Source organism: Jatropha curcas, chromosome 5, assembly GCF_041381405.1.
Source record: "Jatropha curcas cultivar XTBG-Jc1 chromosome 5, XTBG_Jcur_1.0, whole genome shotgun sequence".
NCBI lineage: Eukaryota > Viridiplantae > Streptophyta > Magnoliopsida > Malpighiales > Euphorbiaceae > Jatropha > Jatropha curcas.
In genome coordinates, this window is record NC_143155.1 from 22859752 (window position 1) to 22928614 (window position 68863).

At 31.7% G+C, this 68863-nt stretch overlaps 11 protein-coding genes and 3 non-coding genes across 17 annotated transcripts in view; 9 read left to right on the top strand and 5 right to left on the bottom strand.

Moving 5' to 3' along the window:
- The first annotated feature begins 4611 nt into the window (after window positions 1-4611).
- On the top strand, window positions 4612-9947 carry LOC105630534 (Tetratricopeptide repeat (TPR)-like superfamily protein). Of its 2 annotated transcripts, none has more exons than XM_012212375.4 (7): window positions 4612-5323; window positions 5544-5766; window positions 5887-6369; window positions 7192-7398; window positions 7820-7957; window positions 8078-8266; window positions 9649-9947. In XM_012212375.4, exons 1-6 carry the CDS (start codon window positions 4701-4703, stop codon window positions 8261-8263), a joined length of 1860 nt encoding a protein of 619 aa, XP_012067765.1. In that variant the 5' UTR covers window positions 4612-4700; the 3' UTR covers window positions 8264-8266; window positions 9649-9947. The 2 variants fall into 2 exon arrangements, with proteins under 2 accessions (XP_012067765.1, XP_012067764.1); XM_012212374.4 differs by lacking the exon at window positions 9649-9947 and adding an exon at window positions 8781-9248 and having other exon boundaries at window positions 4613-5323.
- Window positions 9396-14722, bottom strand: LOC105630960 (triose phosphate/phosphate translocator, chloroplastic). The gene is made up of 12 exons (XM_020678005.3): window positions 13826-14722; window positions 13678-13749; window positions 13407-13472; window positions 13168-13246; window positions 12962-13082; window positions 12476-12571; window positions 12157-12269; window positions 11459-11536; window positions 11248-11364; window positions 10667-10766; window positions 10189-10289; window positions 9396-9664 (listed from the first exon to the last, which is right to left on the bottom strand). Exons 1-12 carry the CDS (start codon window positions 14089-14091, stop codon window positions 9638-9640), a joined length of 1236 nt encoding a protein of 411 aa, XP_020533664.1. The 5' UTR covers window positions 14092-14722; the 3' UTR covers window positions 9396-9637.
- A 913-nt stretch (window positions 14723-15635) lies between these two features.
- Window positions 15636-17922, top strand: LOC105630533 (chromatin modification-like protein). The gene is made up of 5 exons (XM_012212373.4): window positions 15636-15864; window positions 15980-16052; window positions 16829-16880; window positions 16996-17065; window positions 17499-17922. Exons 1-5 carry the CDS (start codon window positions 15640-15642, stop codon window positions 17580-17582), a joined length of 504 nt encoding a protein of 167 aa, XP_012067763.2. The 5' UTR covers window positions 15636-15639; the 3' UTR covers window positions 17583-17922.
- A 3057-nt stretch (window positions 17923-20979) lies between these two features.
- GRF12 (general regulatory factor 12) lies at window positions 20980-24124 on the bottom strand. The gene is made up of 7 exons (XM_012212372.4): window positions 23880-24124; window positions 22815-23121; window positions 22211-22298; window positions 21999-22108; window positions 21756-21904; window positions 21407-21456; window positions 20980-21322 (listed from the first exon to the last, which is right to left on the bottom strand). Exons 1-7 carry the CDS (start codon window positions 23950-23952, stop codon window positions 21311-21313), a joined length of 789 nt encoding a protein of 262 aa, XP_012067762.1. The 5' UTR covers window positions 23953-24124; the 3' UTR covers window positions 20980-21310.
- A 2410-nt stretch (window positions 24125-26534) lies between these two features.
- TRNAA-UGC (transfer RNA alanine (anticodon UGC)) lies at window positions 26535-26607 on the top strand. Its single transcript has one exon. It is a non-coding gene; the product is annotated as a tRNA-Ala (tRNA).
- Window positions 26608-27011: 404 nt separating this feature from the next.
- Window positions 27012-27084, top strand: TRNAA-UGC (transfer RNA alanine (anticodon UGC)). The gene has a single exon. It is a non-coding gene; the product is annotated as a tRNA-Ala (tRNA).
- A 317-nt stretch (window positions 27085-27401) lies between these two features.
- TRNAA-UGC (transfer RNA alanine (anticodon UGC)) lies at window positions 27402-27474 on the top strand. Its single transcript has one exon. It is a non-coding gene; the product is annotated as a tRNA-Ala (tRNA).
- Window positions 27475-27600: 126 nt separating this feature from the next.
- On the top strand, window positions 27601-29290 carry LOC105630959 (Pentatricopeptide repeat (PPR) superfamily protein). The gene has a single exon (XM_012212958.4). It carries the CDS (start codon window positions 27627-27629, stop codon window positions 29220-29222), a length of 1596 nt encoding a protein of 531 aa, XP_012068348.3. The 5' UTR covers window positions 27601-27626; the 3' UTR covers window positions 29223-29290.
- A 150-nt stretch (window positions 29291-29440) lies between these two features.
- On the bottom strand, window positions 29441-36690 carry QUL2 (QUASIMODO2 LIKE 2). Its single transcript, XM_089721613.1, has 10 exons — window positions 36536-36690; window positions 35179-36114; window positions 34905-35037; window positions 34440-34680; window positions 32844-33069; window positions 32508-32670; window positions 31830-32131; window positions 31067-31199; window positions 30352-30559; window positions 29441-29897 (listed from the first exon to the last, which is right to left on the bottom strand). The coding sequence occupies exons 2-9, from the start codon at window positions 35688-35690 to the stop codon at window positions 30410-30412; spliced, it is 1860 nt and encodes a 619-aa protein (XP_089577739.1). The 5' UTR covers window positions 35691-36114; window positions 36536-36690; the 3' UTR covers window positions 29441-29897; window positions 30352-30409.
- A 3047-nt stretch (window positions 36691-39737) lies between these two features.
- Window positions 39738-41917, bottom strand: LOC110009168 (KTI12-like, chromatin associated protein). Its single transcript, XM_020678088.3, has 2 exons — window positions 41777-41917; window positions 39738-40847 (listed from the first exon to the last, which is right to left on the bottom strand). The coding sequence occupies exon 2, from the start codon at window positions 40785-40787 to the stop codon at window positions 39879-39881; it is 909 nt and encodes a 302-aa protein (XP_020533747.1). The 5' UTR covers window positions 40788-40847; window positions 41777-41917; the 3' UTR covers window positions 39738-39878.
- A 5007-nt stretch (window positions 41918-46924) lies between these two features.
- Window positions 46925-51657, bottom strand: LOC105630957 (Cobalamin biosynthesis CobW-like protein). The gene is made up of 9 exons (XM_089720948.1): window positions 51417-51657; window positions 50975-51192; window positions 50591-50708; window positions 49559-49648; window positions 48998-49168; window positions 48799-48918; window positions 47942-48052; window positions 47441-47522; window positions 46925-47314 (listed from the first exon to the last, which is right to left on the bottom strand). The coding sequence occupies exons 1-9, from the start codon at window positions 51582-51584 to the stop codon at window positions 47247-47249; spliced, it is 1146 nt and encodes a 381-aa protein (XP_089577074.1). The 5' UTR covers window positions 51585-51657; the 3' UTR covers window positions 46925-47246.
- A 3594-nt stretch (window positions 51658-55251) lies between these two features.
- On the top strand, window positions 55252-60434 carry BGLU40 (beta glucosidase 40). Its single transcript, XM_012212370.4, has 12 exons — window positions 55252-55749; window positions 56755-56821; window positions 57562-57620; window positions 57731-57806; window positions 57891-57962; window positions 58438-58525; window positions 58620-58991; window positions 59143-59366; window positions 59460-59491; window positions 59649-59751; window positions 59841-59949; window positions 60045-60434. The coding sequence occupies exons 1-12, from the start codon at window positions 55603-55605 to the stop codon at window positions 60217-60219; spliced, it is 1524 nt and encodes a 507-aa protein (XP_012067760.1). The 5' UTR covers window positions 55252-55602; the 3' UTR covers window positions 60220-60434.
- A 307-nt stretch (window positions 60435-60741) lies between these two features.
- Window positions 60742-62112, top strand: LOC105630956 (NAC transcription factor 25). The gene is made up of 3 exons (XM_012212956.4): window positions 60742-61196; window positions 61514-61809; window positions 61894-62112. Exons 1-3 carry the CDS (start codon window positions 60950-60952, stop codon window positions 61990-61992), a joined length of 642 nt encoding a protein of 213 aa, XP_012068346.1. The 5' UTR covers window positions 60742-60949; the 3' UTR covers window positions 61993-62112.
- Window positions 62113-66835: 4723 nt separating this feature from the next.
- Window positions 66836-68863, top strand: part of UGD1 (UDP-glucose dehydrogenase 1) — a 2731-nt gene continuing 703 nt past the window's right edge. Inside the window, exons 1-2 of one of the 3 annotated variants that reach the window (XM_012212368.4) lie at window positions 66836-67011; window positions 67833-68863. The exon at window positions 67833-68863 is cut by the window's right edge and continues 703 nt beyond it. In XM_012212368.4, the coding sequence (XP_012067758.1) occupies window positions 67858-68863 (1006 nt within the window). In that variant the 5' untranslated portion in view covers window positions 66836-67011; window positions 67833-67857. The remainder of the gene's footprint in view (window positions 67012-67832) is intronic. The other 2 variants (XM_037636579.2, XM_012212369.3) reach the window with 2 other exon arrangements.

Here is a 68863-nt window from a genome sequence, read left to right on the forward strand (position 1 = left end):
GTGTCCAAATTTTTAAAATTTTTTTAATTTGGTATATAAATGAAAAATTTTATCAATTGAGTAACTGAACATTTTAAATCATGCAATTATGTATGCATTAGTGAATTGCTAGCTAAAAAAGATGAATAAGCAATCAGCGGGGCCACTTTAGCCTAGTCACGTGCTGACATGGCATGCCATGTCGCTGTTGATTGGTTTTAAATGTGGTGACGAGGCAAATGGTGAAAATATGGTGGGATATTATAATTCTAAGCGAATATTATAGTATAGTTCCTATAGTATGCGAAATACGATTATTTTGTTTCTGTGTTTTTTAAAATATATCAATTTTTTCCTATGTTTTTTTTCTTGTTATATTATTAGGTCATTCTGTCTAATTTTTACATTTTTTTCCGTTGAGTTAACAAGAAAAACAGAGGTCAAAGTAAAGTTATTAAAATTTTAATATTAAAAAATTACAGTATGGTTCATATAATTTGAAAAATATAACTAGTCCGTCATGTATTTTTTAAGATATACCAAAAGAGATAAAATGAATATTTTTGTTATTTTATAAGGCAATTAATAGAAAAAAATATATAAAAATTGAATATAATGATTTAATAGTATAATAGAAATAAAATAAAAAAATCTATTTTAAAAATCACAATAATAGATTAATTGTATTTTTCAAACTACAAAAACTGTAGCGTATTGCAACACTGTGAACTCGGATTCTCCGATCTTAATGGCTTGTATAACATCAGGCCATGATTCTTTCAATGTCATAAAATAATATTGAGCATGTGATAATTTTTTTTCGCCTTTTTTTTTCGTCTTTATCATACAAATTTAATCTAGAAATTCGGTGCAACAATTTATCGAATCATGTGCAAAATCTCGGAGTTGGTTCGTTGGACACATACCTAATTCCATAAGCTTTTATACAATATTGTTTGGATTTGATGCTTGCTACAATACTATTTTAATAAATCTAGTCACTGGCATTAAAAAATATTGCTATGACAATAATTCTAACTTATTAATTTTATTCTTTTTTATTTGATATTTAATTTTTTATTTAACAATCAAGTGTTAGAGCATATAATTTTTTAAAATTAAATACATATGGCTAATTTTTTTTCAGAAAATTAATCTATAAATAATATAGACATAAAAACCCAACCATTTTATTTATTTATATTGTCTTATATATCTTTTTTAGAAAAATATGCGTTCGAAATTTCGAAACAATTTTCTTTTTATTCCAACAGAAAATTAATATCGATGAAATATAATTAAAAAAAAAAAGAGAAAAGTTGCGATATAAATATAGCAGAAAAAAGAGAGTAAAATAGTCTACTTTGATGTTCCAGGAGGAAATTTAACCAGATGCACCTAATTATAAATAAAAATATCAATTTATATAATTAATTGGGCAAATATAAAGTTAAAACACTAAAATATAAAAATAAACAAATTATATACACTAAATTTCAATTTACTATTATATATATATATCCCACTTGGTTCAGTTTGATTTTTACGATAATAATAACTCCTGATTAAAAAAAAAAAAAAAAAAAAAAAAAAAAAAGAGAGAGAGAGAGAAGTTTTCCACATGTTAGACCCATCCAACCTACGCGTATGCCTCCATAAAAACCCTTAATTTATTCAATTTCTTGTTATTAACTCGTGGTTATGAGCCATTTACAGTGGATAGATATATATGTAGGGCAGCTTTGCTGTCCGGTGAAATGTCAAATTAATTATTTTCCGTGCAAACTATAATTTTTGTGTGTCTTAGCCGCAAGACAAGAATGCCCTCATTAAGTTCCTAATAGAGTTCAGGAATGACATTACCTTTCTTAATTTTTATGATTACGGTGGTTTTAATAGTCTTAAAATGAATACTACATCCGTCTTATTTTGTTTACTTGTTTTTTTTGGATGTTTCAAAATATTTGTAAGATTTTTAAATTTAAATAATTATTTTTCCCATGATAACACATTTTGTTAAATAAGAGACTTTTATTAATGTTTTCAATGAGTTTAAGGGTAAAAAAATAGGTAAAATAGCTTTTATTGACTAAATTCATAATATGCGTATTTTGTCAAACTACGCAGACAAAATGAGATGGAAGAAATAGAATAGAATCAATATGAGTGAAAACGACTTCAATATCATAAGCAAGTGATCTTAGATTCAATTTAGGAATTTACATATTAAGAAAAATTGTATAGAAAAAAATTCGGCTGGGAAGGGTTTCCACTTAAATGTTCGATAATACCTAAAAAGGAAAAAAAAAAATCTTTACATTTTGAGCAAAGGATACTGTTGCTAATATGTAAAAAATGAAATAAAAATAGATATAACGCGTCAAATTTTAAACAATTTCTTTGACATTTATTTAAAAGTAACTTTTAGATAAAAATAAAATTTAAGAATATTAGTAAAGGTTATATTATTTTATTAAAATTTCCGTTATTTAATATAAAAATATAATAAAAAATCAAATTTCTAACAAATCAAATAAGAAAATAGAACCATATTCCATATATTAAATTTTCATCCTTGGAAACAAAACATGGCATACTCATTTTCTATATGCCAATGATAAGGGAAAGGGAAAGGGAAAGAGAAAGAAAAAGCATGACTTCATTATTAAATAAACAACAGAAATAAATAACAGCTTGTATGAATAATTTTTTGTATATATGTAATTAATTAAATAATTATGCAAAACCAATAAAAATTAGGTGGAACCAACCAAAAGAGAAGAAGAGGAGAAATTGTTTTTTGAAATTCTGCGGTTGCTTTTATATCACTTTTCTTGATCGTTCTAGAAAGTTCTTGATTGGGGTTCTGAAATTCCCAATCCTTCCAAAAAGAGAATAATTGGACCAATCAAACTAAGCTATACACATACACTTTCCTCTTTATTTACACTTCACAAAAGAGTTTAATTAAAAAATTACCAGAAAATATTATATATATGTTTTTTTTTCTTAAAAAAATTCACAATTTATTAATAAGCTATATAATATAAGTACATTAAAATGCTTTTGTAGATAAATAAAAATATAAACATAGACAATTAAATATCTTGTTCAGAAATAATATTAATATTAATGTAAGATAACAACATTTGGAGTAGTAACTAAATCAATCTAGAAAGAAATGCCATCACTTATTGATTGTATTACCATTATTAAGTGTTATTTGATAGTTAATCAATAACTAAAGTTGCTCTCACCTAACTCATCAAGAGAGATTTTTTTTTTTCTCATTATAAATCACATAATTTTAATGCAGGTGATTTGCCTTTAATCAAATGGTAAATTAATAAGCTTATAATGCATATTTTATTAGTATTATGCTTAAAAGAATATTAAAGCTTTTACAGTTTATTAGTCTTTTTTTATGACGTGTTGCACGTTGACTGTGCTCATTTTTTATACTCATTTAATTTTTTTATATAATATTAGAGTATAAATTTTTATTTAGATTGAATCATTAAACTATATTACACTTTATAGATACAATAAATATAATTTTTTTATTATATGTTAACATACTGATTCACATAGTTTTTATAATATGATAATCGCTTTCATTTTTTTTAAAGAAAAATCAAATTGATTTATATGAATCATCATATAGCTTATATTATAAGTTTTATAATTAATTTACATATTTTGTTTATAAATTTTACTATAATCTCTTGTAGTAAATAAATGTACTTTAACAATAGAATAAGAACCAATCTAATAAATTAAATTAAATATTTATAAATAATAATAAATTTTCATTTTTATTTTTTTAGCCAATTAAAATCATGAAAGCATTTAAAAAATTATTACTAATAACAATGTTGGTAGATGTTAAAAAACCTCATATTTACATATATTATTTAAAATAACAATGTTGAAGCTAAATTATAAATTATTAAATTATTATTAATAATTCATATAATAATATAATGAAATAAAATATAATTAGACATGATAAGATAATAGTGGTAAAAATTTAAAATTTTAAAATGCTTAATTATCTATATATATATCTATCTATTAAAAAAATAAAAAAATCCTATCAAATTATAAAAATATTATATATTTTTAGATTAAAATTTTTTAATTGGAATAAAATTAAGGTTATTTTAGGATATCATAAATTTCACAAGGACAATATCGGCAATCCTATTATTCCCTCTTATGCCCACTTATATATATATATATATATATATATATATATATATATATAGGTTTTTAATAAAAAGATAAAAATAAGATTTAAAGCAATTAGAGGTTTTTTCTTTTGACAATTTTAATGGAATACCCTATGAAAAGGAAAGGCAAAAGTAATTTTTTTAAAAAATAAAATAGAGCAAACCCCTTTTAAGTTTAATTAATACACACAACAAATGGTCCATTAATCCAACAAAACCTGACAACGCAGAGGAATTCAGTCCTTAATCGTAGCCCACTTCAGCCCAAAATAAAAAATCCAAAACCCAGCCCATTATGTTGTTATCGAATTTGTTATTGATAAATGCCCAAAAATTTTCCGATAACATCAGGAATATCCCTTACTTTCGAAATTATTAAAAATAGGTATTTCTTTTTTTTTTTTTTTGAATGGAAAAATAGGCAAAATCTTAAAACCCTAAATCAGAGAATAGCTCAGTCAGTCACTAGTAAACTCACAGGCCTCATCAATGGCGTCTCAAATGGCGATCTTAACTCGAACCAAAACCCTAATCAAAACCCTAAATCCTATCAAATCCATCTCCACATTCACCTTCGTTTCCCAAGAACCTCAACTCGCTGCCGAGCCAACTCTGTCCGATCCTAGCCCCACCACTACCACTTCTCTCCCTCCAAACCCAGCCTCAGGCAGCCCAGTCTACCACGAGAACTGGCGCAATCCCATCTCGAACCCTAACCCGGCGCTTAGTCAGTCCCTAATCCCTTTCGGTCTCCTTCAACAAACTCCAAATGCTCGAATCCAGTCCATGTCGCGAAATCTTGATGTCAATTCTCTATTGAATGTGTTCGCGGATTGGACGACCTCTCAACGGTGGTCTGATATGAAACAACTCTTTGATTTCTGGATAAGGTCGCTTGACAAGAATGGCAAGCCTAATAAGCCTGATGTTCATCTGTATAATCATTATTTGAGAGCTAATTTGATGATGGGAGCTACTGTTGCGGATTTGCTGGATTTGGTTGCTCAGATGGAGGAGTTTGCGTTAGATCCTAATACAGCGTCTTTTAATTTGGTGCTGAAGGCCATGTATCAAGCTCGAGAGACTGAGGCTGCCGAGAAGTTGCTCGAACGGTTAGCAATTTGAGCTTTTTGATTGATCCAAAAACCAAATGTATGCATTTGTAAAATGTTTGTGTGAATTATTTGGGAGTGTATATTCTTTTTCTTGACGAAACACTTGCATTCTGGTTGAATGATTTGATTCCATTTTAGAATTGATCACTCTTATATGAATTCATGTACGTCTGCTGTGTATATTGGCTTTGTGATAAGACATTCTTCACTATTTCAGGATGGAGCTTGCAGGAAAGGAATCTCAGCCTGATGATGTGTCATATGATTTGGTTATTGGTGTATTGTTCTTGGCTGAACAATTTGATACTGCCTTGAAATATATAGATAAGACTTTAAGAAATGGTTATATGTTAACAAGCAGAGCATTTTCCGATTGTGTGAGTAGCTGTGTTAATAAAGGACGACTGGATACATTGGTGTCAGTTATTGAAAAATGCAAGGTACTTTGACTGATTGACTAAGAACTAAATCATTCTGCGTTGGGAGCATCTTTGATGAATGTATGTTTATATATAATGGCATTTTTTGATGTGACTTCTGTTGGTATTGGATTCTATCAGACAATGGATCAAAACAAAGCTCTGAGTCCAAATTGGAACATGTGCAACTTTATTGCAGAAGTTGCAATGCAAGAGGATAATAGCAAGTTGGCATATTACGCCTTGGAATTTATGGCCAGATGGACTGCCCAGGCTGAGAATGCTAGGCCTGCTGTTCTACTTTCTGTTGATGAAGGACTGGTTGTATCAGGCCTTGCAACTGCTGGCAGGACTTACAGCTCTACTCTCTTGGATGCATCATGGGCAATCCTTCGGCGTTCATTACGTGGAAAGAAGAATCCTAACCCAGAATCTTATATTGGGAAAATATACGCCTATGCATCACTGGGGAATCTGCAGAAAGCTTTTAGTACACTGCGCGAATTCGAGGCTGCTTATGAAAATTCTGACAAAGAAGCACAGGAAGAAATGTTCTCACCATTTACTTCTTTACATCCATTGGTTGTGGCTTGCTCCAAGAAGGGTTTCGAGACTTTGGACTCGGTATTTCTTTATATTTAGAAGTCAATAAACTGGATTCATATTGTTTGCAATATTTTGATTAATGATTCCAGTTTTTCAATGTCTATATATTAATGTGTGAAGATGGAGGTCAAAAGTGAATTTTTTGGGGTGCTTATTTTCTTTCTTTATAAGTAGTAAAAGGAAAAAAAAAAAAAACTATTCTACTAGATCTTTCCAAAGTGATTTAAGTTTTTCACTGATTGGTATTTAAAATAAAATTGTGCCTGTTGTGTTTAATTCTTCTTACATCAAGGCTCTCGTATGATCACATCACTGTTGCATTAAACTAATGACTCTCTGTGGCACATGCATATGATATAATTAACTCGTTTCATCTTCTAGCATTTTTCGGAAGCTGAGAAGAAGTTTGATCTTGTTATTGTTTGTAACTTAGATTATTGAGCTTCATCATACATATTTCACTTGTTAGTATTAGTATTTGTTTTTCAGTTGCTCCAATTATCAACAAATATATGGTTGTGCTTTGATTGCATGCTAGTTTGTTGGAAAAGATTTGTATTCTTGTCTGGGTGAATGTCACTATTGCTTTTGTCTTAGGCAATACATAGGACTTCATGGCCAAAGATATTCGTTAGAGACATGCTCTTCTTTGTGGCTGCATTGAAAATGCTTACAGCCAATGTAGTCCAGAACTCCTCAAAAGGAATTATCCACACCATCTGAGGATCACACTGGAAGATATGATGCTTGTGTTTTTATTTATTTGGTTCTAGGAGTTGGTTGCTTTGATTTTATTTACTTATGAAATGCCACTAATCTCCATTTTTAAATTTCTACCAGGTGTATTTTCAGCTGGAGAATTTGAGTCGTGCAGAACGTCCATACAAGTCTGTTGCTGCACTTAATTGTGTAGTTTTAGGTTGTGCGAATATATGGGACCTTGACCGTGCCTATCAAACTTTTGAGGCAATTGGCTCTTCTTTTGGGCTGACCCCTGATATTCATTCATACAATAGTCTGATGTATGCCTTTGGAAGGCTCAAGAAGGTAGAAGTTTCAGTTACTCATTTCTCTTTCTCCTATATTTTCCCCTTCTCTCTCAAAGACATCCACACATTCTCACCAAAAAAAAGAGAGAAGAGCACCATATTATTTTGTTTCCTGCATGATGTATATGGTCAGCAGTCATGTTGAACTCTTAGCACTGAGTTTTAGTAGTATAAAACTGACGTGCGGGAATCAAAGGTGGAGACAAAATGGTGCATTTTTAGAGGGCTTATCTGCTTATATACATCTGAAAGGCTTTACACAGTGAATTGTTGCACCTACACATGCATGCACACTGTAATTTTACGTGATTCACAACTCACCAACACAAGTTCGCAAAATGTGCCAAGCAGACTTTCGTGAACTTCTAGTTTGACTTGCTATTTGTTTTATACTTGAAGTTTCTTTACTTTTCTTGTAGACATTTGAGGCTGCAAGGGTGTTTGAGCATTTGGTAAGCTTAGGGATCAAGCCCAATGCAAGGTCATATTCATTGCTAGTTGATGCTCATCTCATCAACAGAGATGCAAAAGCTGCTCTCTCTGCGATTGAGGAGATGGTGAGTTAATCCTTTCTTCTACCTGTTGAGCTCATGTAGCAGTTCTGAGATTTTACAGTTAGTTTTGTTGTTTGTGCTTAGGAATTGATGTTTACTTAATGAATCTGTTCTGTTGGCCAGCTATCTGCAGGATTTGCCCCCTCTAAGGAAACTCTAAAGAAGGTCAGAAGACGGTGTGTTCGTGAGATGGACTATGACAGTGATGATCGTGTGGGTTCCTTTGCTAACCAGTTTAAAATTCGAATGGGCAGTGAGATTCGCAGGGACATGCTGTTCAATCTCGAGTACAGCGCTGATTATGCTTGATAGGTAAATTCTGATAATTGAAATTGAGCCCTACATGTAAACAGAATATAAAGAATAATTGCTTGATTGCTTAGGACCTTGTTCAAGTTGAGATGCTGCATAACGTTTTCAGTTGGGCTATCGTAGTGTTTTTGAAATGCATCTGTGGGGGCGCTTTTGCACATCTAACCCCCTCCGCCACCCCCACATAGAGGTTGGGTCTAATATTTGGATCTGGTGACAACATCAAACTGTATTGCACCAGTTAAGCTAGCTGTCGTTGTTTTTTTTTTTTTTTTGGTGGTTAACCTTTCCCTTTTCATTTGTCATCTAAAATAGCATCCTGTCATTCCCAATTCTAGAGTTATTATTGGATGTCTAATTTTATTGAGAGCAATCTCCAGAGTCTGGGGAAAACAAGTTTACTGCCATTTTGTTTTTGTTAGAAGTGATCTGTTAGGTTGCGAAATTGTGCCCGGTCAAGGGAAACCCTGCACCAACCATGATTTGCTGATTTGTCTCATTGGACTTCTTGCAGGTTATTTCTTGTTCTTCATGGCAATCGATTTGGGCAGTTCGGATACTGCTTGAGCTCTTCATTTCAGACCAAAGTCATTCTTGTTTGTATATTACTTGGGTGTGCTCAATTTTGAGTATTGCCAGCATGGAACTTAGGATCATAGCCTCCTATAGCCAAATATTTTCTTCACATTAAAATTATTTTTGACAAAAACTGTAGGGGCAATGAAACATTGATCCAAAACATACTTTAATGGTGACAAATAAATGTAGGACAATCTTGATAATTTATTTAGGGTAGAAAGTCTGTTAGGTGAGGCCATCACTGGTATATGGCTTAGATCTGGCGACACCTTTCTCTGCGCCACTCATCTGGAATGTGTCTGCATTTTGTAAATGTTGAAATTAATTTCGGCTTGTAAGGATTTTGCTTTGGAAGTAACAGTTCTGTGGAACTGGAAATTACATATTTACCATTCTTTTTCCACTTGCATTCAGCACTCTGACAGTTTGAAGGGTGTTTATTTGCCAGCAATGGAATTTGTTTGATGGAAAAAAAAGAAAAAACAAATTAACTGAAAATTCAAAGAATAGAGAATGTTTCTGTCAAGTTGCGATTGTCATGGTTTCAGGATTAGATGAATTCTGCAAGAACTTTTAAGTTTTGCAGTATTAACTCTTCAAATTGCAGTAATTATGATACTGCAGTAAAATATCAGCATACCATTTTATTCTTTTTACAATTGTGAAAGCCTTGTCAGTTTTTAATCCAAAACTTTCTTTCCCTCTAATTTGAACATCCAATAATTGGTTTTGAAAATCCCATGCTAAGATCTCTTTTGCCTGTGTATGGTCTGAAATCCAGATTTTGTTTCCTTATGATGCAGGAATCACAGCAGCCTTCTGAAAATGACAAAAAAAGTTTATGAGCACACGACCAAGTTATCTAGCTGAAAAACAAATAAGAAAAAATAATGACTCAAATTTAGAACTCGTAGTGGTCATATAATGCTTGTACATAAATTTCCTCTTTTTTCCTTCAACTCGAAAGAAACGCTTAGAAGCATCATTTCATTTTTCAAGCCACTGTATCTTTTGCATACGGCTGCTTATAGGTTGTTTCCATTATTCATGGCAGCAAATATGATGACCCTTTATTATGCGGAATCTTTTATCTTGTGGAACATATGTAATTCATATGAAATTAGATATCAGTTCTACCATATTATATAATATGATGAATTAAATCCAAACATGGATGACAATACTGGAAACTCTGATGCTTCTTACATGACATACAGTTCTTAAAATCATTGCTGTGGAAAATTATTCGTGGAAAATAAAATCTCCATAAATTTGTTTGTGAAAGACGATCAAGAAATGGAGACAACATAAAAAGATTCAAGTGATGGCTTTAATTATCTTACCCGTTTTTGTTCTTCCATGTTAGCTTTTATGAGAGAGTAGAGGGCAACACCTGCAATGGCTATTATTGTACCAATCCCGGTTTGGGTGGAGATTCTATTACCTGCAAGTTTTACAATCATCACAAGGATATAAAAAACATGATTCTTAGAATTGTCTGAAATATGATTGAGAATGGCCTTTGGTTAAGTGGAAAGATGATGTTTAGGTAGCATGGTTTCTTCATTTTGAGAGGGATTGAGCGCATAGGTTGAAATCTATTGTTCTTCTAGCACTTTCGATCAACATTTGGATGGTAGAAAAGCTTGGATCAAGTAACAGTTTGGTAAGCCCCAAAATGGTTAAACCTCATTATAATAAGTCAGCAATATCTAGAACCACCTCAGCTAATCTAAGCCCCAGAATAATAGGAAGCACCTTTCAACATTAGGAACAAAAAACACATTATGCGAGTTAAAAAGATAGAGAACCAATAGTTACCAAATACAACAATGGAGAACCCAATGACAAAAACTCGCTTCAACACATTTCCAACTGCATGTGTAAGTGGTGCAACCCGTTCCAAGGTATTTGTGGCTACCTGAAATTTAAAACGTCAATCTTATCAAAGTATAAATTAAAGAGAACGTATACTGAAAGAACCAAAGCAAACAAGATAGTCATAATTAGCAAATACGTGCATAGTTCTGATCCAGATTTTGTCCTACCTAGGAATCAACAGAAAAAAGTGTAGACGTCAACATAATATCTTGGTAATATCAACTTCTCACTTATCAACAGTACTTTATACGCAAGGATAATCATTTAGCCGATATAACAACTTTTGAAGGTACATTACTGAACCTTAGACATAAAAAAGTTAAAAAGAAGGAAGGAATGCAAAATCTAGATGATACATAAACTAGTATAGTGGTAGACATAGAATAAGGTTCAGATTTCAGAAAATAAAGAAGTCCAGAGTGAGACATTTGGGATGCCATGTTTGTTTATTATTATTATTATTATTATTATTATTTATTTTAAAGCCATAAGGAGAGCTGAAAGTTTCATGTTTGAGGTACCTGGTTATACAGATGATAAAACATTCCAATCCAGAACAAGTCAGATACAAATTTGACTAATCCCACTTTGGCAATTGCATCTCTGAAACCATATTGCATCAATTGAGGACCCTCAATCTGGAGAAAAAGACACAGATCAACCAACAGTCAAAGGTAACAAGAAAAACAAAGCAATGGTATTGCAGTCGGTTTCTGTGATAAGCATACTTACTAGTATTGCTGGTGGGAGACAAAAAAAGAGGGCAATTATTGAAATGTAAGCATACACATTTGTGCTGTCCATGCCAGTCTGCCAAATTTTTAGTAGAAGTTAAATATTATGAGAAATCTAGTGCATCAGATATATATTCTACTGCAGGTCTACCAGTTCGATAAGCCAAATATAAATGGCTTAAAAGTCCAGGAGGCTGTGAAATCTTTATTTCCGACCTTTTAGTTTTTTAAAAATTCTACGGCATATCTGTTGGCTTTATGGTTGATTTCATTTTGTTGCATGCCTTGCAGTAGATATATACAGAGTGTTCGAACATTGGTGGAGAACAAACTTAGCGTGTTTTCAAGCCTTAAAGAAATAGCATAGGATTCCAATTTTCAATTGAACTCTTAAAAGTTCCCCTGTCTTTTAACATCTGAAAATAATAGTGAACTCGATTAAACGGCATTGGAATCACAATAACGACGAAGAAATTATAGTTAATTGATTCATCAAATTTGAGTAGAAATTTACTTTTTAGTTTATGATTTAACTCAATTTAATCTGTCTCCATAAGACGCTTTCTTTTCTTGAAAAAATAAAGGTTTCATATTATGACATGAGGACAACCAATGGTCAAAGGATCCATATCCACCTAAACATAATTATAAAATTGAAGAACGGAATAAATTGTCATACTCTTTGAATAATCTTACCATTGCCTTTTTAGAATATATACTTCTGTAGGTAAACGCAATGTTAGAAATCATTGCACTGATGAACCCAGTCCAGTTGAAGGAAAGTTCAGTCAGTGATGCCATAGATACACCTAGCAGAGAAATCAGAAAACCTCAGCCAACAGAGTACATAAGAGGATCCAATAATTTTACGAGACAAGGATTGAATAACAGGTGTAGATGCCAAATACTCGCGTATATTTCAGGTTGTGAAAAATAGGATTTATTCACTTTTCAATAAAGGACAATGAATGAAGCAGAAAGCAGAATAATATATGTTCTCTGAATTCTGAATTACCAATAACTACTGGGGCCAATGAAATCCATAGTGACAAAGGAATTTGGTGGCCGAGCACAAATTGAGAGGCAGCAGCACTGAAGAAGGGCTCTAGAGCTGTAAAAAAACAAAATAGTTTAGGATTAGAATCCATAAACAGTACAATGCTATCTCAATATATTAACCTACTGATAGAAGAATGCATGAAAAAAAAAAAACCTGAGGTTACCACCTGTAAATAATTAAAGCAAGAAGAAATAGTAAATGTTCTTAGCGCCTAAGAGAAATATAGGAAAATCTACTTCTGCTATGAAGAAAAACCCTGGCTCTTGGACATCCAAGTGTTCCAAGCACTGAGAAATGAATTGTGTGCTTATACTTGAACAACAGGCCACCAAACTTGGATGGCCATATCGTTCTGAAAAATCACATTTCAACGGTTGGTAAAATCACAATTAATTTCCAAACGATACTTTTGCATCATTCACAGAATCACATTATCAATACCTTTGATGGTGTGTGTAAAAGATACAGCAACAGCCGCAAATGATACGTTAGACATGACATGTCCAAGGGCATGACAGAATGCAACTGGAGTCAGGAGTAACAGAAGGTCCCTGTCAATTGGCTGGTTAGAGAAGAAATCATGTCATTAGTCAAACCATAATGATCCATTCGGAGAAAAGATAGCAAGTGAAGCAATTGTAACTTACTGCGCGTTTTGGTAGACCAACACCCCAAGAAACAAGACAATATACCACTCCAACTAAGAGATGTATGACCGAAACAAAACTGAAAAATAAAAACATTTCAAAGCCATGCCTTAGTGCCTATTAAACACAAAAAAAACTATATTGCAGCGCAGTATATAACACAAATTATGCACATATAAAATGAAATCCATACTATGGATGAGTAGAAAAAGCAAAATCATCTAGCAAGAACCACATACTATGGATATGGGAAGTAATTATAAACCTTCTTGTTGAGTATGTTGAAGATTACATTTAAGAAATACCTGTATAAATAAAGCACAAATCAATCAATAATAATCTTTGAAACAGATGCAAGAACACATTCAGTCTCTAAAACACTCAATGTAATGCTACTTCCTGCCGGGTTAAATTAGCATAAAAATTTCGATTAGTCGATAAATTAATTATACACAATGCATAAAGAAGAAATTAGCACAAATCAACATTATATATACTGTGGTAGATTACCACATGAAGAAGAAGAAACCAGTGACCAGTGCAGGAAATTTCTCACCAAAGCTTTTAGCAGGCTCCACGTGTCTACAGCCACAAATACAAGTGAAAAAACAGAACTACTGTATACTCTTAATAAAATAAAAATCAAAATAAGTCTGACCCCTCGGCATCAGCTGCAGCCTTAACGACCGGAAAGTCAACGGAACCTCGTCGCCTAATCGACTGACTCCAACCGGCGATTCTCAATGGCTGGCCGGAAAATTCAATTTTGAGGTGAGAATTTGGTGTCTCCAGCAACGGCGTGAGTTTATTAGTGGCGCGATGTGATCGAGCTTTGAGTGCAACATGATTAGGTGAAATTTTGTTAGGCGATAAGTAGAGTGAAGAGAATGGAGAAGAGTGAACTGACGAAATGACAGAAGCCATAGTAAGAGGAAAAGAAGTATGTTGAATATAATCAAATGAGAACAGAGCTTGAAGAGAAATGAGAATGGCGGGGACTGCAATAGGAATTTAGAACTGAGAAAAGGACAAAGTGAGACGTCAAAATCGAGGAATTAATGTTATAGAAGCGGAGATAGCAGAGAGAGATACATTAGTTTTAAGCAAGAGCACTCATCTCATCGTGTTCTTCTTCTTCTTCTTCTTCTTCGTTGAAAGTAAAGAAGCTTTGCTTTGCTCATGAACTTCAATAATAGAGTAGAAGAACAAAGGAAAAAAAAAAAAAATGTTACAAAAGAGTCTTGATTGTCTTGTCTTTTGCATCAAGATCATCAATCATGCTTCCTCTAGAAAAAATTCTCCGCTTCTGCTTTTGGCGAAAAAAACTTATTAATTACTATTATATAAATTTGTTACAAAAAAAAAAAAAAATGGTGAATTCACATTGTTTCATTTTTTAATATCATCACTGTAATTGGAAATCTGATTCCCTTTGTTCATATGATATGGATTTAGTGATGAATATATCGCAACATCGCTGAAGATTGCAAATCCTAATTCGAATAAAAAAAATTTAATTAACAAAAAAAAACAACATTGATTAATAATAATAATAATAATAATAATAATAATATGCCGGATGGCGCCATACTTATGCAGGAATGGAAATAGCGCTCTGGGTGAGCAAATGGCCTAATAGTTGCGAGTCTCGTCAGCTTCAATTAGCATTTCTGTTTGTGGTCTGACGTCAATAACATTGTTTTGTTATTTTTTTTATGAGCAAAATTTTTATTTTATTATTAAAATTCAAAAAAACTTAATATAATCAAACATCCAAATTGAAAGGATCAAGCCTCCCCGTCACATTCAACTTAACTATCAGAATAGTCGGACTTCTAATTTACTAAACCTAATCACTAAACTCAATCTTACTTTATTACATGAGTCAATCGTTATGTGTTAAAATTAGAAATATAAACAAACCAAATCAGATTTAGCTCTAATAAATTCGATTTTAGCTTGATAAGAATATGTTTAAACTCGAGCTCAGCTTATTTAGAAAATATCAAGCTCGGTTTTGATTCAAGTTCGACTAATACCTATAAATAAGCCAAGTAGATTCAATTAATCTTGACTTATTAAATTAGTTAATAAATTACCTTAAAAATGAAGCTCGACTTATTTATTAAAATAACTTAATAATTCGACTTAAGTATAATTCAAATTTAACAAATTTATCAAACGAAATCAAGCGAGCTTTCATCCAGTTAAGCCTCGAGCGGCTGACAGGTGATTATCTCGATTACAGCACCGGTTAAAACTTGGAAGTCTTATGTTATTTTGGTCATTAAACACGTCAAATTTATTATAAACCCTTGTTTATTTGAGCCGATTATCCGAGAAGATAAGGCCTCCAAGTCTAATTCTGAAGTGACAATCACATTCTGACTTCTGAGCCCAAACCAGTAAAATTGGATCCGACAGGCCCAAACATTACAACATAGAAGTACACGTCTGTCGCTGTGGGATCAAATGCTGAAGTCTAAACCCCTAGGGAAAAGGAAAACAGAAAACGCTTTCTGCATTCCAATTTCAAAATTATTCAAAGAAAGTTTATCCCAATTACAGAGCAAAACAGCGAGGAAAGCCACAAAAATGGAAGTTAGTAATGGCAAGGAGAGAGAAGAGGAACAGGATGGCATGTCCGTACATTCTCCATGTAAAGCTCCTCCTTCCTCTGCTTCCTCTCTTCCTAAGGTCTCTCTTTGTCTCCTCTATCTCAGTTAAATAAATTTGTTAATTAATCATATGGAATTAAAAAATCATGGTTCTCTTTTCTTTTCTTTTTTTAATTCCTGTTTCGGTCAATTAGGAGCAATCACAGGTTGAATTGGAGCTCAGACTATTAGAAGCTCTTGAAATCTATCCTCCTGTCAAATTGAGAGGCAGGTTCCTTCAGAATCCTCTTAAAGTTTCAATTTTGTATGCATGCATTGTTTTTTATTTCGAAGTATCATTTTCTTTTGTCAATGAAATTTAGTAAAAACAAAATTTTATATCCTGTTTTTAAATTTTAAATTTGATTTAATCTGTATCTAGCAATTAGTGAACTGTATCATGTTGGTAAATTTAAGAAGAAACAAAATGGGAAACGTGGAATTGGGTGCTCACGGTGAAGCAAATCTATAGCTAGCAATTAGTGAACTGGAATTGTCAATCAGGCAATTGATATTTTTGATGTTCAATTTTTGTTCTCTAGTGAAAGAAAAGCCAGATTAAAGAACTTGCACTATGGAATTAACTATTTTTCTGTCAGTAGGAGGAGCAAAATTTCGAAGCTTGATTCCTTAGAGCTGGAATTTAGTTGGTTTAAGTTTTTGTCTTGGTTTATCAGTTGAGTTGCTAAATATATTTTCTGGAGTATCTTAATCATAGGAGTCTTTAGAATTTCAATGAGTCACCAGATGTGGCTTTTAACCCATCAGCCAATTTTTGGCTTTCCTGCATAGTTTTTGAGTGTAGAGTGTTTCATCCTTATTTCTCAGATGGGGCTATTCTAGGATTGGATCTCATTAAGGTCTGTCCAAAGAGGTCGCTAATTTCCATAATTCATTTCCATCCTGAATTTTTCAGTTTATATTACACTTCAGTGCTAACTGCCAAGGCTATTGTTTATTTTAAAAAATAATAGATAATCACCAAACAAATACTTTTCATGCAGGCATGCATCGCCACTTTGTTCTTTATGGTCTAATGGAATTTCTGCGGAGAAGGTTTTTTTGTCTCAGAAATTCTTTTATTCTCGTTCTTACCTGGTTTTGATGCAGAGACTTTCTTGATATATGTTTTCTATTACATGCTGTTAATTCTTTGATGACTTCATCACAGCTTTGATCGACACTTTTCGCCAGATGAGGTTTTGCAGTTGCTGGACCGTTTCTATAACATAGAAATGCTGGTATTCAACAATTTTCATTATATCTCCCTTTTAGATTATTTTCTTATCACTAAAGATGTATTTGTGGTTATGTGATGGATGTAGTATGCTATTGATCAAGGAACAATCACATGGACAAATGTATATTCATTATTCATATAAACATATGTGTGCTATTCCATTCAAATCTTTATCAAGTCTAGGAAGAGAGCATTTGCAAAGTTTCTCGGTATTTCTGCATGAAGTGGTCGCTTTAAAGATTTGAATATGCACCTGTAAAGGGGTTGCTTTAAGGATTCTTACAATTATGCCAAACACATAACCCCTTTTGAAACACTAAAATTACAATCTCTGGTTTTTTTATTTTTTTATTTTTTTTTATTTTGGACATTTATCTTTGCTGTCAGAGTGTATACAGTGTTTGTTGATATGGTGTGTTCTTACCGAGTTTCAGAAACCAGATGATGATGAGGCAGAAATCCTGGGTCATGAAGAAGATTTTTCCTTGCCTCAAAGTTATTTTGTTAAGGAAGAGTGATATTTCACAGTTTTGGTATGCGTTCATTTCCAACATTTACTCGGTCCTTATTGTGTCATTAGAATGCAACAGGGGACAAACTTGAGAGGAGGTAGATATTACTTATAATATAAGAGTTTTTATTCTGGTTGTAATTTTTCTCAGCTGTTGCTATCATATGACTTTACACTTTCTTATTTCGGGAAGATAAATTTGTAAATACATTTAGGAATGTTCTGCGGTGCCTACAAGTTAACTAGTTTATAAGTGCTACCACTCTATAGTGTTTGGATCATCAAGGCATAAGAACATCTAATCCTCCTATGAATTTAAAATGAAATCCATTTACTGTTGCTTTCTAGTGTGCCAAGCATTAATAATGATTCTTTTTCAATTATAAAGGACTTAATTGATATGCATATATCTATTATTCAATGTTCACAACTATTAATTTTTGGACTTTGATAACTCAACTTCTCCCAACTTGAAAATACTGTCACCAAGAACATTAAGCAAATTTACGTGCAAAGGCATGACCGGTTAAATGAACCGCTGTTTAAATTAAGTCAAATCATATATATATTTTTTTTCATCATTTTTTATAAATTATGTATGATTGTGTATTTCTGTTCACCATAAATCAAATCAATTACAATCAAATCAAGCCATATAAATTTTTTTATAAAAAATTTTAAGCTACAAATAATTTTATTTGTGCATCCGGTTCCGGTTCATTTTTAACATTCATATGAATCTTAACCGGTTTTTGAACCACCAATTTCAGTCTGATTCATTTACAGTACAGTTTGATTCCGGTTAAAAACGATCCATGGCCATGCCTCCGAGCAATTATATCAAGTACCAATTTGGTTTGAGGGTATAAAACTTTACGGCCTTTATTCATTTTTAAATTTTGATGTACAGGGGAAAAAGTGCCTATAAAAATTGGATTTTGCAAGTAAGTGTATCAGTTTTTTGGATACCCCGTTGTTAATATTAGAGCAGATACTTTTCAACAGCACTTCCCATCTTTTTACTCCATCACGTAGTTCAATCTTTTATTTATCAAAGTCTGCAACTCTGTATAAACTTTTCAACAGCAGCACAATTGAAGCCGCCACTGCCGCCGTTCAAATAACATAGTATTACTATGCAAGATTAGCTGTTATTATTGAAAAGCTCTTCACTCTGAAAAAAGTTTAGCCTAGTAAAATACAAAACCTTTTTATCCACTGAGCTGCAAATGTCTTTAATGATCAGTTCCATTCTTGGAATTCTCTAAATAGTAAGAACTAAGTTATATTTCTTCCTTTCTTCACACTCAATAACAACCTCAAAAATTCTAATCAAATGCAGAATTTCAAGGAGGACATGTCTAATTATAGCAAAAAGAAAAAAAAAAAAAAAAAACCCTCAATATATAGACTCAAAAGCCTCAGCTCTTCCATCATCAAAACAGAAATCAAAATCATTTCTGAAGAATAAAGCAATATATCAATTCTTGAAAAATGGCGTTGCAAAAGGGATTCATTGTTTTTGCTCTCTGCATGATTTTGTTGAGCACAAATATGATAATGACAGCCACAGCACAGTAACCAAGAGACATTGCAGACACAGACAGCTCCACATTTTGAAAGGATGACAGCTCCACATCTGATAAGAAGAATATTGGAGCTAAGACAGGAATGGGGAAGAAATTGAAACGATGATTAAAAGCACCCCAAGTTAATTAGTGTCAGTCTTACTGGCATTAATCAATAATTAGCAAGTTTTGGGATTTTCCAATTGAGTTGGGTGGTTTATGTTTGTTTGGCTCTGGAAATGGGAATAGCGTAATGCATTTCCTGTAGAATAAGATTTGCTTCTTTTTGGTTGATGAGGTTTTTGTATTTTGAATTGTGAATTGAAATTTTTGTTGAAATAAAGAACACAATTTTGAATAGTTAGACTGTATTGTTTAGATTTCCGTTGGATCTACTCAATTCACTTACTTTTTCCAAACTCGCTGCTCAAAACGTTCCCTCTACTCACTTTCCGACTTATGCTCCGCTGCTAAACTCTATTGCCACCTCGATTTATCGCCGAGTCCTCAAAGCATAATAAAGATTCCAACTTTTCGATTTTTCTAAACAGGAACTTTACTTACTGTGACATGGTCCAAATCAGCCGAGTTGCTTCGTTCAAGAACAACTCAGAAGCTGACAATTGCCACCGTTGCATTTCCCTGGTACAGCCGAAATGCAGAGGATAATAAAAGAAAAAAAAATCTGGGAATGAGAATGGGAACGTGAACGTTAATGCAGTTTCTATATTGGGATTTTGTTGTTTATTTTTATTCGATTCAAAAGGAATTAAAAAAAAATAAAGTCAGGATAATTGCATATTGAATATACAAAAACAACTAACTATAATTAAACCTCAATCATAAATAAAGTCTTTTGTCTTCATTTAATTTCTTTTATAGCTAACTAGGCACTAATATCAAAATATTATTCAGGGCCGCCAAGCTCCGAGGAAAATTTTCAATTTCCCTTTAACATTAATAAAAAAAAATATATTTTTTATGTTGACAACCGTCTTATAGTTTATTTCCAACCTCTTCAAAGAACTATTTACATCGTAACAATTGAATATAGAATTTAATATAATATATAAGATATCTTTTGGATAATTTCAATCGAAGCAATTGAATAGTCGATTAATATTTATTTGATAAGACTGATCAATAGAAGTACTACAACACTATATCATATATTCTATATATCAGATTAAATAATTATCATATTTATGGAATATGATTCATTTTCCAGAATAATATGAGCTTTTGCAACAACTTTCCTATGTTTATCATGTATACATTAGAAATAAATAACTACAAAGATGAGTTGATAACTTCATGTAAAATGGAGCTTATACCATCTCTAGAATTGACTCACTGTCCATATATTGAAAAAGAGTTAGTAGTTATCTATTCCTGCAATTCCATGAAATTGTTAAAAGGCCAAATTTACCAAGTGTATAAATTCAAGGTAAAAGCTTAAATTTGAGTGTTGTCCACTACAGAGACACTACTTAGGCAATGATAACGAATGACATGAATAAAAACAAGTCCTTATGTCAAAATTTTATATCACAGGATTAAACCGTAAAATGAACATCTTGGAGAGAGTCTTTAACATGTATATTACTATGCAATTAAATCTCATCTTGCTGATTACAAAATTGAACTGTGAAGTTAAAATCTTGGAAAAGATCTTTAGTATAATCACTCTCTGACTCAAAAATAATTAGTCTCTCATCTAACCATTAAAAAGATAGCAAGAAACTCTTGGTAGTATAAAAACAACAACCCAAAACTAAGTGTATTGAGTTCAAAAGGCTTGAATTTCTCCCAAAGAAGCTCGTAGGCAACAACATCTAACGGCATAATGAGAAATATTTCATCATTTCATAAAAGGTTTCTACAAGGAAAAATATTTAATAGACATTAAAGCAAAGGAAAGAAAAGGAGAAATTTGTTTAGAAAAGGGGAAAAATATCAAAAAGACAAATAGAGGAACAACAAAAATGGAAGAGCAATTGATCAATCTATCGTCAGGCTTTGGTGGACTGCAAAAAGACTGTAACATCAAGGACTGTCTACTTCGTTCAAGTTGATTCAATCCCCTTTTGAGAAAAGCTAATAAAAGAAGCCACTTCTGCAAAGTACTTTACCCTCCCCTTGCCATGGGCAGGATTCTCAGTTTTCATCAATGCTGGCTCTGCAGAGAGATTAATAGACATTTAATTGCTCTGGCAAAAACTAGAAGTTCGGTTCATTGAGAGGAAATTTTGCAGTAACGTACCTCTCCTCCTTCTGCAGGTTTGGATTCTTCACTTTTAAAGTTATCCTCACCTGCATGGATGCAAATTCTTAGAGATGAAGCTAAAAGAGGTGCATTTTCTTCTTTCTTTTTTTTATTTTTTTTATTTTTTTGGTTGGGGGTTCATTAGGTTCCTGTTGGGGTTGGAACTCTAGACCTTGCAGCCTAGAGATGATTTTAGTACAACTAAACCAAAACTTTTTTTTTGTTAAAGAGGTAAATTTTTGTACCGTATTAATTAACTGAAATTTTGCCAAAGAAATTCCTAGAGATTAAGCCAAATAAGGCAAACAAACTCAAAGATTAGGTCCTTGTTGAGCTTGTACTGTACCTCCATCCTCAGGCAAGTCAGAAGTCCAAAGAGTAAGGTTGTCTCTCAACAACTGCATAATCAGTGTGCTGTCTTTGTATGATTCCTCGCTCAAGGTATCCAACTCTGCAATTGCCTCATCAAAAGCTTGTTTGGCCAAATGGCAAGCTCTGCAAAAGTCTCATCATTGTTAATAAAATAAATTATCTAGCAATTCAATTACCTTGAAGAGATTGCACCAGAGATAACATACACATGACACACCTCTCAGGAGAATTCATGATCTCATAGTAGAAAACAGAGAAGTTAAGTGCAAGACCAAGACGAATTGGGTGAGTTGAAGGCAGATCTGTGTTTGCAGTGGCAGAAGCAGCCTACAAATAAATGGCAACAGAATACTTCAATTAGGACAAGAAAATAGATGAAGCTCCATGTTAACAAAGTGTATTTATGTCAGAAGAATCAAAGGAACGTGCCTCATAACCCTTGAGTGACTGTTCAGCTGCCTCCTTCCTTTCCTGGTCAGTCTTGAACTCAGCTAGATAGCGATAGTAGTCACCTTTCCTGAATTCGTTCACGCCATGAAACGATACATTAAACAAAAATAACATTAAGGAAAAAATGTTACTCCAAAAGAAACAAATACCAAAAATTCAAAATCTTGTATGCATGTGCATAACAAATTATAAGCAAGATTAACATAATTATGTCTTAGACCATTTATTAACAGTTTAGCATTAAGATTGAAAACCTCTTTTCCGAAAAAAGAATCACCTCTTTTACATGTTATTTGGAGCAAACAGTTTAAAATTGCCTTCTTTTACAACAAAAACATGTTATATACAACTTAAGAATAGCTTCCAATGACCTATTCAACGCATTCACTATGGCATGTTTTTTCATATTAGCTCAAACAACAACGCTAAAAAGACACAAAGTGGCACATATCAAAAAGAAAGATTATTCTATCCCGTATTTGGTTACGAATTTTAGAGAAAAGAAAACGCAACCAATCATCGTATTAAGCAAAAGTATCCCTCTTTTCTTGTTAATCAAAATAAGGCGAGAAGACTGACTCACATCTTGTAGTAGAAGACAGTGGCTTCTCCGGAGGTGGAAGATGGGACCAGATGCTTGTCTATGATAGACAGAATGTCGTTGCAGATATTAGCAAGTTCCTCCTCTACCTTCTGGCGGTAACCCTTAATCAATTTAACATTATTCTCATTTCCTTTAGTCTCTTCCTTCTGTTCAATGGATGACATAATGCGCCACGAAGCTCGCCTAGCACCAATCACATTTTTATAACCCACAGACAGAAGGTTCCTCTCCTCCACAGTCAGCTCACAATCAAGTCTTGCAACTTTTTTCATGCATTCAACCATTTCTGTTTCACCATTCAAACAAACATTTCATAAAGCTACCACACACTTGAAGTGCAAGTAATGATTCAAATGAACAACATTAATATTACCAATGCAATATATAGTAAACAAAATCTAAAAATCAATGCCGCACCAAAAACTGTTTTTTTTTTTTTTTTTAACATCAGAAATTAATCAAGAGAGGCTTTTTAGGATTTTAACCTTTAACAAGTTGCATTATGAGACTTAATAAAATGAACTGAACCTTTTAAGCTTTTAAACCTAAAAATAAATAGATTTTTTGGATTGGGCATTAGAATAAGGATCAAAACATCCCTTGGTTTTCCTTAACATATACTTTGGTTCCTATTGTTTCATAATTTGCATATATAATCCTTACGTTACTTAACAGCAGCTGAAATTTAGATATTTGGAAGGATTTTAAGGTTAAGGTAAAAAATTTAAGGACTAAAGTGCAATTTAACATGAAAAATTAGGAATCAAAATGCGGTGAAAAATTCAGGAATTATGAAAAAATTAGAGCCAAAATGCATATTAAGAAAAATCTAATTATGTGAAACAAATTAAAATATAATGAAGAAAACTAATCATAAAACATAATTTATTTGATTCGACTATTCCAGCTAATAGAGGTATCTCATTTAAAACTCGACCAGTAATCTCGCCAACAAATGATCTCATTCAATTATACAAATACATTCTGATATTTGGATTAAATACCAAAACGACACCGAGGAAAACGATAAACAGCTGTATATACCTTCATAGCGCTCGGCTTGCTCAGCGAGCTTGGCCATGTAAACATGAGACTCCCTCTCCTTCTCGGTCGACATTGGATAGACTTGAGAGAGATCAGAAGCGAAGACGGTAACGCTGGTAGAATCGCCAAGTAAAAAAGGAAAAGAACTACAGAGAGAAGGATTGGAATGAGAATGGAGAGGTTGAAGAAAAGAAAGGGGAAATTGGTTAGAGAAGTGAAAAGCGAGGAAAATGGAAAGGGGTTAAATAAATATAAGGGAGTGGGTGTGAAAGATGGAGTGATTCGTGAAAGGAGGAAGACCAGATCTGGACCGTTCGTTGGGTTTCTAACTTTGAAACTTTGAAAGAGGAAAAGCGCGCATTTCGTTATTTTTGTGTTTATTTTTATTTTTCCCTCTACGATCCATTCAAATCCTTTTCTCTCGGAGGGGTCTTTTTGGATTTTACATCTCCTTTTTCCTTTTATTATAAAATATAATTTTTTTCCTTTTTTTTTTTACTAAAAAATAAATAAATATGCATTTTTTAAAAGAAAATAAAAAATATTAGGGTGTGTTTACTTACGGAAAAAATTTTTCTGTTTTAAAAAAAAACAGTTTTCTTAGAAAATAAAATTTAGAAAATAAAAAATGAAAAATGCAGATTAAAATATAAAATTATATTTTAATTTAAAAACTTCACAAATATTATTCATGACTTTCATAATTAAAATAAATTATTATAAACTAACTTTAGAAATTTTTTATTATCGATTGTTTATAACAATAATAATAATATCAATTTTTTTTATTATTTTTTAAACTTTTTAAAAATAAAGAATGTAACATATTTGTAATAATAAAATTAATTATATATTAAAGCATAATATAATTTTTATTTTATTTAAATATTTTTATTTATTCAATAAAAATATTTTATAGAAAGTTATTTACAGATATTATAACATCAATTATGAAAATATCATTTTATAAAATGGAAAACAATTGAAAAATATACCTTTTGTTATAAAAGAAAACTGTAAAAAAAAAAAACTTAAAAGCTGTTTTCCAAAACTTAGTTAAATTTTATAAAACTGGAAAACTATTTTCTAATTTTTCAAATAGAAAACTGACTGATTTGAATATAAAATTTTATTTTCTAGTTTTTTTTGAAAACTTTTTCTAAAAAACTACTCTAGTTTTCTACAAGTAAACACACTCTTATTGTTCTAATTCCTGTCTAATGCTAAGGTTAAGGTCTTTAACCATCCTATTCAAGGGTGTAATTAGACTTTACGCATAGGAAGGAGTAAAAATATAAATAAATTGATTGAAAATTAAAATTTGGAAATTTTAGGGAGGCCATAGCTTGTCAACTATGATCTAGTTTTCCCACTGTGTCCTAAACATGTTGTATTTTTCATTGGGTAGTTTTTAAAATTAAATCAAAAAGTTTACAAATGAATAATTGATTCAATAGTGGCAAGCTCTTTAAAACCTTTGACAACCCTGTGGCATCTAGACTCCTCTTATAATTTAGGCTAAACATGCATCTTCCTAGTGTCTTAATATAATAACTGATTATAAAAGCTTAACATGCCATATACATAAAGCACATCCAAGGCATAAAGTTTTAGGGAATTTTGGATAGCATAATACTGTCTATATCGAGACTTCATCCACGAAGAGATGAGCACTATAGGCTTTTGGCCCTGTAGTGTTTGTTCATGGAGCTCTTCTTTTATGGAGAGTTAGAGACATCATCTTCTCTAGTTAGAGTATAATGCCCATAACCTAGCACATATAGAGTTTAGTCTCGACTATCAGGCTTTGGGTTAGCTAAAAATATTATGGAAAGTCTCTCCCTTGCAGGTCCTTCGCAATCTACCATCTAGCATACTAATCTCATATCACACGACTTAATACATTCATCCTTAGGCATACTGTGGTTTGGCTCTATATGTATAGCGGATGCACTCACCATGCACATATATTAATTAGTATAAAAATATTACATGTTCTCTAATATATTATTTATTGGATTAATAATTGTATTATCTCATAATTGGTCAATATCAACATAATGATATGTAGCTTAAATAAAAGAGTGCTCGCTTCGCATGTGAGAGGTACAAAGTTTGATCTTTTGCATATCCGTTGTTTTTATTTGTATGTATTTTTAAATTTAGTTGAATTTTAAATTTGTATAAACCGTCATTATTGGTTTGATTTGCATAACCCTTTCAAGCCGAACTATAAACTCATGTATATTGTATTTTCTCATCATACTCTTCATCAAATCAAAACTAATATAAAGGGATGTAGCTCAAATAGTAGAGTGCTCGCATTGCATGTGAGAGGTACAAGGTTTGATCCCTTGTATCTCTATTTTTTTTATGTATTTTTAATTTTAGTTGGATTTTAACTTTTTATAAACCGTCATTATTGGTTTGATTTGTATAAACCTTTCAAACCGAACCATGAACTCATGTATATTGTATTTTTTTGTCATACTCTTCATCAAATCAACACCAATATAAGGGAATGTAGCTCAAATGGTAGAGCACTCGCTTTGCATGCAAGTCGGTTTGATTTGCATAAGCCTTTCAAACCGAATCATGAGGTCATGTATATTGTAATTTTTCATGACACTCTTCATCAAATGAAGGCTAATATAAGGGGATGTAGCTCAAATGGTAGAGCGCTCGCTTTGCATGCGAGAGGTACAGGGTTCGATCCCCTGCATCTCCATTATTTTTATTTGTATGTATTTTTAAATTTAGTTGGATTTTAACTTTTTTTATAAACCGTCATTATTGGTTTGATTTGCATAAGCCTTTCAAACCGAATCATGAGGTCATGTATATTGTAATTTTTCATCATACTCTTCATCAAATTAACATTAATATAAGGGGATGTAGCTCAAATGGAAAAGCGCTCGCTTTGCATACGAGAGGTACAAGGTTTGATCCCCTGCATTTCTATTATTTTTATTTGAATGTATTTTTAAATTTAGTTGGATTTTAACTTTTTTTTTTTTTTTTTTATAAACCTTCATTATTGGTTTGATTTGCATAAGCCTTTGAAACCGAATCATGAGGTCATGTATATTATAATTTTTCATCACACTCTTTATCAAATCAAGGCTAATGTAAGGGGATGTAGCTCAAATGGTAGAGCGCTCGCTTTGCATGCGAGAGGTACAGGGTTCGATCCCCTGCATCTCCATTATTTTTATTTGTATGTATTTTTAAATTTAGTTGGATTTTAACTTTTTTATAAACCGTCATTATTGGTTTGATTTGCATAAGCCTTTCAAACCGAATCATGAGGTCATGTATATTGTAATTTTTCATCATACTCGTCATCAAATTAACACTAATATAAGGGGATGTAACTCAAATGGTAGAGCGCTTGCTTTGCATGCGAGAGGTACAGGGTACCGTCATTATTGGTTTGATTTGCATAAGCCTTTCAAACCGAACCATGAACTTATGTATATTGTATTTTTTGTGATACTCTCCATCAAATCAATGCCAATAAAAGGGGATGTAGCTCAAATGGTAGAGTGCTCGCTTTGCATGCAAGAGGTACAGGGTTCGATCCCCTGCATCTCCATTATTTTTATTTGTATGTACAGGGTTTGATCCCCTGCATCTCCATTATTTTTTTTTATAAACCGTCATTATTGGTTTGATTTGCATAAGCCTTTCAAACCGAACCATGAACTTATGTATATTGTATTTTTAGTCATACTCTTCATCAAATCAATGCCAATAAAAGGGGATGTAGCTCAAATGGTAGAGCGCTCGCTTTGTGTTTCTCGTCATTTTCTCCATCAAATCAAAATGTTAGTCCGACGTTCCTCGCTCCCTAAACCCATCCTTAACTCCTTTTACCACCAGCCTCGCCAACTCTTCCGTCTCTTAACTACAGCATCAATTCAGCCGCAGCCATCTCCGCCATGCCCAGTCAAGCCAGACTACCTCCTTCGAGTCTGCACCATCCTCTACCAGCAACAAAATTCTCCAGACTCCAAACTCTACTCTAAACTCTCCTCCTGCAATTTCCACTTAACCCACGAATTCTTCCTCCAAGTCTGCAACAAATTCCCATATTCTTGGCGCCCTGTCTACCGTTTCTTTCAGTACACGCGGCAAACACCTAATGCGCTTTTTGCTCACACTTCAATCTCCTTCAACAAAATGTTAGACGTCATCGGAAAATCAAGAAACATTAATCTTTTTTGGGATACAATTCAAGAAATGGCCAAAATTGGTTTGGTAAATGATAAGACATTTATAATTGCTTTGAAAACGTTGGGTTTGGCTAGAGAGTTAAAAAAATGTGTGGAATTTTTTCACTTAATGAATAGTTATGGGTATGAATATAGAGTGGAAAGGTTAAATAAGGTAGTAGAAAGCTTGTGCAAAGATAAACTTGTTGAGGAGGCAAAGTTTGTGGTTTTAAAGTTGAAGGAATGGATTAAGGCTAATGAGATTACCTATGGATGGTTGGTAATAGGATTTTGTGATATGGGTGATATGATTGAAGCTTCAAAAATATGGAATTTGATGGTCGACGAGGGTTTCGAGCCAGGCATCCATGTGTATGAGAAAATGATAGAGACATTTTTCAAGAGAAATGAGTATAATGAGGCTGTGAAGCTATTCCAAACGATGAGAGTAAAGAAAATGGATGATCTGGGCCTATCTACGTATAGGCTTGTTATAGATTGGATGTGTAAAAGAGGCAAGATTTCGCAAGCGAAGATGATGTTCGACGAAATGTCTAAGAGAGGGATTGAAGCTGATAATTTGACATTAGGGTCATTAATTTATGGGCTATTAGCAAGAGGGAGAGTCAATGAAGCTTATAAAGTTGTGGAAACGATTGAAAAGCCTGACATTAGTGTTTATCATGGAATGATTAAGGGATTATTAAGGTTGAGAAAAGCAAGTGAAGCTACGCAAGTGTTTAGAGAGATGATTAAAAGAGGGTGTGAACCTACAATGCATACCTATGTAATGCTATTGCAAGGGCATTTGGGAAAGAGAGGGAGGAAGGGAAAAGATCCACTTGTGAATTTTGATACAATTTTTGTTGGAGGTTTGGTTAAGGCTGGAAAGTCACTAGAAGCTACCCAGTATGTAGAGAGAACAATCAATGGAGGTCTTGAGGTGCCTAGGTTTGATTATAATAAGTTCTTGCATTATTATTCAAGTGAGGAAGGTGGTGTTATATTTGAAGAGATGGGAAAAAAATTGAGAGAGGCAGGGTTGGTTGATTTGGCGGATATATTGGAGAGATATGGTGAGAAAATGACTACTAGAGAGAGGAGGAGAAATAGAGCAGTTGAGCCATGAAAATGAATGTTTTTGCTTGTATATATTAAATAACATATGGTCTGTTGATACGTTAAAAATTTTTTTTTTTTTTAAAAAAAAAAAAAAAAAAGGAACCAATTTGGCTATCCCAGCTTCATGTGCCTTTTATCCTTTCTTATTATTATTATTATTTTTACATGAAAATAATGAAAAAAGAACATATAAACGAAATAGGATTCAACTTCTGTAGATGCGAATGAAGAGCAATGAAGAAAATATTGATTTCAAGACCACATAATTGAGTTCAATCTACAATTTTTGACCTTCCATTTCCACTCTTTATAAACATATTCACTAGAAAGCTTTCGACATAATCTTCTCAACGGTTCAGCTGACAATAAAATTTGACAAAAACCCCTTTCTGCTCCTACAAAAAATAAGACCCAAATCCAGCTCGAGAGACAATATAATGTATAACTATAATTCCGTGGACTATCAGTACACCCTCGACAGCAACTATATTAAAAAAGGAAAAAAAAAAAAAAACACTCAAAGAATTAAAAAAAAAATGATGAATTAATTACTATAAATGCCTTGACAAAAAATTGCATGCTTTCCAGCTATTTCAGCCAGCCTCGTTTCTACTCTACAGCTTTGCTTCCCTTGGGTTTTTGCGGTCAGAGTCACGGTGTTGCTATCAGAACGATTCATGCCCTGGGAATAACAAGAACATCAAAGTCACTGTGAAGCATAAGTCTTTTATCATGAAAAACATAGCACACAAGCTTGTGTACTGAACTTATAGCACTTGCAAATACAGGTTTTGCTTGCAGAAACGGGGGTCTCAAGTCATTCAATAGAACAACTTCAGTTCATGTAAAACTACAGCCTTGTTGCCATGTGGCATATATTCAAGGCTTTGGTTCACATATGCAACTAATGCAAGAAATGCTGCTAGAACTGCTTTACAAGAGCATCTTGAATCAAGGAAAGCATCCAACTTCTCTGAAACTCTGATTCATGTGGACATAAACAGAGCTAGGACATGTAATGGAATATGTGACTTCTTTATCAAAATGATTGATGAGCTTATATGACAGCATCAATAACACATTCTTGCCAACAGGTTATAATTTAATGGTTTTCCAGACAGATAGATAGGAGTTACCCGAGCTAAAAAGACTTCACACTTCCATGTTGGTGAGACCCTCCTGATGCTAGACCAATCATTTTTTCAGAAATGGCTTCTGGCAAACTAGTAGCCGCTGGTCACTTCCATTCTGTAAGTCGATCACCCTTGCTTCCCAGTGTATTTGTGTAGCAAGCGCCCGTGCCATCTCAATAGCTCCTAATTTATCAGAAAGAACAACCCATCCCTGCCAAACGAACTAGATGCATAAATTTGCTGCATAAAAAGTAACTTCCTGAAAAGGATAAGGCGCCCAGCATTGCTACACATCAAATATGAGATGAATGCCATTCTGTTGTCTTAAATGTTAAAAAAGAAAAAAAATTCTGGTTTCTTAGTTCTTGATCAATTTTGAAACATACAACTCCCTCCCTCATAGTTTGGTCAACTTAGTGCTCTTGATCTTCATATTTCCTACTCAGGCCTAAAGATGGGGCCTATATATAGCATACATTAGGTTCTAATTTGCGGAAGTGAGAAAGATAAATGATAATGAAAGTGTCAAGGTAACTAATAATAAATATTGCAAATATAACGGAACATAAACTAGATAAACTCATGAGAGGCATTGTCTATGAAAAGTAGAAAGTGAGAAACCTTGTGGGACACTACATAAATCACTGAATGATAGCCAATGAAGATATATAGGGGCTAATCTAAAAAGAAGAAACACCAGGAATACAGTGAAAAGTACCTCAGGGCGCAGAATCCTATCCATCTCTAACAGCAAGTCCATCATGCTGCATCTCTCTGAACTGAGATGTGAGAGAAGCCCATTTGCATGAAGCATGTCATATGTTCGGGGATATGTGGGAAATGGCTCACACCTTGCACCAACAGATAAATTAATTTTGTTTCAGTAAATCTATTTCCTAGAACTGGATAAAATAGCACCAGCAAAATTTCGAGAAAGGAATATGACATCTTGGGATGGAGCTAATGAAAAAAAAAAAAAAAGAAAGCTTAAATTTCCTAAAATTTATGTACATGAAATTTGATTTGGAAAATCCAAAATAGAGAAGTTGGAAGTTCAAAGAGTCTTTTTATCTTTTGGAAGTAAAGTACTACAGTCTATCAGCAAAGTAAACCACGTCTCTGTTTTATGAACCCTAAAAAGTTGCATACAGCAATCCAGCTCATGATTGACACATCAATCTTTCTTGAAATCTTATTTTTAGAAGTACAAATGATGGTATTACTTGATCTATTCTAAACAATTTAATAAAAGTTGATATCAAAAGGACTGAATATTTTTGAGACACAATCTTTAATTTTTAAAACTTTCTAGGTCATCTTGAATGAGTCAAATTGATAAGTTAAAAAAATAAATAAATAATTATCCAAAATGATAACAAGTCATGCAGATTATCACAAAGGTGACAACATATTTTTCAAGAGCGAATAAGGTTTATGCTCATCAGCTTGCAGTTTTCTTTTTCACAATGGAAACAACATACCAATCATGCAAAACACCAGCAAAACCTCGGTCAAGTATGAGAGGAAGCGTGTTACGTGCCCAAACAGGAACGACATTCATCACCCACACTGATTTCTTTTCCTCCAGAAATGCAGCATTTAAACCCCCATAATGAGCATTCATGTCCATCACGTTGCGTATCATATTATATGGAGGTAATGGATCTTCATCCCCTGGCCTCTTAGGATGGTCAGAGAAAATTAAGGGCGTAAGCAAAGACCAGTAGTTTCTTAGAGCTGATCCCCAAACCTGCAAGTCTTCAAAAAAATCTTCAGGCTGAACTCCTGCAAGGCTAAAAATGAGTCAGCAAAATAGGACAGCTAAATAATGTGGTTAAAAAAACTTAAGAACATCATATAAATGTTGTATGGGCCTTTGCTTGGCAGAATAGTTAAAAAGTCTTGGGCTGCAAAACACAAGCCTGAAGGTTCAAGTCTGGAGAACAGCCACTTGCAGCAAAATGCTGAAGAATATAACCATCTCTAATTATTTATCCCATGTAAAATTGGTATGGACAATATCTAGGTAAATTATTATCTTAATCTTTTAAAATGTCATGATGAAATAAAAAGAGGTTACATCAAAAAATAAAACAAAAAAAAAAAAAGATAAAAAAAAGATAAAAGGTAAGAAATAAGTTTGTTTTGAAACAATACTTTCCATGAACTTGAAGCTCAGCTGAGCTCAACTGGAAACCTGAGGATTTTTTCTGAATGGGAATCCAACGTTTGCTAGTGGTCCCAGAAATACACGCTGCAAGGGGTTGATAATATGGTGGAATATCATGTCCATCATTGCAAAGTGGTGGAGTATCCTGCTTACTATAGTAAAGAAGGGGAAGAGAGAGAGAGCATTAGTATGTTTTTGACTGTAGAGTTACTTAGTAAAGGAAAGAAGGAAAAGAAAAAAGAAGAAAAAGAAGATGCAATAGGTTCAATTGTTCTTTCATAAGTATAAAACTCGCCCAATAATGTATCATCGTTAACATCCTCACCGAGATTTGTAGCAGTGGACATCCACAGTTTTCTGCCAGATGAAAGTCTCATCCTGCTGAGCTAAAAGACTCCAACATATTTTTACCGTTAATTCTTCTATCACAGCCACTGTGCTTCTCCTCCTCGCGTTCAACGAGTTCCCTTGTGGCTTGCTCATTGGCGAGGTTAAAACAAAGTAACCTCCAGGCTTGAGAACCCGATCAACTTCAATAAGGAACATACCATCTGTTATATCAAAGTCAATATTAGAAAGCAAAAGAATGTGATTTCAGTAAACAAAATCTTATACCTTAGTTTTAACAAATTCTTTCCAAAAAAGAAAAGAATATTGGGAAATGTCTGCATAATGCCAAATAATGACATAGAAAAATATTCATAAATATTTTTGCACACACTTTCTGAATTATAAACTCCACAATTCAATTGGTTCAGATGCACTAAAGTTGAGTGAACCTTTTTGATTTAAAGTTTTATCATTCACTAATTACATTTGCACAAAAAAGAACTTCCAAAGGAAACATACAAATGTAAGAAGACAAGGATTAATACTGACGACAATTCTTCCTGCCATTTCAAGAATATTGAATTTTATCAATTTATCAGAACAAGCATTATTTCATTGCAGCAAATAAAAATGTTTCAGAGAAGCTGTTCAATATATTTACTTATAGCAGTTTCTTTCAGTGAAATAAGAAAGTTTATTTTCCTGACATTTCATCCATCAGCATGTGTCTAGAAGTAACTAGAAGATAACCAATAACTCTCAAAATCTAAAACTGACTTTAAGATTAAGAAGTATAAATGAATATCAAGCAGCATCTGATGTGTGTCAGAAATTCTATTTGTTATGGCCTCACTGAGATAATGAGGTTTTCATGATCCCAGCACCAGACATGTTACGCAAGTCACACTTCCTCTAAAAGGGATTATAACTGTCAGCTGGAAGTTTCTAGTTGAATCTATCCAAAAAGCATGCTCCCAAACCATGACATAAATTTATAATTTTGTCCATTTGTAGCACCATTTCTTTCCAGATGGAATAGATTAAATTCATTTTTCTAAATAATGTTTACATAACAGTCACTTTTCTACACAATTGTAATGAGTCTGTGGGTCTCATATTGGGTCAGGTGGGTACCTCAACAAGAGGCATGAGGCTCAGGTTAGCCGTCGCCTACTTGATAACAATAAAATGAGTCTTTTTCACAAGTTACTAAGTAATGTGCATCAGTAGTCTAGAGGGAAATCCTCTATATACTTTCCTAACCATAGTACACACCAACATATAATGAGTTAGTTAAATGAGAAGAAAACTGGAAAAAGGTTCACACGAGGTTAACAGTGCAATAGATGTTTCCTAGCACTGTTAATTCTAATTCGAATTTATACAAGATATATGATTGTCTATCAGTGTATTCAAAAGAACCCATATCTGAAAGAAAAGGCAAGATATCATCAATAACAAACAAGAGAAAGCAAGCAAGCAGAAATCAAACTACAACAATCCTTTTTGCAGAAAGCAATTCTACAGAATGCTCACATGAAGCCATCCAATAATTAACACAAATATGTGAAACCAAAAAACCTGGAGGTACCTTTTTCATTCCAAATAATACCACATTGAGCACAATGAACCATGTCAAATGACAATGATGGATATGGAAGCTGTCGTGCCATAAAATTGCCAATCATTGCTGGAAGACCTCTCTCAAGGGCCAGCTGAACTTGGCTACCAGTTGCCTCATATGCCGCAATACAAACAGCCATTAACTTCAGCGACACTAAATGAGCTCCAAAGCTACCAAATCCACATCCAATATCTAGTACAGTTCGCACCTGTAATTAACAAAAGCAAATGAAAAACTATAAACCAACAGTCACATTCTCAGATTTCCATTTAAAAAACTACAAAAGGGCACACTCTATGGCATCTTGATTACCATAGTCACAAACTTCAATACAAGCCTACTGAAGAAATTAAACATTCTATTGAAGGACTGGCAATGTTCTTCCCCGCAATACAACAAGAATAGGATCTATAAAATGCCAAGAAGACTTACACCAGCCTGAAGAAATTCAGAGTCACTTCCTAACCCTATCATCTCCGCAACCTGGCGTGAATAATCTTTGACACCATCAAAGTTCCCATCTTCTGAGTGAAAAGCAATTTGATTCTCTTCTAGTAACATTAACCTACAAATTTTGTTAAACAAAAAGAAAAAAATAATAATAATAAAGAAAATATATGACGCTAAAACAATTAAATCATTTTAACTTTCAATGACCAGTTTAATGCGACTAAAATCACTTTTAAGATTAAACAAAAAGAATTACCTTTTAGTCATGCTTCCAGATGAAAGAAACTGGTCTTTGGTAAGTTTTACATTTCCACTCCATATCACATCCCGACCAGCCGGCCACCTTAGGGGGATCTTATAGTCTTTTGGAGGGCGAACCAAACACCGGTATCTTGGTCTTGACATTTCACAATGCCGATCAAATTCCTCCCCATCATTAAACCCAGCCAACAAATTCGCTGAAAGATTATAACAAGGCACATAATTTTCTCTTTCTCTCCCACAAAGTCCCAGCTCCTTTTGCCGACTAGCTCCTGATGAGAGAGTTCTCAACTCCAAATAATCAACTGCAGCTTGCTCTTTCAACCTTCTATAATTTGAATAAATGTCTGTCACTGGAGTGCTAGTCACGGAATCAAATGCACTCGACGAAGTGGATCCTAATATAGCAATTAGTGCAAGCACACAAATGAGGCACAAAAGTAACCAACTGGATGGCGGTCTAGGACCGAAAAAGACAGATGGTTTACTGAACCAGGGGCTTCTCATGTCCAAATTGTTAAAACAATTGAGTCTTCGAATACACTAAATAACTGATGTTAACCTAAATCTCCAAAAACTGCGAAAACCATAACCTATCATAACATATAAGCTTTTACATATGTAACCATGAATCCTCACAATTGCCACTAGCATTGAAAACAGTCTCCTGGAGATCTTTCAACACAAGATCACATCAGCAGGTACTCGCAGTATCCAAAAAACAAGAAAACAAATGGGTCCTCTATACAACAATCATCAACCGAGTTCAAGACAACTGAATTTCAATCCTGATTATGAATCAACAATCCACACAACTCAGCTATATAGAAGAATTGTATTCCCAATCAGACCTCAGTGTCTCAAATACAGAGAATTGAGCACAATTAAACGATCGAAACCAGTCTCCAGTAAACTAACCAATCAGATCAACCTGCCAGATAAGTCAGAATAGGAAACAAAATGAATAAAGAACAAAGCAAAATCAAATATGGCTGAATTTCGAGTCTCCAACGGTTTTTTGGCTAACTACCAAGAAAACAAAAAGAAAGGACAATCTCACAACAAATCAAATTCAATTTCAAACGAAGAAAAAAGCACAGTTACATTGACGATTTCAAATTCTCCTTCACTTTACAAAGTTTAAAAGAAAATTACGGGAAATGAAATGCAGAACTTTCAATTTCCATAGAAGTTTAGATCTCGACAAGGAAACGAAAATAGAGATCAGATCAAAACGACAATGGGACAAAATTATATAAAAATCCAGCTATTTAGACGAACGTGCATTAGTTACCAAAATGGAAACAAACTGAACAGTAATGGAAGCGATTTAGGGTTTTTGGAGTAAATACCAGTTCTGGTTCGTGGAAGAGTGGAGATTGAAAGCTCAAGAGAGAGAGAGAGAGGGGAAAAGAGAGAGGTAACTATTTTAGGGAGAGTCCAATTATTCCGGGTTTGTAGTTTTCATTAGGCGCGTGTTTGTGAAAAAGAATAAGATAATAATTAGTTTAATTAATAATATAAAATCAAATACTAATAATCAGATCTAAAGGCACGATGATTATGACTACGGAGCAGGCAAATCACCTATCATTTCTGCTTCTTTAACACAAAATTAATTAATGGCTAAATAACCGTTTAGTCCATCAAATTTAATCATAATTTGCAATTTCATTCTTCTTGTTCGTAAATGCATCCGTTAGTTTCTAAAATTTAGCTGCATTAAAATATTTAATCCATCATAGTAATTCAATAACAAATATCAAGGACTAAATAATAATATTATACTCTCTTCGTACTATAATCTTTAACATATTTTCTTTTTTCATCTATCTCAAATAATTTTATTTTGTTTCTTTTTTTAGAAGTGAATAATATTTAAAATTATTATATTTTTATTTAATATACTTAACCATAACCTTCAAACTACTACATTATTATTAATTAAAATTTTAATATAAATAAAATTAAAATATCAATCTTTAACCTTTCAAGAAAACTCTATTTGATTAAGCATTTGGTTAATTTCAAGAACAACGTAGTATAGATAATTTAATTTTGATGCACATTAATATAAGGATATTATGGAAAAAAAATAAATAAATAATATATAATTTAGCTATATTAATTAAGTTTTCTCAATCTACGTGCAAATTTAAATGAAGACAAAACTTATAAAATCGAAAGAAATATTAAATATGAACAAATATTGCAAGATACTTAACATTGAAGGTGACACTTTTTGAACAGGATAACTAAATAATTTAACAATTTAAACCTTAGTAACCAAGTAAGAGGGACGAAGTTGTAATGATATCTAAATTTGAAAACCAAATAGCTATTTACCCATAATTAATTAAGGTTGGAGGGAGAGAGAATGATAGTGATTTTACGGTGTTTTGTACTTTTTTTTTCTTCTTTAAATGTACTTGCGCTGCACTACTCCATTTTAAAACTAATTATCTATTTGGAGTTTTTACTGGAACGACAAATGATGTTCATTTAATTTAACGAATGCTTGTGACTGTGCATATTAATTATATTATTATTTATTAGTACACGTATTAATTTAATTTAATTATTGGATGGACATGAGACTAGGATATTGATCATTAGATTTTAATTAGTTGCTTCCAATTGGAGGTTAGTATAATAGTAATGCTTGCGTCTCATATGAAACTGTCAAAATAGGTAGCATCATAGATAACTTTGTATATGCTGATTTGAGGTTGTTTGTCTGCTTGTTTAGTAGGTTGTCTGTCCCATTATACAAATCAGGGGTTAGCTAGACCCATTAAATTGACCCGTAACCACTGTCTATTTCAAAGACCGAATGACCCTTGAATTGTTCGATCTGTGTATGTAGATTTCTTTATTTGGTTACATCTTTGATTCAGTAAGCAAGCCTAATATATCTTCTTTTTTTTTTTCCAAATAATAATAATAACAATTTTATGTCAAGATGAATTTTCCAAACTTACAACGTCACAAACTCTCAATATTTGGGATTTAGTGACATCTCAACTGCTATATACATATAATTCAAAAAAAAAAAAAAAAAAAAAAGAGTAGTTAACCATTTAGTGCCTCGAATGTCAAGATATAATCTAATGGTAAGTGCATATACTACTTGACAATAGATTTAAATTCGAATTTCCCTTCCTATTCAAAAAAACCATTTATTAGTATCTCAATTTTAGCTGAAATTATGATCACATCCATATTGGTTAGCAAAATTATATTGTTTAGCAAAATCATTGATTCATACTGAACTGATTAAATTATGTAATTATTTTATCAAAAAATATCACTTTTACTATTAAGTGAGAGACTAAACGGCAATTGTGAGAGTATAAATGTAAATAATTAAATGATAAAAAAAATATAAAATAATACTTTTTGGACAGAAAAACCAAGTTGTAAGATTGAGCTGAATTTCATAGACAAATTAGTGATTTTAACAAACAATATGAATGCTATAGTAATTCCACTAAAACTCGGGACTAAATGGTCAATTACCCTAAAAAAAATTCGTTAAACAACTATCATCCGTACCGATAAAATGAACATCACCAGCTGCTGGTTCAAAATTAACAGTGGAATTGCCCTTTTGCTGTATGTAGGAGCTGGAGTTTTTAAGCCAACAAATAAATAATAGCTGAAAGTGCTCCACCACAAGAACAACAAGCCTGTCACCAGCAACCTGAGGCCCTACCCCATTGTAATACATTTTTGTATCAGGCACTTTTCTAGCCACCCAGCTACTGAAACTAATGCTGCCAGGTCACTCATTAATATATTATCACCCTCAATTCAAACACTATTATTATGGTTGGTTAGTTAAAATTATTCCTGAAGCAATTGGTTGAGTGCTTTTTGAGCAAAAATAACCTCATGAGGGAATGTTCTGAAAAGGGTATAAAACAAAAAAAGAAAAAGGAAGCAAAAAGAAAGTCAAGTTTAGAACAAGTACAAGAACTCATCCGTTCATACTGGGGTTCAACGATTATAAGGTTATTTTTATATAAGAATGACCTTATAAGCCCATTAGATTTAAAATTGCAATTATTCCAATGCAAACACAACAATAATAACTGCATTTACACCAATATAAATTTAATGGATGACATGGTCATTCTTATATACAATCTTATTAGAACCAACTCCTTTAGACTACCAATTCCAGCAAAAATGTAAAAACCACTTGCCTTAGACAGGAATCAATCTGCAACTAATAACATTTATTAAATGGACCCATCAAAGAGAAACTTATGGTACCTATCAACCATTACAGCTCAATCTTTAGAGAGAAAAGGGCAGAAAGTTATAGAGCCAGACAGTACATTGGTGTTGCACAAACGAGAACTCAGCTACGAAACTTGGGATAGCTCTTACTTGGAATAAATCACTGAATCCAACAAAATTCAAACTTGAGACCTCTTAATAGATATTTCAAGCTTTTGCTGCGTGGATGTCCCCTCAGGGACATAACTCAGCTTTCACTAATACAAATAAAATACAATATAGGCTAGGCCAAAGGAGATGACTAATCTAATCCCACAACAATGCAAGTCTGTTTGTGCAAATCTGTTACTTCCAAATTTAAATAACTTCATAATCAAACCTTTTAGAATGACTTCCTCCAAGGACGCTTCAGAAACAGACAGAGTTTGATATCATCCCCATTATCTTCCTTTAAGCAGTTCCAACTTCCCTATTCAAGTAATCCACAAACATCCTCTTAGCACTTTCTGCATCTGAAGGCGGGGGCGGTCCACTTAAACTTGTTTGACTTGTCAACTTAATGAAAGTCCGCCGCAATCTCCGTAGCTCTGGCAACCCTACAGACCTTGAAATGTTGAGAGTTGGTAAACCCTGACCAAGAGAAACACCATTTGGTGTGGCCCCAATTGCCTGGGACTGTGCTTCCACAATGACACTAATCACTTCTTGTGTTGCCCTGTCCAACTCATAAAGAGAATTAGCCTCAGAAAACCGTGTATTTTGTGTAGCAATTGTTGGTTGTAAAATTTTAACATCCCGAGATTTGGAGTCTACTTGTTTTGTTAAGTATGAAACAGCATCTAAAATGGCTGTAGAAGATTTCTGAATTCCATCTTTGTATGGCCATAACTCAAACAAGGGAGAATCCCATCGATTTCTTCTGTCTGGCCTCTCAAACCTCCTTGCCAGGTCCACAAATATGGCATCATCATATGCAGCTTCTCCTTTCTCTCTGCGCTGTTCATTCCATTTTTGACATTGAGTGTCTTCCGCATCACAGAATAACACACAGTACCTTATCCCAGCGGCACGAGCCAAACACCACAACTCATACCTGTAGCCTTTGATGCTGTTTAAAGAATCTATTATGATTATATTGTCTTTTGATACAGATCTATCAACTTCAGACCTAAGTACTCCTCTTAAATTTTTCTCAGCAGTCATGTTAGCGTAACTCTGATTACGATCAAGATGGAAGGAAGCTTCATCAATGACCCTAACGGTTAATTTAGATTCTGATTCTTTGAGAGCTTCAGATAAGCAAATTGCTGCAGTGGACTTCCCACTGCATGGCTGGCCACAGATTACAACCAAAGCCATTTGAAGAAGATTGAGAATTTGTGTAGGGGCACTGAGATGCAGCTTCCACAAACTTGCTTACTGTTTAAAACATGAGACAATTGCATCAAGCACAATTCCTCCCTCCTGTACCTCTTACTTGTTTTTTAGCAGCATTTATAAAAACCATGACATGAAAATGAAGATTGGATCGAAAAGACAGATTCAAGGTTATCAGAATAAAGCTAGCAAGCACATGTCAAAAACATAGATGCTGTGATTATCATCCTTAATTGAACCATTTATCATAGAGAAAATGAGAACAGAGAACTATTACAATAAAAGAACGGAATATGGCGATGAAGCATTCAGGCCTTGTTTGGTGAAAATAAATGTGGAATTCATTTTAAAACTTCATATCATATTTGATGTGTATGAAAATGTCGCTTTCACTCCCATAAACTCAATGTTATGAAATTCAACACAACTAAGCCAAATACTATCAAGCATAAATAAATTCTAAACTTCACATTCATTTATATCAAACAAGGGATTAACGCTAATTTAGTTTGAACTGTTTGAATGAAAATGCATCCACTGAATAATTTTTTAGATTCATAAACAAAGATTAGATAGAATGAACACGAAAATTTATTTTTAGATGTATCTAGAATTTCATATTCATAGGGCAAAGTAAATTTAAAATCAAATTCAAATAAAAACTTTTCATTCCTAATGATTCTACAACCCCTCAAGCCCAAAACTGTTAATCTTAACAGAAATTTATACACATAAAGGTGTTCTTTTGCAATTATTTTCAAATTATAAATTTCCTCCATCCTTAATCATCCAAGAACCCAACACATTTTAAATCAGCACAAGAGGATTTTGCATACAATATAAGGGTTTAATCCTTTCAATAACTAGAAGAAAATCATAAAATCTGCGCGAAACATGCAAAAGCAAATAAAGCAAAAACAACTCTGTCAAAATAAGCAGACAAAAACGCGAGAATCTAAGTAATTACTTACTTGATGGAAAAAGCGATTGATAGAGTTAAAGCGTAGACAGAAAAAGAATACAGGCAAGAAGGCAATTTACTCCATGGACGAGTTCTGTAGAGAATCCTGCGAAAAGGTAGAAGAGACTGGAGTCGACACAAACCTAAAAACCCTGCTCAAACGCAAGATTAAAGATGGGCTCGCTCTGATATGGGCCGGGCTTGATCTCTTCTCTCTCTCTCTCTCTCTCTCTTTTATTAACTCTATAGTTTACGATAAAAAATCATGTAAAACAATATGAATTTCAACTTTAATTTTTTTTTTTATAGATAATTTTCAACTTCAAATTTGATTGTATATAAAATACGTAATATTTATTTGCATTCTTATATTTGATCACCGTAGATTAATCAGAAGCTTTTTCTAATCATATTGTTATTAAAATATCATACCTTTAACCATTTACGTTTTCTAACAATATTTGTATGACTTTCTCACATTATGAAAAATTTATATAGAAACTCACGTGAATGAGAGAACTCACAAATTTTGTATGACAAGTAATTAACTATGTGCATTTTCCATATTCCTCCGCACATGGGAAAATTAGAAGTAGCTCCTTAAATAAATAAATTTGCAAATAAATGAGTTAGTATTTATTTATTTTGCTATTCAATTATTAGTATTTCATTGTGACAATAATATTATTGTTAGAAGTACTTTTAATCCATCCTTATTCGTGTGTGTGTGTGTATATATATATATATATATATATATGAATGCCTAGGTTTGTAGACATTGTAATATTATCTATTTTTTTAACAATATTTGTATGACTTTTTTTCACCAAAAAATAAATTCATGGACAACTAGTTGTGAATGATAGAATTCACAGATTTTGTACTACAACTAATTCACTATATATACATATATATTTAGTGATTGTATAATGCCAATAATTTACAAATACATACAAATATAAAAATATTGAGATATTGGAGTAAAATTAATAATTATATGAAAATTATAGTTTTATATAATAATAATTGTTTCACAACTGATAACAAAAGATATCAATTTTAAAATTTAAATTTATCAAATTCAGAACTGTTAATCATGAATATGATAGAGATAATGACTATTTACAGATAAAGTTACAGCAAGATGGATTAGGTGAATTTTGTTGCTGTGAGTAGATAAATTTGTCCTATTGAATTCCATTGCATATCATTTGGGTTTTGGATTCTCATAGTTTTGCAATCAATAGATAAGAGAGAAATGCCATTCATAGATGAGAGAGAAATTATTTTAATGCCTTTATAAGATATGAATGAGATAAAAGCTATCAAATATCAATTTAAGAGGAAACTTATACATAAAATTGGGTATGAGCCATTGGGCGACACAAATGAAGTTACTATAAGATTCAAATTATGAAATGGGTATGAAAGTTTAAATTTATTAAATCTGGTTATGAAAATCAATATTGTAAACATTTAACCAATTAGAAAGAAATATTACCTATAAAAACTATTTTGCTCAATTGATCGATTTTTTTTTTTTTTTTTTTTTTGTGTTTGCAAATTGAATCAATCTGATACATCTCCTATTTTGTCCAATCTTTTCTATATACATCAAAGAAGCAATTTAAAAAATAAAATATAATTAAAAAAATGAGGGAAGAGGAGGAGAAAAAATGAAAAAACATGGAAAAAAATTTAGTTTTTTTTCTGTGCTGTTATTTACAACACTATCATCAGAGGCCTCACCCTCTTCTTTGCTTTGGAAATCCTGTTTCTCAAGCTCTTCCCAGGAAAAAAAAAATTAATTTTAATTTTTAATCACAATTAATTATGACCTATTTGTTTCTTCCCACTCTCTGAATTTTCAGCCTAACCGAAATGATATTAATAAGAAATACATGGTCATATGTTTTGAGGTGTAAAACTTTGTATGTATAATTGGATTTTGTAATATAATCATTTTAAAAAAATATTATTGCCGCTACTTATAATATGTTTTTATTACTGAATTTTGGTCATTGAGAATTAACTTTACAATTTTTTTTAAATAATTCTATATTTATAATTATACTATTATTTTATTTGAATCCATTAAACTAAGTTCAACCGTCCAATATCATTCAAAAATATTGAAAATTAACAAAATGCATTTCCCATATTCCTTCACAAATAGAAAAATTAGAAATAGCTCCTTAAACAAATAAATGATTCAGCATTTATTTATTTTGTTATTCATTTATTTGCATTTTATCGTGATAATAACATTATTATTTAGAGGTATTTTTATACAGTCTTACTTCATTTCAATAAATATATATATGTGACGGTGCGTTTTAAGCAAATGAATTGATGAAATAGGATGTACTAGAACTCGAAATCGTAGCATTGTATTCAAAATCCATATAATTTAGAACCTAGAATTAGAAGTCACTGCAACAGTTTGATTACAAGTTTGTTGTCCTTGTGTAACCTCTAGCAAAACAAATTAAAAAGGAAAGCAATAAATAAATAAATAAATAAATCTTTTATTTTCATTTTAACCGTTAAATTTATAAATAAACTCTAACTATTTTATGAAAAAAATTCACCAAAAATAAAAATCTTATTTAAAAAAAATATTTTGCTCAATCTTATTAAATTTTTATTGTGATTGACAAACAAAATTCTGTCCTCCAATTTCTTTTGCATTGTCTAGTAAACTAAATTTTGACGTGACCCACATTGACTTATAAATAATTTGTTCGGTCTCCTCAAGCAAATGAACAGATTGATAATTCCTAGGATCAGTGCAAGTGCCAAAACGTTTCATTGTCTTCAAAATCCTAGTAAGCTACAATCTACATTTACAAGTCGCTAGAACAGTTTGATAACAAGTTTGGTTGCAGCCTGGAACTTCTGATGAATAAAGCTTGATCTCACAATCTAATGCATAATTCTACCAAGAACTGTAATTAATTTCCTACTGCTAAGCTGTAATATATATACGAAAGAGAACGCAGAAGATCGAATCACCAGAGATAGAAATGAACCTATAATAATTGAATTATCAGAAATTATGCTACTGCAGAATTGCACTTAGACAAGAAAGAGATAACTCTAAATAATGCAAAACTTAGAAAACGAAAAACAATCCGTATTTCCTTGATGGAGAAGTAAGCAAACAGCAGAAAAACACAAGAAGCTAAGTAATTACTTACTTGATGGAGAAAGCGAGTGATAGAGTTAAGCGAAACGAGAGGGAGGAAGAGAAATCAGAAAAGGCAAAAAGGAAATTTACTCCATTACCGCGTTATGTAGTGAATATTTTGAAGCGTGAAAAGGGAGAAGAGACAGTCGATCCCAAGTAAAACCCAGCTCAAACGCGATTGCCAATCGAGATTTAAGATGGGCTCGGTCAGGTATGGGCTGGGCTTGATGAGCTTTGAGTTTGTAACAACATGATTAATATTGTCTATTTGTCTCACAATATTTGTATGACTTATTTATATCATGAAAAACTTATAGACACTAGGTGGGAATGATAGAAATCACAAGTATTGTATTGCAATTTCCAAGTAATTTTATTGCATGTTCATATTGGTTGTGTGTATATATATATATATATATATATATACAATGACAACATAATATTGTTAATCTAGGAATATATATATATATATATATAGTTTACTAATTAATTAATACGGAAATTTTGAGATATCGGAGTAAATTGAATAATTATAATTTTATGAGATAAGACCAGATATATCTGAATGTATTTCATTACAAAATATCACCAATCAACGTTTGTGTTTTTATAAAATATGGTGATTGTGTGCTCCGTGAAATTAACCAATCTTTTTATAATATCTAGATAATTAGATCTATTTTATCTCGTACTAATTACAATCCATCTAACGGTTGAAGAGAAAAAATTTGGTCGAAATAAGCAAATCAAAATGCAAGAAGCCAATATGAAAGGAAAATCAATGTTAAATACGATTAAATGAATTTGTATATAATTGAGTTTTGCACTAGTATCATTTTTATCACCACTTCTCTTTCAACACCTTTCATTACATTCGCCCTTCCTTTATCTAATTCTATTTTCTCTCCTTAAAAAGAAGACCACACCTTTTTTTTTCTTTCTTCTTTTATATACATATGAATATAGAAGGAGCAATTTAAAAAATTAAAATGGAAAAAAAGATGAGAGCAAAGGAGGAAAAAAAAATACATAGGAACATAGAAGCTGTTAAGCTGCTTTTATTTGCACCACAATTCCCATAGCTCTCACCTTCTTTGCTATCGAATCCGCCTTTTTAAACTAATTTTACTTTCTAATCACAAGTAATTGTAAACTATTTTTTTTTTTTTCTCCCACGTGTGAATTTTCTTTTATTGTTTAATTCTATAAATTAAATTTTGTAACTGAAAATTTGCACAAGTAATTGTAACCTATTTGTTTTTATTTCTTCTCCCGCGTATGAGTTTTCTTTTATTGTTTAATTCTATAAATTAAATTTTGTAACTCAAAATTTGATTGATTGAGTGTCACGTGCATAAAAGCTGAGGTTGCTAGTTGGATTTTTGCAAAATGATTAACAGATATTGTTTTCATTGCTTCCCTGTTTTTATCATTGAATTTTGTTTATCAAGAGTGAATTTTAAAAACTTCTAAAAACAATTCTATATTTATAGTTATATTATTTTTTTTAAACTGCAGTATGATATATGTCATTTAAAACATTAAAATATAATTAGTTTTTGACTGCCGGTTGTGCAGAGTCTTAAAAAAGATTTATTACATTAAATAAATAGATTCAGTATTTTAAGTAAGAATTTACTTCAATAATTTTTAGATTTAGCTTACATATATCATCTAATTTTACATTTAATAATATTAAAAAAATTTTCGCGAATACTAATAGGGGCAATCATGCAAATACCAATCAATTTAAAAATAAAAATAAATAAATAAATAAATATAAATCGATTGAGTGGTATTAATGCAATTGACTTTCAAGAAATTTACAATTTATTTCGATTGTTATTTTCATCGTTAGATGTATTGTATTCGAAACTCAGTTTTTATATTTGAAATTATTTATTTATTTATGTATATATCTTAAAATATGAAACTTGTTTGTAAATTTTATCTTCTTTGATTGAAGTATTATAAAAAAGACTTAAAATTATTACATTTAATCACATATTATTTTGTTCATATTTTAAAATTTTATTGTGATTGACAAATTTCATTTATATAATTTAATATAAATTTCTATCACAAAACAAAATTCTGTTTTCACCAATTTCTTTTGTATCTTCGAGTAAACCAGAATTTGGACGTGCATTTTTTCAGCCGATACATTGAAATTTCTCTAGTTCATTGTTTGGCCTCCTCAAGCAAATGAACAGATGAACAATTCCTAGGACCAATGCAAGTGCCAAAACGTGTCGTCGTATTCAAAATCCCTCTCAGTAGAACATTTTGATTACAAGTTTGTTGTCGTTGTGCAACTTCTAAAGGAATCAATAAGAATACTCTCATTCAGGTTATGCCCTGCAAAAGAATGCAACAAATAAATAAGCCTTTTGTTTTCCTTGTAACTGTTAAACAAATAAATACGCTCGAACCAGTTCGTGGAAGAATTTCACCAAGAATAATGTAACGCTACCGGAACATTACCTATAAAAACTATTTTGCTCCATTGATTTTCTGATTCTTTCCATTTGCGAGCCGGAACAATCTCATATATCTCCCTCACAGCCTACCAGACAGTTAATAACAAATTATTTACAAACTTCACTACGCAACATTAACTTATGTGTGAAGAAATTAGCTATATCAATGGATAAAACATGTAAAATGAAGACAAATAAGGCATAGCATAACATAGCAGCCCACGTGATATGTCCATCCATGCCTCAAGAGCCAAATTAGATTTTGGGTTGCAACCTGTACTTCTGATCACTGACATTCAAAAGCTTGATCTCATAATCTAATGCATAATTCTACCAAGAACTATAGTTAATTTCCTACTACTAGAGCTGTAATATATGAAATGAGAACGCAGAAGATTGAATCACCAGAGCTAGAATGGAAAATCCACAAACTCTAAGTAACCGATGTAGAATGATGAGATGAATAAACATATCATAATCACTAACAGATAGTTTCCAACATTACCTGCAAAGTATGCAGCTCATCAGAGTTATGCACCCTTAACACCCCTTTGCAGCGATATACATCCATGCCATCTTTCTTATCCCATAGAATCTCCTCTAGCCATAAACGAACCTATAATAGTTGAAATATCAGAAATTATGCTACTACAGATTGCACTTAGACAAGAAAGAGATAACTGTAAATAAATTAAGAAAAGGAACACCAATCCTTATTTCCCATGCCACGATATGAGTTTCTGTTAAGGTGGTCGTGAAAGCAGATAGCAAGTTTCCATAGATTCAAATTTAAGTGATTTGCAGTGTTCATACTATTTGCAAGATTCTATAGAAAAAATCAATACTTTACATTTTATATTAATGTTAGAAATCAAACCAAGGCTGTTAGACATTTAAGGATCTATAAATATAGGTCCAGTAACCAAGCACACATTCCCAATAAAAAAGGATCGAGAAGTATAAAAATACAAGGAACAGAAAATACTTGAATGCTGAATAAGTAAAAATCAATATCTATTAAAATTTTGGGAATAATGGAAAGGCATTTTCAACGATATATCAAGTAAACAGCATCAAAAAGCTATACGTATACAGTTCAGTTATGCAAACCTTATTTCAACATGCAGTCCATCAAGGGCCATACTTTAGCCCAGACAAGATCAAACACACCTAAATGTCGAAACATTTGCTCAATACCGTGGTAGATTGGTGATAAAGAAATTAGCACCAGCTAAGTAACACATTCAAGACATTTGATCTGACTAGTCCAAAGCATGCTTTTCACAACATTAGTAACCCAGTAGTAGCAAATCCTGTTGACAAGGTTGTGCATCATCGCAATCAGGCATATCAAATGACTACCTTAACAAGATCAACCTGCTGTGACTCACTAATGCAAATGGTTCGCACGCCACCATCATGAAGATCCCTGGTGGATAGTGACTTGCTTTCTTCCAATAGTGCTTCCAAATGCGTGATATGCTACGAGAACAAGAAGAGAGAAGAATTAAGATCCATTCAAATAAAGGTAATGCTAGATTGTGAGCCTTCTGTAACTTACAGTAGCATCATATGCCTGGCGATTTAGTATTTTAGACAAGTCAACTTCACACCGAGCGGAATAAATGATATCGGCAAGGGAGTTAATATGATGTATTTCTTTCTCCAATTCCTCCAAGGTCCCAGAACCCTCTGAAGAAACCAAATCAACCTTGTTAAGAATCACAACATCCTACATTAAACAACAAAACTAATAAGGCCACAGAAATTCCCAAACTATCCCACATGAAAAAATATTGAACAGAAAAAGAAGCAATCAAATGGTCCATATGATTACAAATTATACAGGATTGTTTAATGCAGACACTAATACATATAAACAGATGATATATACAGAAATGCTCAACTCATCTAAATAAACCAAGGCATGGTCTGCAAACTACTTAAGCATGCTCCATGAGTTCTATTTGTCCATCTTTCTGTTTGGCGTCAAAGACTCAAAGTTTCTAACATATGTATTTGATATTAAGTCAAAATGTTGCTTATAGGCATCAAATAAGTAAGACAATTAACATTGCTCATAAACAGTACACCTACACCATCTATAAGTCATGAGAATTACCGCAAATGCTATTTGAGAAAATGCTTCAGGAAATGAAGATGAGACACGATGCTTGTTGAGCTGAAAAGGAAGATTTTTGGCATCCACAACCTGGGTAATCAGAATTTTATTAAAATGTCAAACTGAAGAAGAAAATAAATGAATAATAACTTGTCTTCATATATAAAAACTTCATGAAAAATAAATTATCACAAGCTTAATAACTTGCAATATAAGATAAACTACATTTCTTATTCCATAAACACAAGATGGGATTAAACTGGGTGCCAATGCCTCATTCTAATGCTAGTTATCATGCAAGGCTTATAAAAAATGCTGCAATTGGTTTGCAGAAGATATGAGAAGAATGGACCCTTACTTGGTTGATGAGAAAAAGAGGAAAGAAATTAAGGAAAAATAAAGAAAGATTTTCCCACTGAAATTCTAATTTTTTCTTCAATTGTGAGGCAAGTTGGGTAAATTTCCTTGAAGCTGCAGAAAGTCTCTTTAAGAGAACTTCTGAAGAAAACAAGCTTCCATGTTACAGTTAACTCTTCATACAGGCACTTTTTTGAAAACAACTTTATGTCTAGTATTCCCTAGATATCCAAATGAGAAAAGTAATTTTATTTTCCTTATCTCATTCTTTTCCCATCAATTTTTCCTTACTTTTCTTTTTATTGGTTCTTAAAAGGAAAAAACAACATAGCATCCCATTAAATGAAAACGTATACTAAATGCATGTTATTGAAAATCGCATTAATAGACTGCCAAAGAAGGATGCAAAAAAAAAATAAAAAATAAAAGAGTTCAGAATAACAAAGATACGATGATAATTTATATATCAAATTATGATATCTCATAAGCTGCTATATCATTTTCCATTAAAATCAAATCTTAGGTCCGAATACTGCCAGTTTATGATAAACTGATTTATAGCTTAGAATGATCAGAAGAATGTAGATGCTTGCAAAGCTGGAAGAAGGAAAAAAAAAACCTAGAGCATGTCACGTGCAGTGAGTACAAGTTACTGATTATGAAGAACAGACTTACAGTGATTATAGAATCAAGCTTCACAACTGATTCTAGTTGATCATCCAACCACAGAATAGAGGCAAGAGGAGCAGGATTTGCTAACCCAGTGGTCTCAATTATTATATGATCAAGTTTACTGGAAAAAAGAAACACAATTTACTAGTCATTAATTACTGCTAGAAGTCCATAGCCGTCAATTATCTAAGATTTTCTTGGCAAACTATCTATTTGCCACTAAATTAGCTACCGAGTGGTTAAAAAAAAAAAAAAAAAATCTTTCAGGTTCAACAATAAAATCTAACAAGTTTCATCTCTAAAACTATAGTGCTTATAAACAAGGGAAATTCAAATATATTCACAAAAAAAAAAAAATAAATAAAAAAAAAAATACAGAAGCAGCACCTTTCCTTCTTCTGTACAAGTTGCTCAAGTGCTTGAACTAAGCTATGCTTAACTGTACAACAAATACACCCATTTGCCAACTCAACCCATTCTTCAACAAGGGCTCCGCCTTCCCCTTCGTTTATCATTGCCCTCTCAACTCCGATCTCTTCACCAAACTCATTCAAAATCACAGCAATCCTCTTTCCATGTTGAGAATTCAATATATGGTTAACAAGCTTAAAAAAAAAAAAAAAAAAAAAAAAAACCTACAGTTAGTTGGAAATTGGCTCAAAATCAAACTTGGCAAAGTAAAAGAATATATTGAACTATAATTCACCACCATTCCACTACGGAAGGAAGATTAAGTAACACCACTCAAAATGAGAGCAACAGCTTACTACAAATAAATGCATAAATAATCAGTGTTATGGAGATTATTGCGAGAGGATAAGGTTTTTACAGTCGATTTGCCGGCACCGAGATAGCCCGTAATGATGGTGACACCAACCGAAACGTCATCTGTTTGGGGCAGTTTTGAATTGGATTGAGAGTAGAAGTTGGAGTTGGGTTCTTGCAGGGTTTGGTCGATTTCAACTGCGATTGGTGGGTCGTCTTCTTCGTACTCCATTTTCAAAGAGTTGCTTCTGTCTTGCGCTGCGCCTGCGCTAACAGTATCAAGTGTCAACTACGCCAACCTTACTTAACCTTACTTAACTGACATTGCTATTTAATTAAATAATTATTTATTTATTTTTACAGATTAATTACAAAGAAACAAAAATAATTTTTTTTTATATATTAAAATGACTAATGGGTTGGGCTAATTTTATTTCATGAAGTGATAAGAGAGGCCCATAACGTTTGGCCCTAAAGGACTAATTTAATGAGTTTTAAGTTTAGAAATTAAGGATAAAAGTTGCATTAGGGGAAATGCAAAACTTGGCCCATTTGCTGAAAGTTTTGCATGACAATTTCTACCAACTCAAATGAGGCATTAATGAAATTTTTAAGAAAAATATAATTTTTAAATTAATAAATTAAAGCAGATGAAATTAATTTTAATATAAATGACAATGTAAATGCAATTAGTTCACTATTAGATATAGGAAAGCAAGCTTGAAACTTTTCGTGTCACTTTCTCCTTTACTTCAAAATATAAAAGATTACTGTTAGTAGTTATTCTGTCGCAAGTTGTTTGTTTGTTCCATATATATACATGGAAAAATGAATAAATCTTGTTAAAATGGATCAATACATATATAATTTCTCCACTTTTATTTAAACAGAAAACATTTCAAATACAGTATCTTAGAAGAAATACGTTAATCAGCAAGCTATATACTACATTTACTCCATAATTTTTGTAACATTTGGAATTTCACGTTCCTTAAGAAAACCATTAAATTTATCTAAGTTACAATAAATTATTGAGTAAATTGACTATATTACTCTTAGTTTAATACTAATTCTCTAAGAAAATCATTAAATTGAAGTAATAATTATTGATCATATACAAAGGGTAAATATGGAAAAAAAGATTTATTACTTTTTGAAATCACAAATATAATAAGTATGTTGGAACAAACTATTTTCTCAAATATGACAAGTATTATGAAATAGAAATAGTATACATTAAGATGGATAAGTGTATTAATGATAAATTTCTTTATCCAGTTAAGCCTATCATAACATAAATTTATGCAAACTAATATATAGTTTAGCAATAAATGTATATTTGACTCGATATTAGATTTAAGTTTGAATTCCCTTCTTCGATACTTAAAAAAATAAATAAATACAAATTTATGTTATATACGTTATAGCTAAATTCAGTTCAATTTCAAACTATAACACTTGTCAAATAATAGAAAAGAGAAAGGGTGAACTTTTTACATGCACATATACGTGTTTCTAAAGTTTATATAAGACAAAATTTCATTTGTACCTACTCTTAACAATTATAAATTAATAATTTTTTTACATACTTAAACTATAAATTTTCTTTCATTACTTTCTTAAAACAACTTTAAAAATATAATATGAGATTACTCTCCTTTTACGTCTAATATTCAGTAAATTGATAAAAATTTATAAACAAGGAAACTCAAATTCAATATTTTATAATTTAAGTACTTTTAGAGAATGAGAAAATAAATTATACTATATATACTTACTACCTACACCTTATTGACTTTTGTTCCTTCTATTTTTCTTTCACCTATTATTTTATTTTCCCTCTCGTTTTCTTTCTTCCCAAACAGAGTAAGTATTATATCAAACCCTAATCTGAATTAAGCACGTCAATTTGCAGAAACACGACACTCTTGATTACCAGTCATTGTTGCATTACTCTTGCTTCAAAGATTCAGCAACCTCGAGACTTACATGATTAATTTAATTACTGAATAATTAAGAATTAACAGCGAAGGAAATTCTATAGGTTGGCTAATATCCCTATGCTATTACTGCAAGTTGGTGACAAATGTTGACATTGAGAAAAACATCAAAGAACAATGACTTGTTTGGCTGGCATGAAATAATGCTATCAAAATTTTATTGATGTTAAATATTAGATAAGTTGAATTTGGAATTAAAAGACAAACCAAACTTCAAAAAAAGAATCCAAAACCCATCACCCCTATAAGATGTTAAATAAACATGTACAATAGTGGAGATAGGATTTTAAGTTCGCCAGATACATAATTTAAGTTCCGAATTTTTGCGAACAATGTTATAGTATTCTGAATTTTAAAATCAATTTTGTGTATCTTAAACTTCACTTTTTGTAATAATTTCACACCTCCTTATATTAAAAGTAATACTCCCTTTGTCCCAAATTATAAGTCGTTTTGTCTATTTCAAGAAGTAATAAATGATGTTTTTCCAATGTTACCCTTATTTACACTAAACACGATAAATACTTTACAAGCAACTATTAGTTTTGAGATAAAGAAAATTTTGGTTAAATTAACCTTGAGTTTATAATAATTAAATAGAATTAATTATTTTCTTAATCCTTATGAAAAAACCTTAAACGATTTATATTTTATGACAGAGTGAGTAATTTTTAAGATTTTTGGCTTTTATATACACCATTTTTACGTTTAACTCCATCTTCCTTTAGAGGAGACGTGGGAGCTAAACTCATTGGAGGGAGTATATTGGCATGATGAAGCTTCCAAGCTAGGAATTTGTTTCCCTTTATCTTGTAATAATAACTTTGTATATTGGATTACGATTATGTTTGGCTATTAGTATATGTCCTATTCAACAAGAAGGATAACATTATCCCTACATTGTTTTTTTTATTGAACCTCAAACATGTATAATTATTTGAGTATCTAATAATATGCCATAATTCATAGTTCTTGGTGGGGTGGCACAAGAAAATCATGATCCTTTGCTACTCCATTCAATTACTTGCAATAATAATTTATTTCATTCTATGTTCTCCAACAGTTTGTTTAATATTTTGATTAAGATCCAAATACCGTGAACCTTATTGTTTATATAAATTGAGAGAACAGATTATAAAAAGTTACTATTTAACTAAGAGAATAACTGAGAACTACTAAAACGTTAACGATACAGTAAAATAAATTTTACATTGCAAATTTTATTAGTTAGAAATTTCAATTAATCCAATGGTTCCACAAAAATTACTTATCAATTTAAACTCGATTGTGATTAAGCTTGAATTTACAGGAGCTTGTATCAAATTTTTTTTTATGTTCTTGAATATATTACAAGGCAAACATTCCCGCTCTTTTATATCGCCACTATCCCAATCTTGGTGGATCTTTGCTAGGCACCTTCTATAGTGGCTAGTGGGAATAAAAATGTTGAATTTAACTTCAGCGATCTAAGCACCCAATAAACATCGGTGAATACTAAGTTAATAAAAAAAGCAAGTAGAAAAAAAAAATATATGTATACCACCGCGTTCAATTCCGTAAAATTTTCTAACAATAGTGATTTCGGATTTTAATCTCTAAAAAATTTCACTGATTCAATTGGTTATTAATGTGTATTATTCAAAGGAGAGAGCTATCATACGTAGCTCATAATATTATTTCCACCTGATTCTATTCAAATGGCTTTTCTTCTTTTTTTAAAAAAAATAAAAAATAAATAAAGGAGTAGTAAAAACACTAGTCCTCCTGAAACAAGAAAGTCAGTTATTCTTATACATAACCAAAAGCAACCGATAACAAAAAGCAATAACCACATTAATCTGAAAGCAATCCGATGCATACATATATATAAAATAAAAGTTATTATATTATATATGAAAAACGTGTGAACCTGAAGACTTTATTCATTACTTTCAAATTGGCACCAGCCCACCACCACCACCAACACCACCACTATTGCCGCCTTTTGCCACCCTCATCTTTTTTTTAGCGACAACTCATTTCACATTATGTCTACGAAAGTTATTCCTATATAAATCCAAATCGGTCTTGCTCTTATTCATCTTTGTCTTATGTATAGATATATAAAATAAGAAAATCTCTTTCTCATCGAAAATCCAAATCAATCATTCTCTGTCTAATTGCCATCCATCAGATTTAAAAAAGCCATCTCTCTCTCCCTCTCTATTGCTCCATCGCCTTTGATAGAGTGAAGTGCTAACTAACAAAACCATGGCGATTAGGAGGAGAGGCATAGCGGCGGTTATATTGGTGTTGGTATTCGCTTTTGAGATTGAGACAATCTGTTTGGCGCAGAGTATTAACAGAGGAAGCTTTCCTAAAGGTTTTGTGTTTGGCACTGCCTCTTCTGCTTTTCAGGTTAGTTATAATTTCTTCTTTCAAAACAAACTGACTGAAAATGGAAAATTGAAAGGAAGCTTTTAGTTTTAATGAGAGCCAATCAATCGTATTTCTTTTCTACTCCTTTTCTGCGAAGATTGGCTAAGAAGTCAATTGTTCGTCTCTCATGTCTTTATCGCGTTTGCCGTTTATAAGGGAAACAATACCATTATATTTTCACGTGACTCCTCTGTCGTTTTGGTTGTCCTTATCGTTTATAGGTGCGTGCCAGCAAGCTCATGTATTGTAGTTTGCTTATTCGTTGAAAATAGATGGAGCATCAAATTCTCTAGTTTACGAGGCAATGATGGCTTTTAATACATATAAAACGAACAAAAAAAGCTTTGAAATGAGCATCCTTATTCTAGATCATAAAATTAATATTTAAAATTTAAAATTTTATCCTTTTAACAAGTTCATTTACTGAAAAATAGAGCTAATATTCTTACTCTTAACAGAAGCAAAACCGCTTATCATCCATTAATATTAGTGAAATCAAACATTATCATTCATCGAATATTAGTGAAACCAGACAAAAAAATATATTATTGAACAATAATATTATTATTATTAAAAAAATAATAAAAATATTAATTTCATAATTATTGAACAATAAAAATATTATTATTAAAAAAATAATATTAATTTTACTGATTATTAAAAGACATTAAAAATATATAATATTAATATCATTAATGATATTAATTCTAACTTCATCAATATCTAAATTAAAAAATAAAGAATCACAAATTAGGAAAAATAATATAATGTGCCAATGTGACCTCAATAAAAATGCTGAAGCGCCGTTGTATTGATTATGAAAGCGTTAAACTTTTATATAGATATAATATATTATATAGGTATGTAATGTCGCACGTGATACGCTATTAATTATGGATTTAATTATTATTATGGATTTAATTATATCTTAAAAAAAATTTGGATTTGATTATTATTTTTTTTCATCGATCATTTTCTTTGCAGTATGAAGGAGCAGTGAAAGAGGATGGAAGGGGACCAAGTGTTTGGGACAAATTCTCACATTCTTTTGGTAATACTTTATTAAAATGGTCTTCACGCCTTTCTATAATGCTGTTTAGAGTAATTACATAATTTTTTATTGGTTTAAACCTAATTTTTTAAAAATCCCTTATTTGAAAGTTTTCCACAATTCAATTTTAGGTCTATAAAAATAATATTATGAAAATCAATTATTCAAAGGCCTATGATTAAGAATTCTTCTTCATTTTTTTTGATTCCGAGTTTAAATTAGAATTAATGAGTGGATTCACTTAAAACCGAATCGAATTAGTGTAAAAATAATAGATCGAATTTTTGTTAAAAAAAAGAATCAAACTCAACCAAATTATAAAATTTGGTTCAATTTATTTTTTGGTTGTCTTAATTTTTTTATTAAATCAGTTTGATTTTTACGGTATTTCAATTTTTTGGTTTTATATAACAAAAATCAAATTAAATTCACGGAAATTTGGTTATTTTCTATTAAAACATAAACAAACTGAATTTTTTTTAAAAATTATGTTCAGCCCTAAAGGACAATCTTCCTAATTTAAAAATGCTCCATTGCAACAAAAATTAAATAAATAAGGGTTGATAAAGTTTTATCTCAATAATATTTTCATTTTATATAAAAATATATGCCGCCGCGAGTTGAAAGTCTTAAATTAAGTGCTCATGACTGCAACAACTTTCCCCAATTTAAAAAGTGGGAAAAAATTACTACTACGGTGTAGCTTTGAAATTATATGATCAAGTTTACATTGCTTGCAGGCAAAATACTTGATTTTAGTAATGCTGATGTGGCTGTGGATCATTACCACCGTTTTAATGTACGTGCTGCGAGAGCCTAAATTTTATGTATTTAAGCAATAATAAAGTCATTTAATAGCAAAGTGCTATATTATTGCTTTCTTTAACTTTATAGTGTGACTGTAAATAGGAAGATATTCAACTTATGAAAGACATGGGCATGGATGCTTATAGATTTTCAATTTCTTGGTCTCGAATATATCCTAGTAAGTTCTCTTATACAAATAGTAATTCATGAATTTAAATATCGAATGATCAAAGCTTCTTATAATATACTTATCTGCATACAGATGGGACAGGAACGATAAATCAGGCAGGAATTGATCATTACAACAAAGTCATCAATGCTTTACTTGCTGCAGGTACTTTCTTTATTTAATCATTCTCTAATGCTAATAATTATCATAATCTGGTTAGTATTATGCTATCTAGTTAGTATTATGAGGGGGATCAAGGTTCAGTTCAAACTCTATACTTTAACCCATTTATTTTTGGAGTCATTTATCTTCCTTTTAATCAAATATTTAATGCAAACTTCATTCATCCTCTTTGAAGCTAAATCAAATCGTATCGAAACGGATTTTTGGCCTAGTTTTGAACATGCAAAGTTTGATTTTCAAAAGGTTGATCTACAATCCTTTTAAACCATGAAACCAGAACAGGCATTTCCAGAACTGGGATCACCCTTATTGTTTCTTAGTCAGAAAAAAGCAAGTGCTCAAATTCTAATATGATAAGGGTGCCTAAAGAAAGTCATAGCAAATAGAGATTCTCTATGTTCAGAACCAGGCTTACGCTTAAAAATGTTTAGTTACCTATTGAAAACAAAATGTGCAGGAATTGTGCCATATGTGACCCTATACCACTGGGACCTTCCTCAAGCCTTGGACGACAGATACAATGGATGGCTCAGTCCACAGATCATGTAAAAGACATTGCAAAACTGAAAAATATATATGGTATCACAAATTGCACATTTATATGATTCAATTCAATGAATTAACATTAGTCATTTACAGAAAGGACTTTGCAACATTTGCTGAGACTTGCTTTAGAGAATTTGGTGATAGAGTGAAGCATTGGATCACATTCAATGAACCTCACACATTTACTATACAAGGTTATGACGTAGGTCTTCAAGCTCCGGGGCGATGCTCCATAATTCTGCATCTCTTCTGCAGAGCTGGAAATTCTGCAACTGAGCCTTACATTGTTGCACACAATGTGCTGCTGAGTCATGGAACTGTGGCAGATATTTACAGGAAAAAATATAAGGCAAAACAAGGTGGATCAATAGGCATAGCACTTGATGTTATGTGGTTTGAGCCAGCAAGTAATTCGACAGAAGATATTGAAGCAACTCAAAGAGCCCAAGATTTTCAGCTTGGCTGGTAATTATATCCTTCAAATATTTATTCACTGATTGACACATTTCCATTTCTGTTACTATTTTCTATTCCATTATCCGAAAAGACTGGAAGTATTAACTGAATAGATAGACTTGTTAATTTTTTATTTTCTTGTTTTCTGTCTTGCTTGCAGGTTTATTGAACCTTTGATATTTGGTGATTATCCGAGTTCAATGAGAACTAGAGTTGGAGACCGGTTGCCAAAATTTTCCAAATCAGAAGCTGCTCTTGTTAAAGGCTCTTTGGATTTTGTGGGAATTAACCATTACACTACTTATTTTGCAGAACATAATTCAACTAACATAATTAATAGTCTTCTTAATGACTCCCTTTCAGACTCTGGGGCCAACACTCTCCGTAAGTTAACATAGCAAAAGTTTCTTTATTTGACATAATGTGAATGCATGCTCTAAATCAACTAAGAATATGTGTGTTCTTGTTATTTTTCAGCATTCAAAGGTCTTAAACCTATTGCAGACAGGGTAAGCAATTCATATAATTGACATATCTTCGTGTTTCATCAATTTCTACACTAGAAGATGTAGTAATACATCAAGTTGTCTCTAAATATGTGATGTGAGATTGCAAATTCAAACTGTAATCAAAGCTAGACTAACCTTTATTAACTTGAATTTTTAGGCCAGTTCTATATGGTTGTACATAGTTCCTGAAGGGATGAGAAGCTTAATGAATTACATCAAGAGAAAGTACGGGAATATTCCAATCATTATAACAGAAAACGGTAACTAATCATTTGAAATTCAGTTAATCAGCTTAATTTCCTTAATTTATCCTATTAGTAATATATTTTCTTAATAATTTTCTTTGCAGGAATGGACGATCCAAATGACCCTCTTAAACCCATTAAAGAAGCTCTGAAGGATGAGAAAAGGATCAAATACCATAACGACTATCTAACTAACTTGCTAGCTTCCATCAAGTATGAATAACTTTTATTTTAGTGTATATGGATTCTCCCATAATATGTTGAGGTCTGCAATATGATCTAACATTGCATTGTTTTGGCCATTGCAGAGAAGATGGGTGCAATGTGAAAGGGTATTTCGTATGGTCATTATTGGATAATTGGGAATGGGCAGCTGGATATACTTCAAGATTTGGTCTCTATTTTGTGGATTATAATGACAAACTCAAGAGATACCCTAAAGATTCCGTTAAGTGGTTCAAAAATTTCTTAACTTCTACTTAAAATGTAGACAAAGCAAGGAATTAAATTTTAAAATTGAATGTTATTTGTTGCTTTATATTACCTTTTCTTTCTTGCAAGAAGAAGAATTTCATCAAACAAAATCATTATATTACACAAATACGAGCCATTGGATGTATAAAAACTAATTCTGAAGATTCATTATGTAAAAGAATTGAGATGTGATATTTGATTTTGTAATGAAGTTCTACAAAATAGCTCTAGTGTATCTCTTTAAGCACAATTAAAAATCAAATTATATATTTTTTAAAAGGAAAGATATATTAATTATGCTGTACTTTTTAAATCTGTAGAGATATTTTTGGAAAAACAAAAAGGGAATTTGAAATTTGTTAGATGTGATTTCGGATTTATAGTAATCAAATCATAATTAACCAGTTGAATTACTTAACTTTTATTCCACACATTGAACGGCCAGGGTTTAATCCTTTTAATCCTGTGGTTAAGATTTAATTATAGAACGACGTCAACACCAAATTCGAAACGTATTAATCTAGAGTACAAAAATTGTCACAGTTCCAATCCTACCCTAATTCGGTTTCCAATTCCAAGATCCCCAAATTTCCACTCGATAAGGAAAATTCAAAGAAGGAAAACTTATAAAAATATGAACCTCGTACCTTGTCTTCACGGAATGGAATGCAATATATAAAGATCGCTTGTGCGAGCCTATTTATTCTACGATAACAAGTATTTCGTCTTCATAGTAAACATGGCGTCTGAATCTTTTGATTCTCTTGCTGCTTTAATGGCAGATTTGGGTTTAGATTCAAACCCGACTGCTGGTGAAATTAGGGTAGAAGAAGACTTGAATTTAACAATTGGGTATAGATTTTCACCTTATGATTATGAGTTGATTCTTTATTATCTCCTAAAGAAGATCTTGGACTTGCCTCTTCCTTTGAATATTATCACAGAGATTGATCTTCACCAGTATGATCCTGACCAGCTTCCAATTAGTAAGTTTTTTTTTCTTCTTTCTTTCTTGGTTTATTGAAAAAAATATTTATCATTAGGGTTTTTAAAAATTTTAATTTTTTATGTAAATAAAGATGATCGGATTTATTGATATTAATATGCGACGCATTTTATATTAAGGAAAACCAAAATTTAATATATAAGATTAAGTGTATTTATATTTTCTATTTTCAACTGTTTTTTTAAGAATTAAGTTTATCATTTTTGTTCTACAACAACCGTATCACAATTTCTATCTATTTTCTAACAAGTAATATCTGAGTATCTAAAGCTAACAGGTAAGGATCGGTTGTTGCAGGTGAATTTAGTTATGGCAAGCCAGGAGAGGCATATTTTTTTACACAGAGAGAAAGAAAATATTCATGCAATTCACTGTCAAAAAGGACCACTACAACTGGTTACTGGAAAGCTACAGGTCTTGATGTTAAGGTATTTCACAAGAAACTACATATACATATTGGATTCAAGAAAACTATGGTTTTCTACTGGGGAAAGGCACCAGAAGGAATCAGAAGCCCATGGATCATGCATGAATATAGACTCAATCCTTTTTTGTTTCCTGAAGCTCAGCAGGATGATACCCTTAAGAGCAAGGTAAGTTTAAGAACAAATTAATATATATTAATTTCTTTAACATTAATTAATTATGTTCTGATTAATTTTTTTTTTTTCTGTCAGATTGAGAGCTATGTGGTATGCAGAATTCGAGACAAAAGTGATAGTTTAGATGGAATAGAAAGACCTGGACAAGGGTTGGACGAAAAAAATAAAGATTAGACGGAAAAATTTCCAAGAACGGCAATGTTTGAACATCAGTTCTTGTTCTTATTTTAATTTATAAGAGTGAATTTAGTTTTTTTCCTATATATAAAAATTAATATCTTACTAGTTTTTTTTTTTTTTTTTTTTTATTTTCCTGTTGCTACTACTAAGGGTATCACTTGGGAAATTATATAAGTTTGTTGGACAAACAATATATTTTAGTCTTTGTCATTTAAAAGGTGTCATTTTTTTGGCTAAACCTATAAAATATCCTCAATTTTTAACAAGTCATTTAGTTTGAGTGTGTCAAGTGCGTCCAGCGACAACAATTTTTACAGTGTTCGAGTAATATTTTTATAGCGTTGGCCAATATATAACTTTTTATAAGAGATTAACCCTTCGGTAATATATAGCTTTCTATAAGAGATTAATTCATGTAATTTTTAATTTTAAGTATAAGTTTAAACTAGAGGTTGAGAGGTTAATCACTGTAAAATTTAACTTTTAGTCTAAGTTTGAACTAGAGATACCGTTTTATAAAAGATTAATCTATGTAATGTTTAACTTTTTAACTTTTAATGAACAGTTACTTAAACAGTTTAACGCTATGAAAAGTTAACTACTCATATTAGCCTCGATAACATTTAGCTTTTCAACTTTTAATGAGAAGTTACTCAAACAATTAAACAATTTTAAAATAGCCAACAACTAACAAAACAGTTAATTCTGTAGAATAAACCTTTTGTCTTTTTATTGAAATTAATGGCAAAGAATGTAATTTTTGATGGCAAGATCTCACACTTATACGGTGCAAATGTCAAAGACAATAATTTTTCTAAATAGTAAAAATAAAAGGCGTAATGCATAATTTTGCTGTTGAATTATTACAGTTTCTTCTAGCAACCCCATAAACTTTGCGGGGGTTTTATCACGACTATGTACTAACAAATCATGACCATTCCTAAAATGTAAAAAAGAAGTGAATACACGCACTTAATGATGTAGATTGAGTAATAACACGTGTAATTCATATAGAGACCAAATGTTGACTGGGAAGAAATAAATAAAATTAAAATTAAAAAAATGATGACAGGAAAAAAATAAATAGAAAGAAAAAAATGATATTAATCAAGGAAAAGTCGCTATTTTTATTAATTTGCTTTCTTTTCAGAGATTGTTGGTCAATCTTTTTTCATTCAATGTGCACGAAGAGCAATGTAGAACTGGGCGAGGCAAAGCTTAGAAGCGACGGGAGAATTAGAGTCAAAAACTAGATAACTCATAACAGCAGGCTTGGCTATTGATCTGTAGAGCAAGCCGAGGAGATTCTATGGTGGTAAGGAGCTGAGAATAAGTTGGCAAAAAGGAAAAAGGAATGAGACTCTTTGAAGGGATTCAGTCCAATGCTAGGTTATATACTGATTCTTAGTTAGAATACAGCCACACCGTCATCTTCGGCATCATCATTGGAATCTCCACTTTGCCTTTTTTCTCGATCAGTCCTGCTCCTGCTTTTGTTCTTGACGTTAATAGTTCTCCTTTGGGCTTTGACGGTTTACATACAAGGCTCATATCTCATGGACCAAGTTTTTGATCTAATGGCATTAGGAAGCCACGTTGGACACGCATTTGGTGATTCACTCTCCCAAACGCTATTGAATGCACATTCTTTTTTAAATCACGGTAAAACTCCTATAAAGTTGAGAAGCTACTAGAAAAAACGGTGACAAGGGTAAAATTATGTGTTAAGCTAAAAATAAAATAGTGATTTCCAATTATTTTTTATTTAAAATTATTATAAATATAAAAAATCCCGTGACTAAATTGAAAATAAATTACATAATTTTTAATCTTTTCCGCAGCTTCTAGAACAAAAGTTGACAGTCTAATTCCATCACGTTCCGTTAGTCTTTGCAATCAATTGAGAATTGTAAAGTTATAAAAGATGATTTATGTGACAGAAGACAATTAATCTTCACAATATTGCTAAATTAAGTGAAGATGCATTTAGAATAATAACGTAATGCCTACTCTTCAATCACCAAACTCACATAAAAAATCTGTCGCAAGGATTGCAAAGTGCTTCAAGTGGGCCCATTCACCTAATTATTTTTAATTTTACTTTTAATTGTTTTTATTTCGAATAATTAGAGATTAATTATGTCCAAAGAAAGTTGTTTTTTTTTTTTTTTTAATCGAAACTTTGCATTACTCATAACAAGGAATTAAACATTGTGAAATTCGATTCCAGGTATGGAGACAAACAAAAGAATATGAAGCTCTAATTAACATATGAATTCCAATATTATCTTGTCTTCTAATCTATCTAATAGTCACATCTAGCTTAGAGACTAACAAATCGTTGCAATTGTTTGGATAACCTCCCAAGTCCCACACCGAACAAAAATGAAAAAAGGAACCAAAATATAATGGTTCAACCCAACCCATTAGTATGAGGTTTTTTGGGAGGTGCCCAAAAACAAATCCGTGAGGATTTGGCCCAAAGCGGACAATATCATACTAATCCGGGGTTAGATGAGGGTACGCGCGGTCCCAACAACGCAATCACTAATAATTAACTCAAGTTCAGAAAAATCTAAATTAGAATAGTTTAAAGAATAAAGAATAGACTGACAATTGTAAAAATGCAACCTGGAGAGAGCTTATTATTCATGAAAAACATTAGAAAGGAAATCAACTTTAACATGACTTGGAACCTCACTCCAAACCTCAAACTATCATGAAAACAAGATACTCTAATAAGTGCGTGCTCTTGTGAATATAAACTTAAAAAGCTTCAAAATAAAAATTTTAAAATCACTAACTAATTAGATTTTTGATACACCAAGTCATACCCTAACGGTAAGATTCGAAATTCCTCCCACCCAAATGCTCAAAATAATAATAATAATAATAATAATAATAATAATAATAATAATTTTCATCAACTATAATTTGATAATTAAAGTTCTTATCAAATAAGTTTCGTTTAACTGCTCGGTACAAATTAATCATCAATTTTCATGAAAAAACTAAACCAAAAATCTTTTTATTCTAAAAAACTCCTATTGTATTTTTAAAGTAATTGAAAAAATCAATCAGATGATATTTTGATTCTTCATTTGTTAATATGATTTTTTTATTTATTTTATTTTTTATATTAATTTTACTAAAATTAGATAATTGACAGTATCTTATTATGCCGGACATTATATTGCTCGTCTTTGCCACCTCTCAATTAAATAATAGTAATTCATTTCAAAATAATAATAATAATAATAATAATAATAATAAACCAAATTGTAGTGTCTTACACATTCAATTCAAATACTCTTGCATATTCGAATGTTCATAGTTTTAAAATTATTATTTTCTTCTAATTTGGATCTCTAACTACCACTTGTATATTATATGACTTCCATCTTACTCAAAATTATGTTCTCACCCACCATTTTATATTCTTTTGCAATTTATTTTCTAATATTTTATCATTTTATTATATATTGTTGTTTTATGTTGATACTATTTTATAATATAATTAAATATATTCCTTTTTATTAATATCTTTTATTTTTTTAAGAGAAATTTTTACATCCTATATTTCTTTAATTATATATATTTTTTTGGTACAAGACTGAAGGAATATTAAAATAAAATAAAATAGATAATATGCAACACTATTTTATTTTATTTTTATCGAAATTGAATGAGTTACTTCATATAGATAATTATTTTTGCTAGTAAATTTAAAATTAATTAATGTATTAATTAAAAATCCATAGGTAGTATGTTGATTCATGTTTGTTATAAAGGAACTTTCTTATAAGTTAGACCATTTGCTATTGGTAGTGTCGGTGGATCAATAATTAATTTATATTCATAGGCCAAAGATATCTAAATGTTGTAATTTTGCATTTAATACTTAATAAATGAGAAATATATATAAACTAATTATTGTTTAATGCATTGTTACAATCTCGTATCACAATAGCATTCTAAATTACAATTATAATTAAATTATAAATAAAAAATGCATTTATTAGCAGACGATAGTATAATTTATCTAACTTTTTGACTATCGATAAATGAATTGACCAAAGAGTGGCCACTGGACACGTAAACAAAATCTAAATGGTCCATATTAAGGGATAAATTATGTAATTTCATTATTTTGAGCATTAATGGTTAATGATGTAATTAGTGAAAAATATATATATAAATATTTTTGCTTTGTAGAAGTTGTTTTTATTTAAAATTATGTTTTTTTTAAAAAAATAAGCAGTATTAATTAATTTTTTGTAATTTTAGTATTGTTTTTACTAAATAAAATAATGATATGCGTGCAATCTATTAAAACCTATCTTATTATTTTTCTATTTTCTTATTTTAATTTTAGTTATAAATTAATTAATTAAGAATAGAGTAATTATATGAAACGAAGAGCAAATTTGGTTAAATTGAATAATATTTTATTATAATTTAATTATTTTTTGAATTAACCTATAAAAACTTTAAATGACAATAGTAAAATAGTAACTCGTATTTTATTATAATTTAATTTAATTAATTATTTTTTGAATTACCCTTAAAAACTTTAAATGACAACAGTAAACTCTGTGTTACAAAAATGAATTGAAATATAATATTTTGTTTATAGAAATTAAGATCAACTTTATATAAAATTGACAAGAAGCGTTTATTACATTACAATTCATTACATAAATTTTATTTAATCCGTTGGGAATAAATTACTGTGGTTGATTGACCGTTGACGCAATTAAAGTACTTATTTTTTTTTTTTTTAAAAAAAAAGAAAGAAAGAAAGAAATGGCCCATCCTATAAGTGGTACAAGTTTTTGAAAATGGAAAATCGAAGTGGTTAGATCATGGAAACCTGAGTAGAAAATATATACTAAATCTCTATATAAAGAGAAGCGTCCCTTTGATCTCCACGTTCTTCGGCAAGACCATTTTCTCTCTTCTTCTCTGTCACACCTCCTTCACTCTCTCTCTTTGTTAACCGTAAATTGCAAGGTATAATCTCATCTGATTTATCTCCTTCCTTTCACTTTTTGATCTGTTCTTGCAAATGGGCAATTTTGCTTTGGTGTTTGGTTATATGGGCTTATGTTTGTTTTAAGTAGTAAGCTTGTTACGGAGTTGGGGTTTTAGTTTGTATATGATTCAGTCTATGTGAACAGATCTGTAGTTGTTATTTTGGTGTATAGATCCATGATAACTGTTTGTTATGGATCCCGTAGCTGAAATTTCTGTTTGTGATTTATTCATTACATTTGAATATTTTAGGTTTTTGGAATTTGTTCATTTTGCGTATTAGATCTATGTTACGTCTTCGTTTTGGATCTGATAGCTGAATTTGCTCTGTGGCTTATTGATTGCATTTTAAGATTTGCGGGTACTGGAATTTGTTCATTTTGGTTTTGAGAACTTCTATTAGCAGTTACCTATGACCTGGTGTCTGTAATTTATAAGGCAATGGACTCCAATCATAGATCTAGAAATCTAATCCCCTGAATTATCATTGATTTGTTTGCTTCAATTCAAAATTGAAACCACATAACTGCCAAGTTCCAGTTCAATGGGATTTAATTTTGAGTGTTTTTGTGATTCTTCATTTAGTTAGTATTCAATCTGCATACATTTTAATTAAATTTATAGTTCACAATTTAGTTTAGAGGAAGAATTATTTATTCTGGATTTATTACATTTATGTTATCAGACAAGTGATGTGTTAAAAAATTTGGAGTTTGGGCGATTGAGAAGGTTTTATCTTGTCTTGGTCATTTATGTCAACATAAACTTGCTGTGGACTGTTGTCTTTTTTCTTACTGTAGGCTATTCATTTCATAGCAGATAAACATGGTGAAGATTTGTTGTATTGGTGCTGGCTATGTTGGTGGGCCCACCATGGCGGTGATTGCTCTGAAGTGTCCAGAAATTGAAGTAGCTGTAGTTGACATTTCTGTGGCACGAATCACTGCCTGGAACAGTGAGCAACTCCCCATCTATGAGCCAGGCCTTGACGGTGTGGTGAAGGAGTGTAGAGGAAAGAATCTTTTCTTTAGTACTGACGTGGAAAAACATGTTTCGGAGGCTGATATAGTCTTTGTATCAGTTAATACCCCAACCAAAACCCAAGGACTTGGAGCTGGCAAAGCAGCTGATTTGACTTATTGGGAGAGTGCTGCTCGAATGATTGCAGATGTATCAAAATCCGATAAAATTGTTGTTGAGAAATCAACTGTCCCTGTGAAAACAGCTGAGGCAATTGAAAAAATTTTGACCCACAACAGCAAAGGAATCAACTTTCAGATTCTATCGAACCCCGAATTTCTTGCCGAAGGAACTGCAATTCAAGACCTTTTTCATCCAGATCGTGTTCTAATTGGTGGCAGGGAGACTCCAGAAGGACAAAAAGCAATTGAAACATTGAAAGGTGTTTATGCCCATTGGGTCCCTGTGGAACAAATTATATGCACCAACCTTTGGTCTGCCGAGCTCTCTAAACTTGCTGCAAATGCCTTTTTGGCACAGAGGATTTCCTCTGTCAATGCCATGTCAGCCCTCTGTGAAGCCACCGGTGCAGACGTTGCCGAAGTTTCACATGCTGTTGGTAAGGACACAAGAATTGGGCCCAAGTTCTTGAATGCTAGTGTGGGTTTTGGTGGATCTTGTTTCCAGAAAGATATTTTGAACTTGGTCTATATTTGCGAGTGCAATGGTCTTCCTGAGGTTGCGAATTACTGGAAACAGGTAATTAAGGTAAATGACTACCAGAAGACCCGCTTCGTGAACCGTGTGGTTTCTTCAATGTTCAACACAGTTTCAGGAAAGAAGATTGCAATTTTGGGATTTGCTTTCAAGA

Coding starts and splice junctions, on each gene's coding strand:
- LOC105630960 (XM_020678005.3), bottom strand. CDS start 14,091: ATGGCTTCTGTCATTTCGTCAGTTCACTCTTCTCCATTCTCTTCACTC. Junction 13,247..13,406: donor AATTACTTCCCATATCCATA/GTATGTGGTTCT, acceptor TTTATTTTTCAG/TTTTGTTTCGGTCATACATC. Junction 13,083..13,167: donor TTGGTCTACCAAAACGCGCA/GTAAGTTACAAT, acceptor TTCTCTAACCAG/CCAATTGACAGGGACCTTCT.
- GRF12 (XM_012212372.4), bottom strand. CDS start 23,952: ATGTCGACCGAGAAGGAGAGGGAGTCTCATGTTTACATGGCCAAGCTC. Junction 22,299..22,814: donor ACTGTCTTCTACTACAAGAT/GTGAGTCAGTCT, acceptor GAACGAATTCAG/GAAAGGTGACTACTATCGCT. Junction 21,457..21,755: donor TGACTTGCCTGAGGATGGAG/GTACAGTACAAG, acceptor GCATCCATGCAG/GTGAGGATAACTTTAAAAGT.
- LOC105630533 (XM_012212373.4), top strand. CDS start 15,640: ATGCTGAAGTCTAAACCCCTAGGGAAAAGGAAAACAGAAAACGCTTTC. Junction 16,881..16,995: donor ATGGAATTTCTGCGGAGAAG/GTTTTTTTGTCT, acceptor ACTTCATCACAG/CTTTGATCGACACTTTTCGC. Junction 17,066..17,498: donor TCTATAACATAGAAATGCTG/GTATTCAACAAT, acceptor ACCGAGTTTCAG/AAACCAGATGATGATGAGGC.
- LOC105630959 (XM_012212958.4), top strand. CDS start 27,627: ATGCCAATAAAAGGGGATGTAGCTCAAATGGTAGAGCGCTCGCTTTGT.
- QUL2 (XM_089721613.1), bottom strand. CDS start 35,690: ATGAGAAGCCCCTGGTTCAGTAAACCATCTGTCTTTTTCGGTCCTAGA. Junction 35,038..35,178: donor TCTGGAAGCATGACTAAAAG/GTAATTCTTTTT, acceptor CAAAATTTGTAG/GTTAATGTTACTAGAAGAGA. Junction 32,671..32,843: donor GTCCACTGCTACAAATCTCG/GTGAGGATGTTA, acceptor TCTTTACTATAG/TAAGCAGGATACTCCACCAC.
- LOC105630956 (XM_012212956.4), top strand. CDS start 60,950: ATGGCGTCTGAATCTTTTGATTCTCTTGCTGCTTTAATGGCAGATTTG. Junction 61,197..61,513: donor TCCTGACCAGCTTCCAATTA/GTAAGTTTTTTT, acceptor CGGTTGTTGCAG/GTGAATTTAGTTATGGCAAG. Junction 61,810..61,893: donor ATGATACCCTTAAGAGCAAG/GTAAGTTTAAGA, acceptor TTTTTCTGTCAG/ATTGAGAGCTATGTGGTATG.
- LOC110009168 (XM_020678088.3), bottom strand. CDS start 40,787: ATGGCTTTGGTTGTAATCTGTGGCCAGCCATGCAGTGGGAAGTCCACT.
- BGLU40 (XM_012212370.4), top strand. CDS start 55,603: ATGGCGATTAGGAGGAGAGGCATAGCGGCGGTTATATTGGTGTTGGTA. Junction 58,526..58,619: donor TGGCTCAGTCCACAGATCAT/GTAAAAGACATT, acceptor AGTCATTTACAG/AAAGGACTTTGCAACATTTG. Junction 58,992..59,142: donor CAAGATTTTCAGCTTGGCTG/GTAATTATATCC, acceptor TCTTGCTTGCAG/GTTTATTGAACCTTTGATAT.
- LOC105630534 (XM_012212375.4), top strand. CDS start 4,701: ATGGCGTCTCAAATGGCGATCTTAACTCGAACCAAAACCCTAATCAAA. Junction 5,324..5,543: donor GCCGAGAAGTTGCTCGAACG/GTTAGCAATTTG, acceptor TCACTATTTCAG/GATGGAGCTTGCAGGAAAGG. Junction 6,370..7,191: donor GTTTCGAGACTTTGGACTCG/GTATTTCTTTAT, acceptor AATTTCTACCAG/GTGTATTTTCAGCTGGAGAA.
- LOC105630957 (XM_089720948.1), bottom strand. CDS start 51,584: ATGGAGTACGAAGAAGACGACCCACCAATCGCAGTTGAAATCGACCAA. Junction 50,709..50,974: donor CTTGTACAGAAGAAGGAAAG/GTGCTGCTTCTG, acceptor TCTTTTTTCCAG/TAAACTTGATCATATAATAA. Junction 47,523..47,941: donor ATGAGCTGCATACTTTGCAG/GTAATGTTGGAA, acceptor ACTGTCTGGTAG/GCTGTGAGGGAGATATATGA.